Source organism: Neomonachus schauinslandi, chromosome 16 (assembly GCF_002201575.2).
Source record: "Neomonachus schauinslandi chromosome 16, ASM220157v2, whole genome shotgun sequence".
Taxonomy (NCBI): Eukaryota; Metazoa; Chordata; class Mammalia; order Carnivora; family Phocidae; genus Neomonachus; species Neomonachus schauinslandi.
Genome location: NC_058418.1, coordinates 10,483,213 through 10,553,756, shown reverse-complemented (window position 1 = coordinate 10,553,756; position 70,544 = coordinate 10,483,213). Strand labels below are relative to the sequence as shown.

Below are 70,544 nucleotides of genomic sequence, written 5' to 3'. Positions count from 1 at the left end.
TTTGGATAGTCAGACTGAATTAATTCTGTACGGTTAGTCGAGCTTGGCCGCCCCCTCCCTGGTCGTTTTCTTGAATTTTTTTCTTCCAAACGTGACAAAAACTAAGACAAAAACAAAACAAAACCCAAAGAACTCAACCAAAGCAAACTATCCACCTCTTTTAAGAAACTACGTTATAGAGACTGAGAACCTTGAAATATGAGAAAGAGGAAAGGGAAGGAAGGAAAACAGATTATAGAAAGGAAGCGATGGATGCGGGGTTTGGGAGGGGCGGAATGCAGATACTATAAGGAAATTGTGCTGACCTGTACTGAGTACCAAATTTGACAAATATAGAGTCTCAACCTTACTTTTACTGGGTTGCCTTTTTTTTTTTTTTATGGGCATGCATGCATCTAGAACTCACAGTGCTCTGTACCCTAAACTATTCATCCCAAGATCCACAAGAATGGACGTGGATGCCAAGAATCCACAAGAAACAGATGCAACCATTGATCAGGCCTTAAAGCAGAAGCAACAAATGTTTCCCACATTTCCTTCACTTTAATTGATTATGAAACGTGAGTCATAAGGCAAATGGAAGAAACTCTATTGATAGAGATAAAACATTGTAATATGGGAAGGAATTAAGACCTTTATAAGATCTTGAATTTTTTGGGCGCCTGGGTGGCTCAGTTGTTGGGCGTCTGCCTTCGGCTCAGGTCATGATCTCAGGGTCCTGGGATCGAGTCCCACATCGGACTCCCTGCTCCTTGGGAGCCTGCTTCTCCCTCTGCCTCTCTCTCTCTCTCTCTCTGTCTCTAATGAATAAATAAATAAAATCTTTAAAAAAAAGATCTTGAATTTTTTTTCTTTTTTGAGCTTTTAGTATCCCACCACTTACTTCCCCCCTCCTCATATAAAAACTACAAGTTGTCTTATGGAGGATGTGATTGAAGGAGGACAGGGGATGAGGTAATGGCTTAATCCAGAAAATTAGCAGAAAGAGAGAAAAAAGAGAAGAGGAAGTTTAATTGCCTAGTTTTCTGTTGTTTTCCTTTATGCTGGTACATTAATTGTATCTGATGTTACATCACTTGAGCCTCTTGTAATCTAGAACAGCTACCCTTCCCCTGTTTTGTTTGCCTTTGGCCTGCTGAAATAACTAGCTGAGATGTCATGTAGGATTGCTCACATTCTGGATTTGTCTGATGGCTCCCCTGGCATTTATTGTCCTGAAATGTCAATATTTTCTGTAAACTATAAGTTAAAGCCTAGATTTTTGACAATAAGCACAAATGTGGTGCTGAATAAAGCTGAACAATGTCCAATACAATGTCCAACTGAAACTATCTCAAATGCTGGGCATGTACTCTCACTCAGGAGTGAAAGAAAAATGATGTAACAGCTGTCAACACAAAATGAAGAAACTTTTTATGATCTCTAAAGGTAAGGAAGAGAGTTTTATTTAAGCCCAAGTTAGGATAGCTGCTCAGGAAACACACTCTTTACAGGAAATGTTCTGGAGAATGAACAACTGATTTAAGAAATCATACAGGATACCAAATTGGAAACAAGAAACAACAGATGTTGTTGATGATGAGGAGAAAGGGGAACCCTCCTACACTGTTGGTGGGAGTGCGAACTGGTGCAGCCACTCTGGAAAACAGTATGGAGGTTCCTCAAAAAGTTAAAAATAGAATTACCCTAGGGGCACCTGGGTGGCTCAGTTGGTTAAGCGTCTGCCTTTGGCTCAGGTCATGATCCCAGGGTCCTGGTCTTGAGTCCCGCATCGGGCTCCCGGCTCAGCGGGGAGCCTGCTTCTCCCTCTGCATGCCGCTCCCCCCGCTTGTGCTCTCTCTCTCAAATAAATAAATAAAATCTTAAAAAAAAAAAATAGAACTACCCTGGACCTAGCAATTGCACTACTAGGTATTTGCCCAAAGAATACAAAAATACTGATTCAAAGGGACACATGCACCCAGATGTTTATAGCAGCATTATCAACTATAGCCAAATTATGGGAAGAGCCCAAATGTCCATCAACTGATAAATGGATAAAGACCTTGTGGTGCCTAGAAAACTAGGTAATTTACTCAGCCATAATAAAGAATGAAATCTTGCCATTTGCAAAATTCATGTTGCTACATTCGTGTTCATGTTTGCAACATTCATGTTGCTAGAGTGTATTATGCCAAATAAAATAAGTCAGTCAGAGAAAGACAAATACCATAAGATTTCACTCATATGTGGAATTTAAGAAACAAAACAGATGAACGCAGGTGGGAAAAGAGAGAGAGAGCAACCATAAAACAGGCGCTTAACAATAGAGAACAAATTGAGGGCTGATGGAGGGGAGGTGGGCAGGGGATGAGTTAAATGGGTGATGGGTATTAAGAAGGGCACTTGTGGTGAGCACTGGGTGTGGTATGTAAGTGATCAATCACTAAATCCTACACGTGAAACTAATATTACACTATGTTAATTAGCTGGAATTTAAATAAAAACTTGGAAGAAAAAAAATCATACCATGTGATTCTGAATTTAACAACCCCTCCCAAAAGGAAATGTTTTTTTAAAATACTTATCTAGTAAGTTTATATATTAAGGAGGATCAATCAGATAATAATTTGGTTTTTGGATAAAATGACAGGAAAATTTAAAAATGCAATAGACAAGAAATGTTTCAGTACACTTAAACTTCCAATGATAACAAAATAGGTAATTTAGAATAAACATCTGGCCGATGATGGGTAGACACATTTTTAAAACTATTGAGAGGTTCGGGGCGCCTGGGTGAGTCATTAAGCGTCTGCCTTCGGCTCGTGTCATGGTCCCAGTGTCCTGGGATCGAGCCCCATATCGGGCTCCCTGCTCAGTGGGGAGCCTCCTTCTCCCTCTCCCATTCCCCTTGCTTGTGCTCTCTCTCTCGCTGTGTCTCTCTGTCAGATAAAGAAATAAAATCTTAAAAAAAAAATTTAAAAATAATCTGTTGAGAGGATCAAAAGACAAGATGAATTAGTGGGCTAAAATTCAGAAAAAGTGGGGGAGTCATGCACTTGGGGCAACTTTTCTCTTGGGGTGATGGTCTAGTCAAAGAGCTGAAAAGCCTAGAAGCTCTGCACCATTTTTGACACCCATTTGAGGGTAGGGGAACAAAAGGTTCTGGCAACAACTACAAAATACACATCTTTTCAAACACACATAAAATATTTACAAAAAGGGACCATATGATGAGCCATAAAGGAATAACAACGAATTTCACAATACTGAAATAATACTGAATATGCTTTCTGAGTATAATGAAATTCAGCCAGAATTCATAACAAAAAGATAATTTAAAAACTGCCATGTGTGCATCTAATAAAGTGTTGTCTCCCAGCCCCTTCTTTACTCTGTTTTATGGGGCTGGAATGAAAAATCTGCATCCCATCTTTCCGCTATGCGCGTGGTATTTGGGGATCTTCCATTCCGGGGGGGGCGTGGCCATGACCATCATCTCCTCGGGAATTCTGGGAACACAGTCCAAGCTCTGTGGGCAGAGTCACTTCCGCTCCAGAGAAGTGTGGCGGTGGGGGAGTTTCCTCCGAGGGAGCTGAGTCGCGTGAGCAGCTGTGCCTTCTCTCTTGGCACAGGGTCAGCTGGAACACGTCCTTGGCCTTCTGGAAGAGGAATCTGTACAAGTACAGCATTGGTGACTAGGTTACTGGAAGGGCAAACAGAGGACTCTGAGGCACAATGCAGGTAACAATTGCAACAAGCAGCAACCACCCCAGGATCTGGGGTAACAAAGTGAAGCAAGTTTAATTAAAGTATAAAGTAGAAGCAGCAACAAATTTCGGCTTTTCCGTGACTTTAACTGCTCATTATGAAATGTGGGCTCTGAGTCAAATGAAAGGAGCTGCTTGATGTGGAGACATTATTTTAATATGAGCAGATAAACACTGTATAAAAATTTGAATTAACTTTTTGTTCAAGTTCATGCATCACATAACCTACCTCCATCCTGCTCTTGATATTGTAAATACAAGAAAATGTCTTAAAAATATGGAAACCAGTGATACCATGATTTTTCATTAAGGTGAGCAAGTGAGGGTTAGACTCAAACCAGAAAATCCAATGACAACAAAAATGCACTTCACTTTCCACCTTTTCTTCAGGACAAGAACTAAAAAATGTTTATACCTTTTTATCATGAAAAATTTCAGACATAGGGGCGCCTGGGTGGCTCAGTTGTTAAGCGTCTGCCTTCGGTTCAGGTCATGATCCCAGGGTCCTGGTATAGAGCCCTGCATTGGGTTCCCTGCTCCGCGGGAAGCCTGCTTCTCCCCCTCCCACTCCCCCTGCTTGTGTTCCCTCTCTCTCTGTGTCTCTGTCAAATAAATAAATAAATAAATAAAAAATTTAAAAAAAGTTTTCAAACATATACATAAGTACAGAAGAGTGAAATATTCCATAATGTTAACCCTCATCCCCCAGATTCAACAGTTATCAACATTTGCCACACTTCCTTGATCAATCAATTTTATCTTTCTTTTTGTCTTTAATACTTTAAAGCAAACCATGACAGTGCATTATTTTCCCCCTAATATTTCCATGTATACTTCAAAAATTACCTTTTCTGGTATAACCACAGTACAGCTATCACATTGAAGAAAGTTAATAATAATTCCTTAATATTATTTCATACCTAACACAACTTCAAATTTTCCAATCATTTCAAAAATATCTATTCATTGTATCTGATTGCTGTCTCTTCAGTCTATTTCACTCTAGAGGAGTACTCTCTTCATATATTTTTAATTCATGCCCTTGACCTGTTGAAGAAACCAGGTCAGTTGTTGGGAGGATGCCTCACATTCTGGATTTTTAAGTGTTTCCTTATGCTGTCATTTAACATTTTCTACAATTTCTCCTGATAAACTACAATTTAGATTTAAAAGGCAGATTAGATTAAGGTTCATCTATTGGGGCAGGAATTCTTCATAGGTAGGTTTATCTTGATCTTGTCAGTAGCACCAGCTTCTTCTCAGTAAAGACCATAGCATATCTTTGAATGCCACTGAATCGTATTTCAAGGACATTATTTCCCAACCATGCATACAAATGTCCACCAGAAGAGCAAGGTTAAAAGAGTTTGAAAGGAAGTGTGATGATTTTGAGTCCATTTTTTCTTTTACCTTTCAATTGCCAATTTCATCCTATTAAGCATCCATAGTCTTACAAAGTATGCTGCAATAAACATCCATGTCCACTTGTTCTTGAGTTCTGAGGGTTATTGTAGGAGGAATTCCAGGAATGGAAACCCCTGAATCTCAGGGTGTGCATATTGCACAGTAAGAGCAATATTGCTAGCACTGTCCTACAAAACAACTGGCCAACTGAGCCAACGGTATTTGGAAAAGTTTTTTTCCCAAAAATACATATCATGAATTTAATCATATCTCTTTCATGTTTAAAAGAGTTCAGCCATTGCACATATCTACTTCTCTGAGTTATCTCTGTGCCTCTAAAGCAGCACTTCCTAGACAAGGTCATGAACGCTGACAGAGTCTCTCACAAATAATTTGTAAATCACAACTGTCCAATACCAAATATGATGGTTATTTAAAAATAAAAACAGAGGCAAATCACTATTCCTCATGCAATATCATCACCACTCTCATTTGCATTGCACCTTGCTTTCTAAAGCAGGATACTAAATGATGGATTTAGAGCTCCTAGGTCAGCAAATAAACTTAACCTGCAGTCTTTGGGAGCACATGCCATTGACAGGTTCACACAACATCCATTCATAATCCCTTTTTCCCTGCATGTCTCTTCTACAAAACAGAAAAAACAGAATACTCACTTTTTTGGTATCCCTTGAGTCTACAGGTCTATGGGACACAGTTTGAGCAATGAGACCAAAGTGTAAGTTAGCTGTCTGTTCCAGACAGAAGGGAAACAACTTGGCTGACATCAAGGATATGAGGAGAATAAGGGAGACTGAAAAAGTAGTAGGATCAATAAATTGTAGAAATTGATGAGGTCAAAGTCGGGGTACAACATAGAATAGAAAAATCTGGGAAGATACGTTGGTCAGAGGGTGATGCTTTGAATAGAGATTCTGGAGGGATTGCAGCTATTGGTGATTTAAGGTCTAGAGTATGACCGTGGAAGTGAGTTCCCCAGGTAGGATGGAAGACAAGATCACAGGTGGCATGAATGTCAAAAAACCAAGGTTGTGAATGTGGATACTGAAATGAGCAAGAATTATGAGAGGTATAGTACTAGACAAGTGACAATGAGCCAGCAGGCAAAATCTTTTAGAAATGTTGTTGAGACTTTTTATCACAGAGCATGTTGAATGAGCCCCTGCTTGTACTTTCTCTCTCTGTATCAAATAAGTAAAATCTTTTTTTAAAAAAGTTGGAGTACTGACACTGCTTGACTTCAAGACTTACTATGCTACAGTGTAGCTACAGTGATGAAGACAGTGGAGGTATTGATGAAAGAATAGACAAATAGGGGCACCTGGGTGGTGCAGTCGGTTGAAAATCTGACTCTTGGTTTCCGCTCAGGTTGTGATCTCAGGGTCATAAGATCAAGCCCCGTGTCAGGCTCCACGCTCTGAGTGCAGAGTCTGCTTGAGATTATCTCTCCCTCTGGCCCTCTTGCTTGTTCTCTCTCTCTCTCAAATAAATAGATAAATCTTTAAAAAAAGAATAGACAAATAGATCAATACACCAGGATAGAGAGCCCAGAAATAGACTCATATAAAAACAGTCAACTGACCTTTGACAAAGGAGCAAAGGCAAAACAATGATGCAGAAATAGTCTTTTCAACAAATGTTTCTGGAACAATTGGATGTCCTAATGCAAAAAAAAAAAAAAAAAAAAAAGGAGAATCTAGACACAGACCTTGCATCCTTCACATAAATTAATTGAAAATGGATCAAAGACTTGGGGCGCCTGGGTGGCTCAGTCATTAAGCGTCTGCCTTTGGCTCAGGTCATGATCCCAGGGTCCTGGGATCGAGTCCCATATCGGGCTCCCTGCTCCGCCGGAAGCCTGCTTCTCCCTCTCCTACTCCCCCTGCTTGTGTTCCTGCTCTCACTATGTCTCTCTCTGTCAAATAAATAAATAAAATCTTAAAAAAAAATGGATCAAAGACTTAATTATAAAATCCAAATGTAAAACTCCTAGAAGATAATACAGGGGAAAATCTAGATGATCTTGAAGATGGCTGTGCCTTTGTAGATACAACACCAAGGGCATGATCCATGAAAGAAGGAGTTGACAAACTGGACTTCATTAAAACTTCTGCTCTGCAAAAGACAACCTCAAGACAAATGGGAAGATAAGCCACAGACTGGGAGAAAATATTTGCAAAAGACCCATCTGATAAAGGACTTTTATCCAAAATATGCAAAGAACTCTCAACACTCAACAGGAAGACAAACAATCCAATTTAAAAGTGGGTCAAAGACTTTGACTCCTCACCAAAGATAAACACATAAGCATATGAAAAGATACTCTACATCGTATGTCACCAGGGAAATATAAAGCAAAAGATTACTTTCTCTTTTCCTAATCAAAATCCCATTAATAATTTTTAAAAAAGTGGTATATCCATACAATGGAAGTACCAGTAACATTAAAAAGAAATAAACTAGAAGTAATTACTAGATTTATGCAACAATTAGGATGAATTTCACAAGTATTATGCTAAGTGTAAGAATTGAGACAAAAAAGTGTACATTTTATGATTCTACTGGTATGGCATACTGCAAAAGAAAAAAACTATAGGAAAAGAAATAAGATCCATGGTTGCCAAAGGCTGGGAGCAGGTTGAGTGGATTAACGATGTAGTGGCACCAAGGATCTGTTTTTGTTAGGCAAAGGTTTTGTTTCTAAATAGGACAATTAACTAGTTAAAGATCAATTTCTAAATGGTAAAAATGAAACAGAGAAAGCACTTCATGGAATAACTGGCAGAAGAACTCAGATCCTATGATATGGATATATTGTGTTCAGACCTCTAAAAGACAGTAGAAAAAATTCGCCAAGTGTGTGCACTCCCAGTACAATTTGAATCATTTGTAGATCTCTCTGGACTTGAATTTACCTTATCAGCCCACTATGCTTACTCCAATTGTACAATATATAGACTACTGACTGCTGTCAGGCAGTCCATCTAATAACTTATATTTAAGTTGTCCTTGCATTCTTTTATTCATATGCAAATATACTATACTGCTTCTTATGAACTTGAAAAAAGAACAGCAGTGTGTTCAGTGAACCCTAATGGGATCCACTGATTTTCCTAGTCTCTCTCTCATTCAGACACAGGGATCTTACAGAATACTGGAAAGGCCAGCATTGTAGATTCCACTCTAGTATCAGCGTGGAGACCACGGGTTGTGCAGTCAGGGTGTTGAGCTACAAGTTGACTAGTCACATCTTTTGTATTCATATCCATATTTCTATTAGAGTTTCATTACTTTATGAGTCTCCAAGATTATTAAGCCACTTTCTAGTATATATTTTGTTCATATTTTCAGCCTGGTTTACTGTACGTCCTCTATACCTGTATGTATGGTGTCTTTTTAACATAGGGAAATCTAAAATTTTCATACAGACTTGCTCATTGTTACATTTACTTTGGTTGGAGCCCTGTGCACCCATAACCAGAAGCAATCTTTTCTGTGTATCAGCACTGTTCTCCAGCGTTTTAGAAGTAACTTCATTTCATTTAACTCTCACAAGCCCACTAGTTTAGTGCTATAATTACACCCCGGAAACTTAGAGAGAACAACTCGCCCAACCTTACAGCGCTAGGAAAAGGCAATGCTGATTGGCGAGTCCGGGAGAGGACTGGGGGAGCTCAGCACCCAGGAGACCACCAAACAGCGATGCACAACCCTAGCCCGCCGCCAAGCTGGGACCCGCGATCCGCCCCAAACGCTAGGAAGCTCTGCCTAGCCACAGGGAAACGCAAATGCCTCTACCCCTTCCTCCATCCGACATCATTTTTCGCCCTTAAGACATTGGGCTGGGACACCACTGGTCCCTGGCCTAGGCTGAGGAGGCCTAGAAACGCTGCTAGGACTCGTCTCCCCACCACACGGGGAATAATGGCCGCAACCTCCCCTGGAGCGGAAGTTCCTGCGACTCCCTTCCCAGAACCCCGAGCCACACACGAGGGACACACCCCACACTCCCTTAGAGGAAATGTCATCCACTGCACGGAACTTCTGGACTACACTTCCCAGAATCCCACAGAAGTTTAGAGCTACAGCCCCGCCTGCCTGGAGTGCAAGTGCTTCCGACTACACCTCCCAGAATCCTCTGCGGGATCGTGATTCCGCCCTCCCGCCTCTATTTCTTTTGATTAATTAAATTCTACCGGAGTCACTTCTCCAGCGTTATTAGCGTTTGACTTTTTTCTTTTTATAATTTTTTTTTTCTCAAGAACTAGTACATGGGGGAAAAAGCGAAGCTTTTCATGTGAAAAGAAACTAACACTTTTGCAGAAAAGGGATGTGTATGACAAAAAACAAGATTTTAAAGGGAGTTGGTCTGTGCTGTATAAGGAATATGGTATCTGACTTGGTTTGACTTGATTGCCTCTTTACATGTGCCTGTATTCATCTACCTCTGACTGTGCTATCTGGCATGAACTGTTTATTTCAAGAGGCCAAGAATCCACAAGGAATTCCAAGCACAGATCAGGCTATGAAACAGAAACAGCAATGTTATATATGACAAGTGAAAGGAACTGCACTGGCAAGGAGTTGGAGAAAATATTGTAATGGGGAAAAGGCTCTTTCCTTTAAATTTTTTTAGTTCAAACACAGGCTTCCCCTTGACTACTCCTGTGTTGCTCTTTGATATTACATATTTGCTATGAGTATTTTTCTTTTATTCAGGAGGGGGGAGGTAGGTTGAGGTGGGAGATGGAGTTCAGGGAACTGTGACAGGTGAAACTATAGGAAGTATGTACTTACCACTTTCCTTCTGGGCAGAAAACAGTTTTTAAATGAAACAATTATACAAAAGTATTGAGGATAGTAAAATGAAACACTTAACTTCTACACTTAAAAAAATTTTCCCACACTGGCTTCACTTATCATTTTTTAAATTTTGTTTCTGAAGTATTTTAAAGCTATTCTTTGACATTGTTATTTCCTTCCAAATACTACATATATCACTTAAAAATAACAGTATTTTCTTATGTACACACAAAATCATTACCTTATGAAACAAAATGAACAATTCTTAGTATTATCTAATCTGTATGCCAGTTTGAGTTCCTGTTTATAGAAAAAAAAAATGTTTTTTACAGCTAATTCATTCCAATCAATATCCAAACAGATTAATTGTATTTGATCATCTCACCTGAAACTCATTTATTCTAAAACTGTATCTACCCTCCCCAACACATATCATCATCATTTTTCATGTTCTTGGACTGTTGTAGAAAACAAGATGTCCACTTAGGTATCCAAGTTTGCATTTGTCTAATGGCCTCCTCACACTTTCTCCCCCAATCTTCTAAATTTCCTGTAAAGTAGAATTTTTATTTGAAGGCTAGGTTGGATACAGGGTCATTAGGGGAGGTAAGAATACTTCATAGAAGGGACTGGAAATATTTGAACAAGAAACCATATTCCCTTAAATTAAACCAATGCAAAAATCCAAGTTTCCCTTTGGAAAGAAAAACAAAAAGAAATAACAGCAAATATGTAAAAACAGACAGGGCTTAAAGCAAGGAAACCATTACCATTATATATATATATATATATATATATATATATATAGTTAAAGGATCATCACAATAAGTCTAGTTAACATCCATTACCACACATAGTTATAATTTTTTTCTGGTGATTAGAACTTTTAAGATCTACTCTCTTAGCAACTTTTTTTTTTTTTAAAGATTTTATCTATTTATTTGACACAGAGAGACATAGCGAGAGAGGGAACACAAGCAGGGGGAGTGGGAGAGGGAGAAGCAGGCTCCTGGCTGAGCAGGGAGCCGGATGCGGGACTCAATCCCAGGACCCTGGGATCATGACCTGAGCCGAAGGCAGACGGTTAACGACTGAGCCACCCAGGCGCCCCAGCAACTTTCAAATATATGATCCTTATTATTAACTATGGTCACCATGCTGTACATTACAACTGCAGAACTTAATATATAACTTGAAGTTTTACTTTTTGACTACTCACCCTTTTCAACCATTCCTCATCCCCTGTCTCTGGAAACAAATCTTTTGTTTCTATGAGTTTGGTTTTTTTGTTTTAGGTTCCACATATAAGTGAGAGCATATGGTATTTTTCTCCTCTGGATAATTTCAAATAACTTGTCTTCAAGTTCACAGATTCTCTGCTCTGCTTCATCAAGTTCATTTTGCCACTCTCTATTGTGGTTTTTTTCCATTTCATTCATTGTTATTCTTCAACTCTAGAATGTGTTCAACTCTTTTTTTAAAAAAAAAAAAATTCTATTTCTCTGCTGAAATCCCAGTTCATGCATTGGTTTCCTGATTTAATTGAGTTGTCTGTTTTCTCTGGTAGCTTGTTGAGCTTTCTTTAAAAAATTGTTTTGAATTGTCAGGCAATTCTGAGACCATCTTTCTATGGGATTGGTTACTGGAAAATTATTGTTTCTTTGGTGGTATCCTATTTCCTTGATTTTTTGTGTTCTTTGGAGTCTTGCATTGCTGGTTTTGCATTTAATGAAGACACCTCCTCCAGTCTTTACTGGCTGGCTTCAGGAGAGAAATACCCTCACCAGTCAGTTTGGCCAAGGATTTTTAGGCTTTCTTAGACCTGTTCTATGGATGTGCCCATTCCATACCTTTTCTTCCCTCTTGGGGAAAGTTCTTAAGATGTATGCCTTCTCTTGATCCCTCAAAGCCAGGTCGAATGCTGAGAGCTTCCCATTTGTTTTCCCTAGGGCAGTGCTCTGAAGTTCTCAAATTTGTGAGTTTTCTCCCAATCTCACAGGGTTGGGATGGCTTTCTGCAGCTGCTCACTGGCCATCTGCAAAGGCTCACACTCACCATCCAGGGGAGCACGTACTGGCAGCCAGCCATGTTCGGGGCAGAGTGAGGTGTGCAGAGCATTGTGTGTGGGGGGGAATGTCTGTGAGCCAGTTGGAAAGGGGGTCCACAGATGGGGTGTTCCCAGCAGCTTATAGGCAGGCTTCCAGATGTGGTCTGCAAAGGGGTTAGTGGGATGAACAGCAGAGTGGTTGGTAGCATCCCTTTGATGAGTTCTTAACACTGCTTTCTGTGCTCCCAGTCTCTCTCAATAGTCCAAATAACCTAAATGTTGTGGGTGAGGAGAGAAAGAAGTGGGCTTTTTGGGCAGCATCCCACACAGCTGGGCGAGACAGGTACTCACTCACACACTCCCACTTTCCCCCATGGAAGAAATCAAGAGAGTTTCTCTTGCCACTAGGCTGTGCCACCTTGGGGAAGGAGTGTTGTGGGGTAAAGTGAAACTGTTATTACCCTCTTCAATGGGTCTATTTTTGCTTCAAAGGTGTGCTGGAACTTTGTTAGACTCCTGGACTTCCAGAAAAGACTTGTTCATGGGTGGTGTCAAAATCAATGTTCTATGGGGTGAGGAGATGATTGTAGAAAACTCCTATTCTACCATGTTGCTGATGTCACTCTCTTCGAGAATTTTATTTACAAAGCTAAATGTAAAAAATGGCAGGATCTCCTTCTTTTTAAGGCTGAATAATATTCCATTGTGTGTATATACCATATTTTCTTTATCCACGTGTCTGTCGATGGACATTTGGGTTGTTTCTTAACACGGCTCTTGGGAATAGTGCTGCAACGAACATGAGAATGCAGATATCTCAGCCTTTCAGTTCTTTGGGGTACATTTCCATAAATGGGATTATATTGTAGTTACATTTTTAATTTGGGGAGGAATCTCCACTGCTGTTTTCAATATAGGCTGTACCATTTTAATTCCCACAAACAGTGTAGAAGAGTTCCAATTCTCCACATCCTCAACACTTGTTATCTCTTGGGTTGTTGTTGTTGTTTTTAATAATAGCCATCCTACTGGTGTGAATTGATATCCTATTGTGGTTTTGATTTGCATTTCAGTGATCAGGGATGTTGAGCATCTTCTCATAAACCTGTTGGACATTTGTACATCTTCTTTGGGAAGTGTCTATTCAAGACCTGTGCCCATTTTAAAATCAGATTGTTGTGTTGGTTTTTGCCTTTGGATTTTATGAGTTTTTATATTTTATACATTAACCCCTTATCAGATAAATGCTTTCCATAGATTTTCTCCCATTCCACAGATTGCCTTCTCATTCTTTTGATTGTTTCCTTTGCTGTGTGGAAGCTTTTAGTTTGTTGTCATCGCACTTGTCTACTTTCACTTTTGTCAATTGTGCTTTTGTTGTCATATCCAAGAAATCACTGCCAAGGCAAATGTAAAGAAGGTTTCCCCTATGTTTTCTTCTAGGAGTTTTATGGTTTCAGGTTTTATATTTAAGTCTTTAATCTATTTGAATTTATTTTTGTGAGTGTTGTAAGATAGAGGTCCAATTTCATTCTTTAGCATGTTGAGGACTTTATGCTAAGTGAAATAAGCCAGTCACAGGACAGAAATGGCATGATTCTACTTAAATGAGGTACCTAATTAGTCAAATTCATAGGAGCAGAGAATAGAATGGTGATTACCAGGAGCCAGGGGGAGGGGGAAATGGGGAGTTGTTCAATTGGTGTAAAGTTTCAGTTATGCAAGGTAAATTAGTTCTAGAGGTCTGCTGTACAGCATAGTGCCTAAAATCAACAATACAATATTATATAGTCAAAAGTTTGCTGAGAGGGTAGATCTCATGTTAGCACCAAAAAAAAAAAAAAATCATAATAAAAAAAAGAGGCAGAAGAAAACTTTTGGAGGTGATAGATATGTCTATTACCTTGATTGTTGTGATGGTTTTACAGGTGTATGCACATGTCTAAACTCATTAAATTGTATACATTAGGGCGCCTGGGTGGCTCAGTCGTTAAGTGTCTGCCTTCAGCTCAGGTCATGATCCCAGGGTCCTGGGATCGAGTCCCACATCGGGCTCCCTGCACGGCGGGAAGCCTGCTTCTCCCTCTCCCATTCCCCCTGCTTGTGTTCCCTCTCTCTCTCTCTCTCTCTGTCAAATAAATAAATAAAATCTTTAAAAAAAATTGTATACATTAAATATCTGCAGTTTTTGTGTATCAATTATACCTCAAGAAAGCTGAGAGCAAGAGCTAAATGTGACATGCAAGGGCTTCTCCTGGCCAAACAGGAATATTGTTTGTGGCACCTACGCCAAGGCCGAAGGTTGATCTCTGTCCCGAGGAAAAGTTGCACCAACTCTGGACCGCAGAAGTGTCTTTCTCTGGTAAATACCAAACCATGATTACTGTGGATTTCACCCCTGACTTACCCTTTTACCACATTCATATTATCTTATTGATACTATCTTATTGATAGTAGATAATCTTATTAAGATACAACTTTATTGGGGCGCCTGGGTGGCTCAGTCGTTAAGCATCTGCCTTCGGCTCAGGTCATGATTCCAGGTCCTGGGATCGAGCCCCGCATCGGGCTCCCTGCTCGGCAGGAAGCCTGCTTCTCCCTCTCCCACTCCCACTGCTTGTATTCCCTCTCTTGCTGTGTCTCTGTCAAATAAATAAATAAAATCTTAAAAAAAAAAAAGATACAACTTTATTGCCTAGAATGGCTCTGTCCAAATCAGGTGTAAGAAACCTGTTCACCAAGATGTCCCACACCAGGCTTCTTATCATGCCTTCCAGTTTGCCTATAGATGTTGAGGCCAGTCTTCCAAGCCCTTTATGTCTGCAACTATCAAGGCTGACAGAGTATATTTCTTGTATTTTCTCCTTCACCACTGTTGAATTACCTGAATCTCACTGTACTCTTTGACCTTAAGACTCCCATTGAAACAGCAATTACAGTTGCCACCTGATCAGTCTGGGTCCAATAAGGAGACAGAAACCACACAGTGATTAAAATGGAAATTTAATATACAAATTATTAAACTTTAAAAAAAGTAATTGTACAACATTTTAAAACCCTATGTGGTACAATACTGAGAGTATCCAAGGAAAGACAAACTTGGACAAACATCAGACTTTATGAAGAAAATACAGCCGTAGCCTACTGGATGGCAGAGAAATTTTCTGTTTTGCCTGAGTCAGAGGTGGTCCCTGGTTGCTGGTCAAGTGGGAAGCAACATTCTAGGGTGTGGGTGGTTTGTAGGCAAGTTGTAATGGGTGTTGGGATGCATGGGCATGCAGAATGAGGAAGGGTGCAGATGTCATCCATTTGGGGAACAGATGAGCCACAGTCAGTGGCCAGGTACATGGATGTGCAAAGGGAATGGGTGTGCCTGTGGGTAGAAAACCTAGAATGTGCAGGGTCCACATCCAGAGGTCCATGGGAATGTGATCAACAGGCTAGAGCTGCAGGATCATCAAGGGACTGTGCATTCTGGATGTTTGGCTAGTGCAGAGTAGGACCAGATGTCCTCACTTCCACACTGCTGACCAATCATGCAGCTGCTACAGACATCAGGAGATCCCTCCCTCCTGCAATCTCCCTCAAACACCCTCTGCTGAGAAAGCTTAACATTGTGTTTACTGCAAAGGAGAAATGCTCAAAGAAATGTCTTTCATTATTACAGAGTATGTACCAAAGGGTGAATTTGGAACTTAAAGGCAATAATTTGCCCCTAGACTGAACTGCAATCATTGCCACTTCCAAAGTCCCAGCTACTGGTCTGTAAAAGTTGGGCTACATAGGAAGACATACAAGATGAGGGTCAGTAAGCCAAGGATTGTAAAACATGGAATAATCAGCACAGAAACACAAAGGAAGGCCACGTAGTAAGAGGACAGCTGGCTTTCCCACAGTCCATTTACAGTAATTGCCCATGCAAGGAGCTATATTACAGCAGCCACCTGGTGATAGGTCAAGCCCATTGCCTTCCATCTCTGGCAGCAACTTTCTAAAGCAAAACCTCACAATCTTCCACCAGGACTTGCTTTCTCCAAACAACCTACCCTCTCCACCATGAGCTCTACTCACAACCCATTAGGGAAAAACATCATATTAAGGATTGGTGAATGTCTAGTGACAAAATTGTTATCACAAGCATCTGAATATAGAGAAAGGAAAATAATTTTGGGAAAGCATTCCTACATTATGCATATCCCCACTTGGATTAAACAGTCCAAACAACCCTTGAAACAACACTGAAAAGTGAAGTGTAGAGTGGTGGAGGGGACCACTCCCAGTACTACTCTGTGCTGTAAAACTTGGGTATCAAGTCAGGGGTCATCCGTAATGATCTTTTACAACGTGATTTTTTTCTCCAAACTGTATGTGGAAATTTTTACATCATTTTTAATGGTGATATTTTGTTTCATTTTTTGTAAGTACCATAATTTATTCAATCTTTTACGTATCTTCAGGTTGTCTACAACTTTTATTATTGTAAATATTCTTGGAATATATTCCCCTCTGAAACCATCTTTCCCCACTTGTGCAATTATACTGTAAAGATAAATTCTGAGGAGTGGAATTATTAATTCAAAGATAATGCACTTTATACGCTTTGATACATATAGACAAATTCCTCTCCAGAAATGTTGCACCTGTATTTTTTCCCACCAACCACTGGTTTTTCCATTCCCTTACTGACACTGGGTTTTATTAATGTTTCACTGTTGCTCACCTGGATCAGTAAGAAAGCAACATTTTAGGGATGGTTTTATTTGATTTTGAATGGCTGTTCCATATATAAACCATAACTCGTAGGAAATGATAATGTAAGAAAAGCTAGGAAGAAAAGATGATCCAAATGAAGAAACCTATAGGTCAACTAAGATACCAACAAAAGACATTATTTGTGAAGATGAAAAAAGATATTGCGGATATATCTCCTCCTCCCAAAACCATCTATAATCCCAAATTAAATCACAATTATGGGAGGAACTTGACAAAATGAGCACCTTCTCAAACCCCATTTTTATAGGGGTGCCTGGGTGGTTCAGTTGGGTGGGCGACTGCCTTCGGCTCAGGCCATGATCCTGGAGTCCCAGGATCGAGTCCCGCACTGGGCTCCCTGCTTAGTGTGGAGTCTCCTTCTCCATCTGACCCTTTCCCCTCTCATGTGTTCTCTCTCTCTCTCTCATGCTCTCTCTCTCAAATAAATAAAATCTTTTTAAAAATAAAAAAAAATAAAACCCCATTTTTATTAAACAAGATTGTTGAGAAGTGGTGGTGCCAGCTTCTGACAATGAACACTCTTGATCTTCTGTAAGTTGTTAGCCACTTCATTAAATATTAGTTTTACTTAATTCACTTTATTAAGACTACCTGCAGGACATCTAGTCTAGTTAATTTCTTATTGACAAACTTTTCCCATTATTACACCTTACAGAGTTTATCTATTGCATGGGATTTATGTCTACAGATTGCACTTTTGCTACAGTTCTACCACCTGTGCATTATCTGGAACATTTCTTTTTTATGCACAGGCCAATGAATGAAGATTCTCACTGAAGAAGTCCTAGCCACACCATTTTAGATAGCTGCACTGCCACATATAGCCTTAACGACTTAAAAGTTTTGAACTCAATTATAAAGTTGCTTTCTTCTGTGAACTCCAATGACCGTGAAATATGTTGCTGTTAAATCCCTCTGTCATAGTTGGCATAGCCTGGGCAATACTAGCAACAAATAAACTGCCAAAATATCAGTAGTATAACACAATAAATGTTTATTTCTTACTCAAGAAAAACAAAGTCCAGCACAGGTCAGATAGCCACCTTTTATCAATCCAGCCTCCAAGGTCACCATGACAGGAAAGACGGCCGGAGGACATCACAAGATGTTTCTAAGGGCCAGGCCTGGAAGTAGCTTATATTACTTTTGCTCATACTCTGTTGCTCGGCACTCTATCACATGGACCAGCTCTTAACTGCAAGGGTTTCTGGGAAATGGGAGTCTCTATGGGATCCGAGAAATAGAACCACCGAGATAAACACACAGCCATGCCCGTAAAATATCACTTTTATAGAGCTTCTCCCTGTGTAGAAAATCTAATGGATTTGAAAACCTGAGAATGGACTAACATTCTTACCACACTAATAACATGGGTTTCATTTCTGAGCACTCTTTTGAATATCTTTCTAGTGGGTACTCTCTTTAAAAAATCTACAGATTTTGGCTGGCCTGAAGTCCTCACTTGTACCCATCTCAATTGTAATTTCCTTCCTGGGCATATCCATTCACGGAAATTTGATCTCCAATGATTGTCATTGCCACAAACCGTCCATCTGTCAATCATCACTACTTTGCCACTGCAGCATATGACAGTTGATGGGAGTTTTGCAGAAGTTCCTGAGATCCACAGTAGGTCCCTGGAATGCTCTTAAGAACCCTTGCTTCAGAGCTGCAGGATGACATGATGGGTGGCAGCGTCCTTGTCCTTTGCTGCCCCAGCCCTCCCAATGACTGAGTAAGCCTCTATCACCTGGAATACATAGACTTGCTTGCTTTCCTGATTGGCCCCTTTCAGAATTACATTGAGTACGTTTCTGCCCTCTTGTGTAGTCTTTGATGAGTAAGAAGGTCTGAGCTATAACTAAAGCCATGGCCAGGCTCACTACATGTATATTGCACCTCGTCTGCATGTGTTCTCTGGTGAGCGAGAAGATATGAGTTACGACTGAAGCCCTTCCCACATTCTTTACACTTATAGGGCTTCTCTCCTGTGTGGACTCTGAGGTGCACATGAAGATCTGAATTCCGACTGAAGCCCTTACCACACTCATCACATTTATATGGTTTCTCTCTGGTGTGGTCTCTTTGATGTAAGTGAAAATATGAACTATAACTGAAGCCTTTACCGCACACTTCACATTTGTAAGGCTTTTCTCCCGTGTGAACCCTCTGATGAGTGTGAAGAACTGAACTGTATGCAAAAGCCTTTCCACACACGTTGCATTTATAGGGCTTCTCCCCTGTGTGGACTCTCTGGTGAATGTGGAGGTGTGTGCTTTGGCTGAAGCCCTTTCCACACTCACCGCACCTGTAAGGCTTCTCCCCTGTGTGCAGCCTCCGGTGGACTTGAAGAACAGAGCTTGAACTGAAGCATTTGCCACACTCACTGCATTTGTAGGGCTTCTCTCCAGTGTGGACTCTCTGGTGGACAAGAAGATTGGAGCTCTGATCAAAGCCCTTTCCACACTCCTCACATTTATAGGGCTTTTTCCCTGTGTGGACTCCCTGATGAATACAAAGAAGTGACCTAAATCCGAACCCTTTCCCACACACATCACATCTATAGGGCATCTCCCCTGTGTGGACCCGGTGATGGTTGTGAAGAGAGGAGTTGCGCCTGAAGACCTTGCCACATTCGAGACATTTATAGGGTTTGTCTCCCAAGGGGGCCTTTTGATATCTGGGAAGGTCTGGGCTCTGCTTGCAGCCCTCTGCCCACTCTTGATATTCATAAGCTTTGTCATCTGAATGAGCTTTATAGTGAACAATAAGATCTGAGCTCTGACTAAAGTCCTTTCCACACTGGTCACATCTACAAGACTTTTCTATGTGAGCACTGTGATGAACAGGAGGGTCTGCACCATCTATGAAGCCCACACCATAGTTATTACATTTGACAGGTTGTGGTACCACAGGGACCACGTTATGTTCTTTGGCTCTTGATTTCATAGCCAAGTGCTTCCCACAGTCAGTGTATCTACAAGGTTCCTCTTCTTTACATTCTTGGGAATCACCATGACCACATGATGTCTGACTGATGCTGTCATCACACTGAGCACATCCGTACAGTTTCTCTTCCACATGAATTCTCTCATATTGTCCTTGAGAATTCTGGGGCTCAGTCATCATGTTGGCTCCCTTCCAAGATTCTGGGGTAAAGACCCGTGTCAGGCCTTTCCCTTCTGTGCCATCTTGATTTCCTAAATTAATGGCATTTATTACATAGTTTTCATTTTCAGAAATCTGAAGAGACACTCCTGCCCACTCTTCACAGAGAGAAACATCTCCTTCTAAATACTGGGGATACTTTCCTTGAAGATTCATGACATACTCCTGACTCACAGTTAATTCACTGATCCTTTGTTTCCAAATCTGCCAGCAGTAGAGCACTTCTTGAGAGCGATAACTCAACCCTTTTCCCTGAAGATGTGAAATGTTGTTTTTAATCCTGTCTCCTATGAGGAGAAAGAGAATTTGGCTAAGAGAACAAGTAAGTCATCCCTCCAGAGGTTTTGAGAAATGAAGCAGGATGGGGTGGAAAGCTGTCACTGGTTCCTATTGATATGGAAACGGTCAGAATCACAGTACTTCTAATCTATGAGCTGCCAATTAAAAATCAGCTGCTGCAGAGAAATCAAAAGAAATCCTGGCAACAATTTATGAAGAAAGATTCACCTCCCTCCTATAAGAGCAGCTGCTAAAACCCTTTAATCATTTTGCTACAAAAGGAATGGAGAAGGGGTGCTTGGCTGGCTCAGTCGGTTAAGCGTCCAACTCTTGACTTTGGCTCAGGTCACGATCTCAGGGGCGTTAGAGCGACCTCACATGGGGCTCCATGCCGAGTATGCAACCTGGTTGGGATTCTCCCTCTTGTTCTCCCTCTGCCCCTCCTCCCACTCGCACACTCTCTCTCAAAGCAAAAAAAAAAAAAGTATGGAGAGGACTCCCGTAAGATTTATGGTGTGTACAACACAATAATGTGAGTGCTGGACATGGTGACAGACACAAAGGATCACAAAGACCTTCCAAGATACCATATAAAGTTGCAGAAACAAGCAACAAATCTTGTCTCTTGCTAATGTCCCTTCCTTCACATTACTGTCACATGAGGTAGGATTATCATGTATGTTTCTCTACAGCCTGCCCAACTGTATGTGGTCAACCTAAAACAGCAATGGGGACTGATATAGGGATAATATTGTGAAATATGGTCCTGGGGTTGGTGGGGGAGGTACATGTACACCTTTGAGGCAGGCTTAAAGAGACATCCTTTTCTCTGAGGTTCTCTGGATTCCACGAAGAGATCAAGTCCACCAAGACCCTATAATCCATCCAGTGATTTTTTTCTTTTTTCTTTTTAATAAGTAATCTCTACTCCCAATGTGGGGCTTGAGCTCACGACCTTGAGATCAAGAGTCGCATGCTCTAAGATCCTGTAATCCATTTCCCTAACATTCCTATTTAATTAATTGCAGAATTTCAAATAGCCATGACTATGAGAATGAGCAATGTGGAACTGTCGATGGCCTGGCCCCACAGAAGCAAGATTGTACCAAAGAGTCATAAAACATAAGGAGATGAGGTAGAAGAGGATGGTCACACCCTTGGCACCCTAAAATGGGCTTCAGAATGCCATGAACACTATAATCAAGACCATCTGGACACGGCTTCTGGTTCAAGGTAGTTTCTGAGTCATTTTATTGAGAGTGACGTTAGTGTGTGAGGTGGTGTCAGAGAAAGGGGGACTTGGAGCTACCCACAAGAGGCCTAAAGGAGCAGTTTTCCAGTTGTTTCAACTGTATCCATAGTAAGAAAAGCATTTGCACTGTGACCCAGTATGCACAAATAGACACCGACTGTTAAATAGAAGTTTTACAAGCTGATACTTACCTTACTAGGTGCAATGTACTCCGATAAATTCTTTTTTGTGTTCTGGTCCATTAATCTATCTTGCTTTTTAAAAACTGCTGATTATGATAGAGTAACTTGATTTCAGAATGGAAATTCTGAAACTGACTCACTGACAGTGTTGAATCCTGCAGACTAGCTATATGTCTATAATCTATAGACATAGTGGTACTTAGTTTCACATGGTTATTAAAGGGTCTTGGGGTGCCTGGGTGGCTCAGTTGGCTAAGTGTCTGACTCTTGATTTCGGTTCAGGTCATGACCTCAGGGTTGTGAGATCGAGCTCCGCACTGGGCTCCCTGCTGAGCCATGGAGACTGCTTAAGGTTCTCTCCCTCTCTCTCTGCTCCCCTGCCCCCTCCGCTCACATGTGCATGCATGCACGCTTTCTCTCTCCCTAAAAAAAAAAAAAAAAAAAACAGAACACAGGGTGTACAGCCAGATAAGGAGAGTTCACATCATATTTCTTATAAGCTGTGTGACCATGGGCAAGTTACTTAACTACTCTGTGCCTCAGTTGTTTCCTTTGTAAAAGAAGGAATAGCAACTATCTCATAGACTAAACCAAGGTAATGCATATCTGTATGTGAGCCTCTGAGAAATTAAAACTAGATATTTATCAGTAAGAAAGCAAATAAGCTGACATTTATACCACACTCACTGTACACCAGATCCTGGTTTAGTTCCTTTAACAACAGTTTGCCCAAAACACTGGTTTTTCTCCAGAAGCAACCAAGGGACCAGGGCCCGTGGTAGTGTGTGAACTTTATCAACCTCGCTTTGGGAAACATGAGAGCAGGTGAAGGCCTAAAATGAGAGGAGGCCAGGTGGTCTCACTAACTGTATTGGAGGCCCATGGGCCAGTGGGTGTAAGATGTGAGGGGTTTTCTCACCAACACTTCACAGGAGGCCATTCACTCACGTCAATCTGTTAAAACTCACTAACTTCAGGGGTCTCCTTGGCATGTGTGTCTCTCAGGTATTCTCACCAGTGGCCAAAGTTTCTCTTTGTGCTCCAACTGGAATATTCTATCTGGCTTGAAACTGATTATTTGAGGAAACAGGACAGAGGCTTGTTGCCCTCACCCACTGAGACAAGGTTCCTGAAGTTCTCCAGCATCACATCCTGGTACAGGTTTATCTGGGCCTTGTCCAGTAGAGCTAGCTCTTCCTCCGTGAAGACCACCGCCACGTCCTTGAAGGTCACAGCTTCCTGAAACATCAAGCACACGCCTCATGGATCATCCACGGATGACCACTGGCAGAAGAGCACAGCTGGAAGCTTTGCTGGTCATTAGGTTGCTGTCTTTCTGCTCCAAACCCTCCACTTTAAACCACACTTTGTAATGCTGGAACCATGGCTCTGCAAATCGCACTTTGAATCTGAGAACTGGCTCTGTGTGAGGCTCTGCCACTAGGGGGCACAGGAAGGATTCTGCAAGGTTGGGGGAGAAAGAAGGGACTTAACTTGTTCCTGGCCTGTCTGCCTCCTCTTCTGGTATCACCTCTGCCATGCTATGTTCCGCTGGTAGCAGCAGTCCCATTCCCTAGCGATATCTGAAGTCCGGGTCCCTGACCCCTAGGCTTCTTCACTGAGCTCAGAGACCCCAGCCGGCCAGCACCCCCCCCTCTTCACAGTTCTGCATTTCAGCTCCACAAGGCCCCTCTTCTAAGTTTCCAAGTTCCCATAATTTAATCTCACCCTTTGGTTCCCTCAACCAGGTTGTTAGTTACTTCCCATAGTTGGTACTTCCATGATACTGTAGAGTTCTCTCTTTACCCCTCAGTTCCTGGCTCACAACTCCAAACCTAGTCAACAATTCTATTAAATTCTTCCTGTTCAAACAGCCAGCGTCCTTTTTGTGTCCTGAACAGACCCTTACTAGTACAAAAGAAATGAGAAACAGAGAAGAAATTCAAAGTTTTGGGTAGGCCAAGTTTCTCTTCTTTTGTCCGCATTGCCTGTGTCCCCATTAACTGTCCAGAGTCACACAATGTTGCAGTAAACATCCATGAACATCTGTCTTTGAGTGCTTATAAGACCATTTCCATAAAATAAATTCCTAGGCCAGAGACTACTGAATTACTTGGGTATGCAATTTTACATTTTGACTGATATTGTCCAAATTAGCCTCCAAAAAGGTTGTGCTGATACACTGGCCTAGTGGTGTCTGGGTGTTCATTCCTTTTCATACATCAAGACTTGATATTTTCTCTGTCATGGCATATTAATCTATTTCTATTGGACTAAGCAGACAAGGCAACTAAAAGCATTGGCTGCTAGATTTATTATTTTTTTTAAAGATTTTATTTATTTATTTGAGAGAGAGAATGAGACAGAGAGCATGAGAGAGGGGAGGGTCAGAGGGAGAAGCAGACTCCTTGCTGAGCAGGGAGCCCGATGTGGGACTCGATCCCAGGACTCCAGGATCATGACCTGAGCCGAAGGCAGTCGCTTAACCAACTGAGCCACCCAGGCGCCTACTTTCTTCTTTTTTATATATTTAAATATAAATTTCCCTCTCAGTGTTACTTTATTTTATTATTATTATAATTTTTTAAAGATTTTATTTATTCATTTATTTGAGAGAGAGCACATGAGATGGGGGAGGGTCAGAGGGAGAAGCAGACTCCCCGCCGAGCAGGGAGCCCGATGAGGGACTCGATCCTGGGACTCCAGGATCGTGACCTGAGCCGAAGGCAGTCGCTTAACCAACTGAGCCACCCAGGTGCCTACTTTCTTTTTTTTTATATATTTAAATATAAATTTCCCTCTCAGTGTTACTTTATTATTATTATTATTATTTTTTAAAGATTTTATTTATTCATTTATTTGAGAGAGAGAGCACATGAGATGGGGGAGTGCGAGAGGGAGAAGCAGACTCCCCGCCGAGCAGGGAGCCCGATGCGGGACTCGATCCCGGGACTCCAGGATCATGACCTGAGCCGAAGGCAGCCGCTTAACTGACTGAGCCACCCAGGCGCCCCTGGCTGCTAGATTTAAAAAAAAAAAAAAGTAAAAAGGAAATTATTGGAACATGTGAGAGCATTTGGGTATCAATTAAGTATTTTTTAAAAAAAAACAGTAGAGTCAGTAGTGGAATTACTGGCTCATATGGTAGTTCTATTTTTAATTTTTTGAGGAACCTCCATACTGTTTTCCATAGTGGCTGCACCAATTTTCACTCTCACCACCAGTGCACAGGGTTCTTTTTTTCTCCACATCCTGGCCAACACTTGTTATTTCTTGTGTTTTTTTATTTTAGCCATTCTGACAGGTATAAGATGGTATCTCCTTGTGGGTTTTTTTTAAAGATTTTATTTACTTGGGGGAGAGAGAGAGAGAATGAGAGAGAGAGCACAAGTGAGGGAAAGGACAGAAGGGCAGAGGGAAAGGAGAAGAAGCAGACTCCCTGCTGAGCAGGGAGCCTGATCCAGGGCTCCATTCCACCACCCTAGGATCATGACCTGAGTCAAAGGCAGTTGCTTAACCAACTGGAGCCACCCATGCACTCCATCGTTGTGGTTTTGATTTGCATTTTCCTGATGACGAGTGAGCATCTTTTCATGTGTTTGTTGGCCATCTCTATGTCTTCTTTGGAAAAATGTCTATTGGTGTACTCTGCTCATTTTTAAATGGGATTATTTGGGATTTTTTGGTGTTGAGTTGTGTAAGTTCTTTATATATTTTGGATATTAACCCCTTATCAGTGATAGCATTTGCAAATATCTTCTCCCATCTAGTAAACTGTCTTTGTTTTGTTGCTGGTTTCCTTCTCTGTGCAAAAGCTTTTTATTTTGGTGTAGTCCCAAAAGTTTAATGTTGCTTTTGTTTTCCTTCCCAGAAGAGACATATCCAGAAAAATGTTTCTACCACTAATGTCAAAGAAATAACTGCCTATGTTTTCTTCTAGGAATTTAATGGGTTTCAGGTCTCACATTTAGTTCCTTAATCCATTTTGAGTTTATTTTTATGCATGGTATTTACCCAAAGGAAATGAAAACACTAATTCAGAAAGTTATATGCACCCCTATGTTCACTGCAACATTGTTTACAATAGCCAAGATATGGAAGCAACACAAGTGCCAATCGATATAGACGAATGGATAAAGAAGATGTGGTATACATATACAATGGAATATTACTCAGTCATAAAAAGGAATGAAATCCTGCCATCTGCAACCACATGGAGGGACCGAGAGGGTATAATGTTAACTGAAATAAGTCACTCAGAGAAAGACAAATACCATATTGTTTTCACTCACATGTGGAATTTAAGAATAAAACCAAATGATTAAAGGGAAAAAAAAGAGACAAATGAGATTCTTAAATACAGAGAACAAACTGGTGGTTGCCAGAGGGGAGGTGGGTAGGGATGTGAGGAAAACAGACAGAGGGGATTAAGAGTACACTTATCATGATGAGCACCGAGAAAAGTATGGAATTGTTGAATCATTACATTGAACACCTGAAACTAATATAACACTGTATGTTAATTTTACTTGAATAAAAATATAAATTTCTTGAGTGATGACAGTAATGTGGAAATGTAGGAAAACACCCTTATTCTTAGCAGATACATACTGAAGTATTTAGGGATGAATAATGATGACTGTAATTTATTCTCAACTGGGTCAGCAAAATGAAATATAGATATTATGTGTGTGTGTGTTTATTATGTATATGTGTGTGATTGTTAACAACTTGTGAATCTAGGTGAAGACTAAACATTATACTGCTCTTTCCATTTTTCCATAAATTAAAAATTTTCAAAATAAAAAACTGAGGGGAGGGTGCCTGGGTGGCTCCGTTGGTTAAGTGACTGCCTTCGGCTCAGGTCATGATCCCAGGATCCCAGGATCGAGTCCCATATCAGGCTCCTTGCTCAGTGGGGAGTCTTCTTCTCGCTCTGCCTGCTGCTCCTCCTGCTTGTGTTCTGTCTCTCTGACAAATAAATAAATAGAATCTTTAAAGAAAAATTGAGGGGAAAAATAATCTAGTATTAATAGCCAGCCCCTGACCAAAAAGTAAATTTTTAAATAAAATGCTATCACTGCACTTATCACCCTGCCCAGTTACATAGTCATACATATGTCCTCTCAATAGCCTCTGTACCTCGAAAATGCTGCCAACCAAAGTTGTGAGTAGTTACAACATATTTCACAAAGAATTTATTACTAGCTGTTATTCAATCACCCAAACCTGACAATTATTGAAAACAAAAACTAGCCGGGGCATTATGAACTGCATGTTTGTGTCCCCCTCAAAGTTCGTATGTTGAAATCTTAACCCTCAAGGTGATAGTATTAAAAGGTGGGGCCTTTAGGAGGTAATTAGGTCATAAGAGTGGAGCCTCAGGAATGGGATTAGGGCCCTCATAAAAGATTTCCCAGAGAGCTCACCCCTTCTGCCATGTGAGGACACAGCAAGAAGATGACCACCTATAAATCAGAAAGCGGGCTCTCACCAAACACCAAATCTGCCAGATCCTTGATCTTGGACTTCCTAATCTCCGGAGCTATGAAAATAAGTTTCAGTTGTTCCTAAACCACCCAGTATATCTTAGCGGCACTGCTTTCCTCGGTGGGAGGTAACAAAATGGAGTTGGAGCGAGTGAGCCAGGAAGTACAGATACCCGACAGCCGATGTGGGGCAGACGCTAGGGAGAAGGGGTTCGGAATGCAGGCTCACCCAGCCTAAGCCCCTTCTCCCTTCTTGGCCTCAACTGTCTGGGAAAACAAAACACCCATTTCCCACCACCCTTTGCAGCTGGGCGGATCCCTTGCTGGGATCCTATGCAGAAACTGCCATATGATGTAGGTATGAGGACAGTCCAAAAATATTAATAAACCAAATTTATAAACTAATATAGATACAATCAAAGATTTTAAAATCTTTTTCTCGGCACATAGCACCATCTATGAAGTCCTCTTGTAAAATCTGGAACCTAAATTTATTCAAGCACTCAGTGCTCTCACATATAGGAAACACTGTAGCTAGAGGAACCCACTGAATGACACCAAAAAGAGGCATTTTTGAGATAACCAGGGAAAACTGATTATTGCCAGGGTATTAGATGATACCAAAGAATTACTGATAATCTCAGCCATTTTTTTTTTTAATTTTCCATAGAAATACATACTAAAATATATAGAGGTGTATGGTAAATTAGATTGCCAATTAGCAAAATTCCCTCGTGCTCCCCAATTCCACTCAAGGACTTGCGTGTATTTCTTTGCCCCTGGACTTTGGATTTGGCCACATGACTTGTTCCAGTTCTAAGCCTGGGCCTTAACCTGCATGTTTCCATTTGTTTCCTTGCTCTGCCAGCACCCAACACGTCCATGCTAACCAATACAAAACTGCTACCAAATAAATATCTCTGGCACTGACTTTGGGACCAAGAGGCAACACTTGGGGAAACTGTTATCAGAGGCTGGAAAAATGGTAGCCTGGGTGATAAAGTGTGAAACATTTGGTGAAACAATTGCTGGCAGTAAGGCAGAAGATGGAAAATGTACCTAATGGGACTCAGTGTGGACTCAGGCAAGATGGTTTCCAGGCAGAGGAAATGAGTGGGAGCTCATTTATTTTAGCTTGCACACAAGCTACTCTAAGAAAGTAATGAGCTCAGAACCAAACCGATATAAAATGAAGTAACATTCTATCCGGGGTCTTCTTTTAAAATGCTTTGGGACATCTGACTCTTGGTTTCAGCTCAGGTCGTGATCTGGGGATCATGAGGTCAAGCCCCGTGTCGAACTCCAGGCTCAGCGTGGAATCTGCTTAAGCCTCTCTCTGTCTCTTTCCCTCTCTCTCTCAAATAAATAAATCTTAAAATAAAATAAAATAAAATTCTTTGGGAAAGAAAAAAGGAAAGTGAAAAAGAGATAGATTAAGCAGATGTGGCAAAATGTTGACCCTGAACTATGGGTACTACACACAGAGATTCATAGTACTATTTTCTCTTTTTGTGTATTTGCATAATTAAAACATTTTTCATGATTTAAAAAAATCCTTGTTCTACCCTCTGATGGCCTTTTTGATGCATCAACTTGGGCTAGACTACAGTCCCATTATGGAAGCAAACATTAATCTAGGTGTTGCTGTGAAGATATTTTATAGGTGTGATTAAGTCCATAATCAGATGACTTGGAGGAAGACTATTTTAAATAATGTGGGTGGGCCTGATCCAATCAGTTGAAGGGCCTCAAGACCAGAACTGAGGCTTCCCTAAGAGAAGAAATTATACCCGTATACAGCAGCATCAGTCTGTGTCTAAGAGTTCCAGCCTGCCCTGGGACTTCCGATTTGCCCAGCCCCCACTGTCTCATAAAATAAACCTCTTACAAATCTCAATATATAACTCATACTGTTTCTGCTTCATTGGTTGAATCCTGATGGATACATCCACACTCAAATCTTGCCGCTTACATGTACTGGACCCAGCGCTACTCCAAGTGTGGTCATGTATATACCGACCATGCCCTCAGATGCTGTGGCAATACTACATTTCTATAAGAGTTTCTGAATGCAGGGCGCTTGGGTGGCTCAGTCGGTTAAGCGACCAACTCTTGATTTCGGCTCAGGTCATGATCTCAGGGTTGTGGGATCCAGCCCCACGTCAGGCTCCATGCTCAGCGGGGAGTCTGCTTCTCTCTCTCCCTCTCCTTTTGCCCCTCCCCCCACCCACACCCACTCTCTCTCTAAAATAAATAATCTTTTTGAAAAAGAGTTTCTGAACTCTTACTCTTGATTGCTATATTGATCTCTCAGTGACAAGCAGCTCGTGGACTGGCGCTTGTGCGCAAACCTCATGTGGAGTAGCACCGAACTAGACATCTGGACATCTCGGAGCCTGTTTCTTCATTTCTGCAAAGGGAGTGACACCACCAATCTCACACAGCTGTTACGAGCAAGGCAGAGTGCCTAACACGGAGCCATCCCTCAAAAATGGGTGACCTCCCTTCAGAGAACAGAGGTGTATAGCTCCTCTGAAAGGACATGGCCTTTAAGAGAGAGAAAGGAAACCTTAACTTACCTGGAATTTAGTCATACTGTCTTCCTTGTGGAAGGAGCAGGATCCTGAGAAAGTAGAACTGCAAAGAAAGAATCCATGAGAGCATGGGTTTGACAAACCGTGAGCGAATCCTGGTTTATCCTGATCTGTACAATTTTCTCACACATTCTTCTCTCCCGAGATATCTCTTCTTATTCCCAACAGACTCCATCCCACCTCCTCAAGCCTTGTCCCCTGCCCCCACTCCACCCGGATTCCCATATAACTCCTGTATCACTCCCCAAGCTTTTGGGTCCAAACTGCCACACTTTTTCTTCTTCTCAGACTTGTGAATGTATTGGCATTGCCTATACCCTAGTTACTCTGGAAAAGAGGCTCCAGAATTTCTTTTTTTTTTTTAATTTTAATTTAATTTTATTTTTTTAAAGATTTTATTTTTATTTATTTGACAGAGAGAGACATAGCGAGAGCAGAAACACAAGCAGGGGGAGTGGGAGAGGGAGAAGCAGGCTTCCCACCGAGCAGGGAGCCTGATGCGGGGCTCGATCCCAGGACCCTGGGATCATGACCTGAGCCGAAGGCAGACGCTTAACGACTGAGCCACCCAGGCGCCCCTAATTTTTATTTTAATTCCAGTTAGTTAATATACTGTGTTATATTGGTTTCATGTACACAATATAGTGATTCAACACTTCCATACATCACCCTGTGCTCATCAGGACAAGTGCACCCCTTAATCCGACTTGGACAGGGATCTCAGGATGACAGGGGGCCCTCTCTCTGAGTCCACTTTCGCATGTGAGACTTGCTCTGAAGAACTTTCAGTTAGCTCAGATCTTAACTCTTGGCTTCCAAAATGATCTCTCCCCAGCCCTTGTTCTATCCTCTGGGGCCCCATGAGTCTTGCAAATATTTGATGATATACCTATGACATGAAAGGCACATGCTCTCTGCTCTGGAAAAGCTCACAGGCTCCTGAACTAGAAACTCTCTAGGACCGCAGGTGGACCAAAGCCATGGGAACTTAGGACTCCACATCCACTCAACTCTCTTCTCCATCCCGCCTGTTATCAGGGAATCCCCTTGCCCTCCAGCTTCCGGTTGAGTTCAGCCAAGAGAGAAAGTCAGCAGGAGATCCAGGGAAGGGACAGAAGTGAAGTCGGAGTATTTATTCCCCTAGCTCTTTCCCTGGGGGTTGCTTTGGACTGGCTCTGTTTCATGTCCCTGACCGAAGGTCACAGCGCCTGTTGGTGGCCCTTGTCTCAAATCTTTCCCCTGGTCTGCAAACTGCTTCCTCCCTTAGCCCTTCCATCCTAGGCAGAGTAAGTTACCCTGCTATGACTAGATCTGAGAAACTGCAATATCCTTTCTTGATGACCACACCCTGCCTGCAGTTTTGGAAATTGTCCCTTTATTTTAAGCTCTTCTCAAGTTATTTTGACTCTGGTGTTTATTTCCTGTCTGATAAACTCTGCCTCTGACCTTCCAGAAGAAACTTAGTGTATAAAATTTCTGCTTTAGGCACTGTGGAAACCTCAAAGATTAAAAGATAAAAACCAAAAACCAGGTCTCTGTTCTCTCCGACAATGCTCTCTTAAAACTACCTGTGGTGAAGGACCACTTTCATATTCTTTTCACCACTATTTTCAATCTATCACTGACTGATATTTTGGTAAAATACAGTTTAGAAGAAATTTCTAGAGAAAGGAAATAGAGAGGCATACAAATTACAGGCCCATTAAAAATTATTAATCAATCATCACACGATTACTGAAACTGCTATACCAATTTTTAAATGTTTCCACTCAATTTCTTGAAATTATCTGGTCATAGAGCAAGTAGCTCTCCAACTGGCACCCATTTGCTGGCCACCCCGTGAATGGCATGTTCTAGCAGCTTACAGGGTGACAGAATTGGGTTAATAAATATGAAATGACTCCTGGCAAACCCTCACTCTTTCCCCTCCCCTTCCCTGCCTTTAGTAGAAAGCCTTAATCACCCTTATTCTGGGCTCCAACAAAGATTTGCTAAACCTCTTAGCACAGGGCCAATCACATAGTTTCATAATCGTTAAAACCTACCAAGGAACATTTCTCCCTAACCTTGTCAGAAAAAAAACACAATGAATCCCGAAGACACAACCAAGCCTTCATCCTTTATCTGCTGTACCCGGTAAAGATCCTGCCGTTTATCAAGCCTCAGTGTTTGAGATTAACAAACACATAAATAGAATCAGCTCTGATACACTAGATGCTCTTGCAAAGACACAAGCACACCAGGCTCTCTGCTTCCAGAAATCTGTTCTCTCCTGAGAGCCAACAATGGGTCAGCTTGATTTACACACACACACGTGCACACATGCACCCACACACATGTGCGAGGCAGTTTGGTTTCCCAGATTTCTGGTTTCAAGCCCTCCCTGCCTTTTTAAAGTTGGGACCCTGACAGGAACCAGACGGCACATTCAAATTTGAGGCGGGCAGTTAATAAACAGACTACTTAGAGGGGTGTAGGTTGGGCGTAAGGAAGCCATGGGGGAGAAGGCACTATGCTGGGGAGTGACAGGCAGTTGCCATTACTATATCTGAGCCTGAAGGGGTAATAGGAGGGCGATTCCTGGGCCTGGAACAGAGTGTGCAAAAGGTCCCTGATGGGAACTATAACTTTTTGTTGAGAAGTGCAGCCAGCCTACAGAGAGAGAATTGGGGGGACCAGATACTCCAACTCACTCTTTTCTCTCCCTCTCTCTCCAAACTCTCCTGTTGTGACTTCCCACTGGCCGAGGACAACCAGGCCAGAGGGCAGTGGCGGGCTCTCAGGGCAGATGGCAGGGTGGAAAGGTGAAGTGGATCTGGAGGTGGGGAACTGAGAGAATGTGGCACATGATGCTCCAAGACCCTTGTTTTTCCCCCACCTGCCCAAGCGCACAGAGCTCTCTCCCACAATGCTCCTCTCGCTCACTTGATCCGATCATCACTCTGATCTGAGTCACTGCAGCAGGACAGAGACCAGGTGCCCGCAGCAGGACAGAGACCAGGTGCCCACAGCAACCTCTTGAGGGGAAGAGGACCCAAGGGGAAAGCAGCAGTTGAATCTGGAACTGCAACTGCCCACAAACACAATCGGAAATATAAGCCCCAAGTTCTCCCCAAAATCCTGCTTCCAGATTCCTAGCTCTTTTTCTCAGAATTTCTAGAGGATTCAGGACTGACGAGAGAGACTAACCTGAACTCTTCTGGATGTACCTAGCAATCATGTGTAATTATCTGGGGAAAAGGATAAAGACCATTTCCTCCATGTGTGTGAGAGTAAATGTCATGTGATGATGACAAGGTGTGTATCTGTGATCTGTGAGTATCTGAGCCAAAGGACTCTATGAGATCTAACTTCAGCCCTAAGGGCCGTGGCAGGACTGCAGGCAGGGATGTCTCTAGTCCATGCCAATTTGCCTTTGGACTGATTAGAAAAATGCATCCCTTCCTCGAGATGCTTTTCTCCCACCTGTTGGAGAATTATTATAATATACTGCTTCTGTTAGAACAAAGGACCAAAGCACTTTTACAGCTACTTACTGAAAAACTGTGTGTGTATTCTATGTGAATGGCACAGTTTCAGTGTGGTCTCCTTGTGCAGAACCCAGCTTACACAAATGTGCACAGCAGTCATACCCTCAGAAAGCCTGTCCAAAAACCTAAAACTAGGGGTGCCTGGGTGGCTCAGTCAGTTGAGCATCCAACTCTTGGTTTCAGCTCAGGTTATGATCTCATGGGTCGTGGGATCGAGCCCCATGTCAGGCTCCTCACTGACTGGGGAGTCTGCTTGAAGATTCTCTCCTTCTGCCCCTTCCCCCCCACATAAATAAATCTTAAAAAAAAAAATCTAAGGGGCATCTGGGTGGCGCAGTCAGTTAAACATCCAACTCTTGGTTTCAGCTCAGGTCATGATCTCAGGGTCCTGGGATCAAGCCCCACGTGGGGCTCCACACTTAGCAGGGAGTCCACTTGGGACTCTCTCTCTCCCTCTGCCCCTCCCCACCCCCACATGCTCTCTCAAATAAATAAATCTTTAAAAAAACAAACAAACAAAACCTAAGACTAGTGAGATGTGGCTGGGTGAACATGACAAAGCCTATCACTGGCTAGTCCAAGTGACTACGAAGTACAGGACTATAGCAGGGCTTTTCTAATGACCTTCCCAAATTCCCTGCCCATGGGGATCATTCTTCTTCTGTCAGACCACAGGATCTTGTACCGACATCCACTATAACTTTTCACATTGTACGGCAATTTTTCTGGTTGCTTTTTGCTTTCGCTCCTGTAACGTGTGCTCTTGATGAATGGAAATTATACTATTCATGTACATGTGGAAAGTTTAGCATGCAATAGGTGCCAAATGAATGAAGTCTGGGCCTTTGCCAGACTTAATTCTCTGACTGAAAACGTCAGATCATGAGATCAAAAGTGCAAGGAAAACTGCCCATGCATGGCCCACACATTCAGTGCTGACTCTGAGATAAGGCAGCAGAGCCTAGCTGTTAAAAAAGGGCGGGGTGGGGGGGAGGGATGCCTGGGTGGCTCAGTCGGTTGGTAGCGTCTGCCTTCAGCTCAGGTCATGATCACAGGGTCCTGGGATCAAGCCCTGCATTGGGCTCCCCGCTCAGCAGGGAGTCTGCTTCTCCCCTCTGCCCCTCTCCCCCTCTTGTGTGCTTTCGCTCTCTCTCTCTCTCTCTCATTCTTTTTCACTCTCTATCTCAAATAAATAAATAAAATCTTTTAAAAAGTAGACTGAAACCAAACCTGCCTGGGCCTGAGGCCTGGCTTCATCATCTGTGTGCCCTTGGGCAAACTATCTCCTGGTCCCTCAGTTCCTTCCTGTATACAAGACAGGATGTTGAGAGAACCTATTTCTCAGTGTCGTGTGGGAACTCGGTAAGTCATTACATGGGAAGTGCTCGGAGCAGGGCCTAGCGTACAACGACCGGTCAATACGCATGGGCTCTTGTGTACTGGGCTGCCTGCTAAGTGTTCCAGATGTCAAAGTAAAATTCAGTCCCTGATCTCAAGGTGGGCAAACTAGGGGGCAGGGAGGCGGGCAAATAAATTGACTGGAACGTGAGAAGGACTGCAACAGACATTCCACAAAACCGAACAAAGACCCAGGTAATAGGAATGCAGCACACCCCGGGAGGGGCCCAGGCTCTCAGGGAAGGCTTTCGAGAGATAGTTGAGCGGTAGCTGAGGCCTGAAGAAACAGCAGGCACTTGCCAAACTGACAAAGAAGGAAAAGGCTAATGAGCAATGGTGGCCGTGCGGGTGAAAAAACACACGTGTGGAGTGCTGGGGTCCCATCAAAGGCCAGGACACAGACTTGCAGGGCAGGGTGGCTGAGATAACGCTGGGAACATTACCAGGGGCCAAATCCTAGAGAATCTCGAAGAGTCTGAACACTGTGTTGCTACTACTATCATCCTTCCAGCCTGGGTTTGGGAGTTACTTGCTCAGGAAGCCCTGCTTGATAACCCCCACCACATTAGGTACTGTCTGCATCTGTTCAAGCTGTTCTAACAGACTACCACAGACTGGGTGGCTTATAAACAACAGAAATTTATTTCTCACAGTTCTGGACACTGGAAGCCCAAGATGAGGGCGCCAGCACCATGAGGTGAGGGCCATCTTCTGTTTTTTTTTTTTAAAGATTTTATTTATTTATTTGACAGAGAGACAGCGAGAGAGAGAACACAAGCAGGGGGAGTGGGAGAGGGAGAAGCAGGCTTCCCGCTGAGCAGGGAGCCCGATGTGGGGCTCGATCCCAGGACCCTGGGATCATGACCTGAGCTGAAGGCAGACGCTTAACGACTGAGCCACCCAGGCGCCCCGAGGGCCGTCTTCTGGATCACAGACTTCTTGTTGTATCCTCATGTGGCGAAATGGGCAGGGGAGCTCTCTAGAGCCTCTTCTATAAGGGCATTGATCTCATTCATGAGGGCTCTGCCCTCATGCCATGCTCACCTTCCAAAGCCCTACCTCTTAATTCCATCCCGTTGGGCCTTAGGGTTTCAGCATATGAATTTCAGCGGATACAAACATTCAGACCACGGCAGATACCCACTGTGACTGGCATTTCTATCATAGCACTATACTGTGGTTGCTTAATTATCTTCCACCTCTGGCTACAAGCTCAGAGAGAACAAGGATGGCATTTCCTCGTTCAACACATATTTATTAAGTCCCTTCTGCCTGCCAGGCAGTGATCTGGACACTGAAGATATAGCAATGGTAAGGGCCATGGAGAAAAAAAAATGGGGCAGGGGGGATAGGGAGTGAAATGGGGTGTTCAGGAGAAGACTCACTGGAGTGATCTGTAGGCAAAGACCTAACGAAGAAAGGGAGTGAACAATACAAGCACCTGTACAAAGAGCATTCTAGACAGAGGGAACAGCAAGCATCAGCACCCAGAGGTGGCAATATGCATGGTACGTGGCTGAAGTGGAGTGAGCGAGGGAATAAGCAATCAGAGATGAAATAAAAGTAAATGCGAGCCAGATGGTATGCGGTCTTCTAGGCCATTTTAAGGACTTTAGCTATTACTCTCATTAGATGGGAACAATGGGAGGATTCTGAACAGAGGAGTGACACGATCTCATTTAGGCATCAACAGGATTCCTCTGACTGCTGTTAAGAATGGACTAACGGTGGCAAGAGAGGGGGTGCAGGAAGACCAGGTAAGAGGTTATCACGATAATCCCAGCAAGGGATGATGGTGTCTTGGGTCAGGGGAGCAGAGGTGGAGGTAGTGAGAAACTGCTGGGGTCTGCATTTATAGTGAAGATACAGTCAATGGGATCTGCTGATCACTTGCATCTGGGGTGGAAAGCGTGGAGTGGCGGCTTTGGCCTCACTGTCTGGAAGGATGGAGTTGCCATTTACAGAAATGGGGAAGGTTTTGTAGGGGCCAGTTCTGTGGAGGATCAGGAGCTCAGTTTTGGAAATATTAGGTTTGAGGCGTTGAGAAACACACCTATATTTGCAGAGATAGAAGATAAAATTATCCCATTTGCAAGAGACAAAAGACATAAAACACCTATGAATCAATTTCATTACGAAAGGAAGAAAACCTCAGAGTTTTATTGAAACACCTGAAGCTCTGACCACACCCCTGAGCTCAGTGATTCCCAGGTCCCAGGGGTCTAGTCTGAAGGGGAATTTGCAACATCTGGCCCCCACATATGATATGCAACTAAGAGTAAATTCAACCTTTCTATGCTTCCTCAGGACACTTCCTAGCTCGTTAACTGGAAAACTGTTTCAAAAATACTTTATCATAAAAATTTCAAAGCCATGCAGAGGTAGACAGAATGGTCCAATGAACCCCCAGGTGCCAATTATCAACACATGGTCACTCTTGTTTAAACTATACCTCGGGCGCCTGGGTGGCTCAGTTGGTTAAGCGACTGCCTTCAGCTCAGGTCGTGATCCTGGAGTTCCGGGATCGAGTCCCGCATCGGGCTCCCTGCTCAGCAGGGAGTCTGCTTCTCCCTCTGACCCTCCCCCCTCTCGTGCTCTCTCTCAAATGAATAAATAAAATTCAAAAAAAAAAACAACAAAAAACTATACCTCTACCCCTCCCCACATCCTTGCATATTATTTGGAAGTATATCCCTGACACCATATTCATCATATGGCTTAATCCAGAAATACTTCATTATGTCACTCTAAAAGGTATGAAATAGTTTTAAAAGTGCTAATATTACACCTAAAACAACATAAATTCTCTAATTTTATCAAATGTAGAGTCAGTGCTCGAATTTCTAATTTGTTGACTGCAATCGAACAATCTGACATTTGCTCTGCGTGTTATAAGCCTCAAAGTTTGCATTCCCTGCCTCCCAGCATGCAAGGTGAGGATGGGATTAATAATTTGGGGCAGTTCTCTCTAAACTGTATTCAGATTTCTAACTAGAGAGAGGAGAAAAGTCAAGATGTAAGCAGAAAGAGTTAGGGGTCCCCCAAGAAAGATGAGACATAGCTTCTTGACATAAGAAAAGTTATTTTAGTCATTCTAGGTCCCAGTCATCTTGAGATCTAAGCCTGACAGGCACTATTTGTCCAAAACACTTTCTTCCTCAAAGAACTTCCTGGGATACGTTGAAATTGCAGAATAGAACTCAGTAGTTAATAATTTTAAGGGAACAAAAGAATGTAAGAATAAACAGCCACTATTAGGCCAGGAGATAGCCTGATCGTATCAGGGACAATCAATCAATGGTAAAACTCGCAGTGCTGATTCAAACGTGAAGAGTGACCGCAAGCACATTCTTGAGTTCTCTTTTCAGGATCTAAACCCCTTTGAGCACCCAGATACCAGACCAACCGGAGCCACAGAATTGATGAAGCTGACCCTTGCCAGCCCTCATGACTTCCATCAGACCTGGGCTCTGTCACCTTAAGATGACTTTTGCCCCCCAATTCCAGGCTGAATTCCCCACTGCACAGACCCCTTCATGAATATGTATGCACCGTTACCTTAAAATGTCCCCAGTTTTGTTATTCCAGGAGACACTGCTTTGGAAAATATCCCCCCGTGCTCCCCTCTATTTGTTGCAAGTAAAAATCTTCCTTTTCCTATTTTTGGGCTTGGTTGTATCTTTTGGCTCAATACCCACCAAAAGTGAACCCAGTTTTGGGGAACAAAGATGCCCCGCCACCCCACCCCCCCCCAGAGTCAGGGCTGCCAAATCCCAAACACAGGGTTCAGAATCCAAGACTCCAAGAATCTAGGGCTGCTGAGCCCGAATTGCCCGCCCTGCCAAGGCCAGGAATGTACAGCCCAAGCAGTCCCCCATACTCGGTGATGAACTGCTTGAGCCAATCCCTCTCCGCAGTCAGGGACGCTTGGCCGAAACACTTATTCCCCCAAACCCGAGCCAACCCGCCCCGGGCCAGAGATGCACATTCCAAGACTGACACCAACCCCAACGCGGGGATGCACAGCCCCTATCCCGAAACCTGCAGCGGCGCTACCGGAATCAGTCCCCCCGAAACCGAGCTCAAGCTCTCCCACCTCTTCCCAGGGAATGCTGGGCGAGCCCCTCAACAGCCCGCCCCGCCGAGGAGGCTCTTCCATTGGCCACCAGTCCCCGCTTCCAACTCCTCCCACCCGTCGACAGGGCCGGGTCACAGCTACACACACCCTCCACCCCCATCGCCCCCGACGCCGCCGAAGCGGGTGCGGTCCGGGCCGGACTCACCTCAGCGCCGCAGACAATGTCGCCCCAAGCGAGCGCCTGTGCCCAAAGCGCATGCTCAAGGAAGCCTGTGGACTACAACCCCCAGAAGGCCCTGCGCCGCAGCGCAGCCGCGTCGGGCGGCTCCCTGGGGATCCGTGGCCCCACTGGGGCCACCCGCACTCTTGCCATTTATTTAAAACAATAAAATTAATAATAATAATGGTGATAAAGTAACAGTGAAATGTTAACAGTAATTAAGACAAATCACTCTCCACCCGTGATATAAAGGAGGGGCAAGATCCAATATTCCACCACCTGGAAATGAGCACTTGTTCCCAATTTAGTGAAAACCCTTACAGGTTCTTATTCTGCGGACACACCCCATAAAAAACTCATTTAAATACCCATTTCACGGTTTGTTTCTATTGAAGGGGACTCTGGAAAATCTTCCACACTTGAGAGTTCAGAGTCCTCTCATGTTTCCGCTTCTCTGGTAAAGCAGAGAGGATTATTAACACCCAGTGCCTTCTGTTTTGAATTAGGGAATAACACGAGTCGGGAGTGGGGAGTGGGGGGTGGGGGGTAGGGAGGGAGTCTCTTATAAGAGACCTATTTCCACAAATCACGGAGACATGGAAAGGTTTCAGATTCCCTTTGAGAAGTCTCCCCTGGTGGCATTTACTTTTTGCATTTTAAGATTACTGTTAAAGGAAGTATGTTTTGTGCCCTCACTGGGTAAGAAAACTGTATAAGGATTTCACCAGAAACCCACAGTTCTGGCCTGGAAGAAAAGCACACAAAAACGGGTGAGAACATATTCTCTTTTTGCCAGCTCTAGTCCTGGACTAGACAGGTAATTGCGGACCCCCACCTCCAAGCAGTGGGCAGGATATCCAGCTACATAGCTTGGCGTTGCAACTCATGGCACATACAGGGACAGCGAAATTCTCTTGGCCTCGCTCTGTCTTTTGATATCTTGACATTAGTTTCATCGTGATTTTAAAAAAATCTAGTAAGATCTGCCACAGAGGCGGGAGTGACCCTTAATTTTGGGAGATCCTAAAACTACTGGATGAAGAGGTTTCCTTTCACATGCCTCAGTAATATCTGTGATAAATATGTCAACTCTCCACAACCTAGTTCATTTATTCCCTTTTAGCTTCTCCTTTTTGACCTCATTTTCTACTACTTTCTCGCTTGTGCGTTCTGGCCCAAACACCTTAACAGTTGTATCCCCAGTGCTTAGACACATAGTATCTACTGATTAACCAAATGTCAGTCAGAAGTAAAAATTCAAGGGGTTGAATATGATCTGCATGTGCTCCTGATGGCCAAATTACACAATACAATGTTACACTGTGACCCTGGGGTCCAAGGCAATGACAGGCTTAGGTGTTTCCAGTGCTCCGAGGGACACATCTGGATGCAGGAGATCTCCCAAGTGAGAATAAACCAAATTTAATTTCTGACCTACCATCATACCACCTCATCCTAGTGGGCTAGTAGACTATCTCACTTAGTTGGCGTACTTCATTCTCCATCTCCTGATGGAATAACACTAGGTTGGGTTTTATACCTGAGATATTTATATTCAGGCTGAGGACTGTTCTGAGGAACAGTTACAATTTGTCTGGACCCATAAAATCTACTTGTAACTAGGTATCTTGGGTGGCTCAGTCGGTTAAGCGTCTGCTTTCGGCTCTGGTCATGATCTCAGGGTCCTGGGATCGAGCCCCACGTTGGGCTTCCTGCTCAGCAGGGAGCCTGCTTCTCCCTCTCCTCCCCACTCATGCTCTCTCGCTATCTCTGTCTCTCTCTCTCTCAAATAAATAAAATCTCTTAAAAAAAATTTTTTTAAAGGAAACGTATCTAAAGTCTCTGACTCTACCTTCTAAAATGATCACGTCACCCTGTTGGTAGGATACAACATTACTGTCACAATCAACTCTATATTCTATACCAGACTTACTGCCCCTACCAACCCACTTCAGCTAGAGCCAACTTGTTCACCATCATTCTTTAGAGACTACCAGTTTCTGACTCTGCCCTGCAGATGGTGTTTTTACAACTCCCCAGAGGCCCTGAAACTTGTATTAACCTTCCTACCATGTAACATTCAGAGACTGCAAGAGAATGACAACAGAGGGTGACATCTTACTTCATTGTTCCTGCTGATTTTGCAGAGAAAGCACTGCACTTCTACGTCTGGCTCCAACCAATCCATAGTGGTTACAGCACTCCCCTGACGCTGTTGTATCCCTTGTCGCCACTGACATGGCACCAGCCGATCGGCACCTGGGTAAACTTTAGGCAACCCAGTGGGATCTCGAGGACAGCCTCTAGCAGGTAGAATGGTCAGTACACATCTACAAAGGTCGACTGAACCGAATCATTCTCCCAAGCTGTTAGTAGGTATGGTGGTTTGTTGAAGATCCATCCACAAGTTCTCTGGTACTCCTTGCAAGAGGTGGAACCTAATGCCCCTCCCCAGAAACTTAGTGACTCCTAAGGAAGAGAAGAAAGCAGAAGGGATGGTCATTTCAGAGACTGGGTCACAGAAGGCCCTGCGGCTTCCTGCTTGCGCTCTCCTCTCTGGCCACTTGCTCTGAGGGAAGGCAGCTGCCATGTCATGAAGGCCCTCGGGTAGTCCTGTAGAGGAACCCACGTGGTGAGGAACTCAGACCTTTTCCAACATCCACCGAGGAACTGAGGCCTCCTGTTCAAAGCTCTATGATGCTCAAAGCCATCTTGGAAGCAGATCCTTTAAGCCCTGGTCAAACATTCAGATGACTAGCTGCAGCCAACACGTGACAGCTACTTCCAGGACACTGGGGAGATACTGCCCAGACCAATTTAAGAACCTGTGGTCCTCCCTGTTTTTATCTTATTTTTCCTTCCCTTCCCCTATGTTCATCTCTTTTGTTTCTTAAATTCCCCATATTAGTGAAATCATACAGTATTTGTCTCTCTCGGACTTATTTCTCTTGGCGTAGTACCCTCTAGTTCCATCCACGTCATTGCAAATGGCAAGATTTCATAAAAACAGAGAGGGAGGGAAACCCTAAGAGATTCTTAACTATAGGAAACAAACAGGGTTGCTGGAGGGGAGGTGGGGGGGGGATGGGGTAACTGGGTGATGGGCATTAAGAAGCACACTGGGTTTTATATGCCACTGATGAATCATTAAATTCTACCCCTGAAACTAAAAAAAAAAAAAATTAAAAATTAAAATTTTGGAGCTTTTAAAAAATGCATAAAATAAAACTACAGAAAAAAAAATTTGCGGTCCTCCTTTGGAAATCCATTTAGAGAGCTTAACATATCAACCACAAACCTTGAGGGTCTGAGGGGCAGGGACGGTGTCTACATGTGTTCTTTGGCTATAAAGCCCACCCATGACTAAAATGATGCAGTTGCTATTCCACAAAACACTTGAGACTTTTTCCAAGCCCCTTCAGAAAGCTAACCTTTTCAGCTATGGACACTTTGCTTCTGACCCCCAGACATGGCCCCAGGAAAGGAAGTCAGACTAGAGGAGACATATCCTGGTGCGCTGCCTTCTAGGAAGCCAGGTTTGGGGGCTCACTGGTCCCAGAGGGCCAGAATGCAGAGTGGAGCACCCCGGCTCCTCCCAATTACCCAGACCACCCTCATTTCCGACCAAGCCCAACAAAAATTATGCAGCATCTAATTCACAAATTTCTCAGTTCATTTGTATACCTTATATTTGGTACTAGGTGCTAAGTAAACAGTAGAAAAAGCAACAACAACAACAAAATTATAGAGGTTGTGACATGGATCTTTGACCATAAGGCACTGTTCCACCAGACTAATTTTTTTTAAAAAATAGCTTTACTATTGTTACAAAATTGATATATATACTCTGTGTTAAAAAGTAAAATACGTACAAGTACACAAATGTATTACACACCCCGCATCCCACTTACTAGAGATAAGCAGTTACGATACTAACCTTTCACACATTTTTGTGTCTTTCTCTCTATATAAACGTACGCACGCAAAAAACGTATTAACAAAACGGGGCCATACTAAAATGGCTCTCCAACTTTTCTGGTTCACAAAATGGTTTGTGGGCAACCTTCAATGTCTATGTGGGTGTACCTGAATATTTTTAGTGGTTTTCACTCATTTACATGTGCCTTAATTTATTACACTTGGAGTATTAACATTTTTTTTTTTTTTTGCTATGGTAAGAAAATGCTAACTCAGCCATACGCATACATCTTTTTCCATATGTGCAACTATCTCCCAAGTATCAATTACTACACACTTACTGCCACTTCAAAGGTTATACAAATTTGAACTTGATACACTGACAAATTCTTTCCTAAAAGGCTACTTTTCTTCACCCCCCACCAATAAATTCACAGGTGCAGGTTTCCACAGATCCCCACTGATGGTGGCTTTGGTGACTCTTATTTTTCCACGGCTATTCTGACAAGTTAAAATGGTATTTCTGATTCTTTAAAATGCTCTAATAGTTGTCTTGTCTGTTCAAAAACACTACGAAATGAAACGGGGCAGAAGCATTATATTCATGATAGCAATAAAACAAATTAACCTATAAATTCAATGCAATGCCAATTGGCTTTTGTGTTTAAAACCTGGTAAAATGAGTGGTGCCTGGGTGGCTCAGTCGGTTGAGCGTCCGTCTCTTGATCTCGGGGTCGTGAGTTCAAGCCCCACAGTGGGCTCTGTGCTGGGCATGGAGCCTACTTCAAAACAAAACAGAACAAACCTGATAAAATGAAATGGCTCTGCAGTTCAGCACAACCTCTCTAGGAGAGCAGTTTATCTCTAGGAGATAAAACACATTCACCACCACGTGGCATAAAAAACGTGATGGAGACGCATCACACACACCCGCCAAGAGGGGGGCCCTCCCTCTAACTGTTCCTGCTCTTCTAAAAGCGCCTGGCCTCAACCCACAGTAACATCATCTTTCGATTTCTGTAAAATTGATCTTCTAAAAGGTACACACAATACTGGTTTTAGTAAGGTGACCATTCTTTCCTACATTTGTCCCACCTGTAGGTATTTTCCACCCACCCCCACCCCCACCCAGGAATCCACGTCCACAACCTGCTCCTATCATTTATAAAAGCTCCCTCCTGGGCCGACTCTGATGAGAGTGACGATCTTTGCTGAGGCCCCATCCTACTTCCTGAAGGCCAGTCCGCCGCGCGACAGACTCTCGGAGACAAGGAGGCCTGCGACTCAAGTGCTCTTCCCGTCTCTCGAACTTCTGGGTCTTTCCTTCCTCTGCAGCAAGGGCCGCGTGACCAGGTCAGCCTCCCCCCGCAGCCGACCCTACACACCGCGCTCCCAAAGGCTTCCTCCCGCACTGGCGCTCGGGTGGAGTAGACAGTTCGCGGCGCCACCTGAACGCTCCCCTACTTGCCAGGTTTCTCACTCCCGTGCACTCGCTGATGGTTCCGCAGGCCCGAGCTGTAGCTGAAGCCCCTGCCGCACTCCGCACATGTGTAGGGCTTCTCGCCCGTGTGCACCCTCTGGTGGACGTGAAGACAGGAGCTCCGGCCAAAGCCCTTCCCACACTCCTCACATTTGTAGGGCTTCTCGCCCGTGTGCACCCTCTGATGACCCTGAAGGTGTGAGCTCTGACTGTAGCCCTTGCCGCACACGTTGCATCTGTACGGCTTCTCCCCAGTGTGCACCCTCTTGTGACTGAGGAGCCCCGAGCCGTATCTGAAGCCCTTGCCGCATTCAAAGCACGTGTAGGGTTTCTCGCCCGTGTGCAGCCTCTGGTGGGTGCGGAGATTGGAGCCGTAACTGAAGCCCTTGCCGCACTGCTCACACGTGTAGGGCTTCTTGCCCGTGTGGATCCGCTGGTGCTTGTAGAGGCTCGAGGTGCACCGGAAGCCCTTGCCGCACTCTTCGCATTTGTATGGCTTCTCGCCCGTGTGGACCCTCTGGTGGATGAGGAGCCCCGAGCCGTAACTGAAGCCTTTGCCACACTCGGCGCATTTGTAGGGCTTCTCGCCCGTGTGGGTCCTCTGGTGGATGAGGAGGTCGGAGCTGTAAATGAAGCCCTTCCCGCACGCGTCGCACACGAAGGGCCGCTCGCCCGTGTGGACCCGCTGGTGACTGTGCAGGTCTGAGTTGCGCCGGAAGCCCTTGCCGCACTCGGCGCACTTGTAGGGCTTCTCGCCCGTGTGCACCCGCTGGTGGACGTGCAGGTCCGAGCTGCGGCCGAAGGCCTTCCCGCACTCGCACTTGTACGGCTTCTCACCCGTGTGCAGCCTCTGGTGCCGGAGGAGCCCCGAGCTGTAGCTGAAACTCTTGCCGCACACGTCGCACTCGAAGAGCCGCTGCCCCGTGTGGACGCGCTGGTGCGCCTGCAGGTACGAGTTGTAGCTGAAGCCCTTGTCGCACCTGTCGCACCGGTAGGGCTTCTGGCCCGCGTGCGCCTTCTGGTGCCTGCCAAGCTGCGAGCCGCACGTGAAGGCCTGGCCGCCCCGCGCACGGCCGTAGGGCTGCCCCCCGGGGTGCGCGTGCTGGTGCTTGCGCAGCGCCGACGTGGCGTAGAAGCCCTTGCCGCACTCGCCGCACGCGTACGGCTTCTCGCCCGTGTGCAGCCGCCGGTGCACCTGCAGCACCGAGCTGTAGCTGAAGCCCTTGCCGCACTCGCCGCACTTGTAGGGCTTCTCGCCCGTGTGCACCCTCTGATGCACCAGCAGGTTTGAGCTGCGGCCGAAGGCCTTCCCACACTCCTCGCACGCGTAGGGCTTCTTGCCCGTGTGCACGCCCTGGTGAATGAGGAGGATCGACTGGTACCGGAAGCCCTTCCCGCACACGTCGCAGCTGTAGGGCATGTCCCCCGCAGGGGCCCGGGGCCGGCTGGGCCGCCGCGGGTTCAGCCTCGGGCGCCGGCCGCACTCCTGACTTTCAGAGGCTTTCTCGCCCGAGGGAGTCCTTTGAGGTCTCTCGAGGTGGGCGGTCGGCCTCAAGGCCGGACCGAACTCGTTTTTATGGGGTTTCTCTCTCGAGGGCCCTCTTGGATGAGTGGGAAGGTGTGACTCTTCCCTGAAGCCGTGTCCGCAGTCATTTCTTCTCCGGTCATACTCCTGGGGGCTAGGGCGATGAAGTATCAGCTTTTTAACGCCGTCCTTTCCACACTGATCGCAATTACAGGGTCTCTCTCTTTCGGGTAATCTGCGGTCATCGTGACAACGTGCTATCCAGCTGAAGCCGTGACTGTCCCCCTCATGCTTATATATTGTATCAGGCCTGTCAAGTTTTTTACACCTTTCGCGAATGTTCCACGGCTCATTCACAAAGGCTTTCATCCAAGAATCTTGAGCGGATACCCGTCTTACAGCTTTCCAGGGTGGAAACTCTTGATTTTCTGAGCCGATGGGTCTCTGTAGACTGCCCACCAGATGGTCAATGTGTGAACCCCGAGCAGGTGCTCCTTCCCACCCTTGGCAGGGAGAAGCGTCTTCGGAGAACTGGAAACTTTTCCCTTGAAGATTTACTCTATGATCCTGACTCCCAGTTAATTCACCAGTCACCTGTTCCCAGATTTTCCAGTAGGAGAGCTCTCTGGAGGAAAGGCACTTCAATTCTCTTTCTTGAATATACTCCATTTCCTTTTCATTCTTGTCTCCTATGAGGTGAGAGACAATTCAGAGATGAGAACAAATACAAAATTGGCTCAGGGATCTCAAGCCAGGTCATGCTTTCGGACTCGGGCCAGTAATAAGCCTAGAGCAAAATTCACCTGTGTGTATCGTAACTACCAGGGCACTTCTTTTATGTCTAAAAAAAGGAAGAGGTTCCCGTTAACAAGCTTTGAAGCTAAATGTGAATATGATCCTACTAGTAACAAACTACGTCTCATCATCTACTTGCCAAGCAAGAAATTCCCAACAGATTTCTGCAGAGAAAATTCACTTCTTCACTTACTGCTGTTGTTGTTAACAATAATATGCAACATTATTGAAATGCTCCCTATATGCTGACGATATACATTATTGAAATGCTTCCTATATGCTGACGATATACACCCGCTAACTCCTTTTACCTCCAGAATAACATTGAGGTGGGGACCCTTACCATTTTCGCTTTATGGATGAGGGACCCACGGCACAAAGAGGGTGAGTAACCTGGTGCAGTCACCCCGCCATGCTGTGTGGAAGGGGAGGGTGGGGAGTCAAACACAGAAGTCTGGTTTTAGGGCCGCACTTAGCACTGTCTCCCAGAGTGACTCTAATTCTGGGCATGTGTGAGCTGAACCCGGGGGAGGAAGGAAGCACCGAATCCTCCAAAGTGCACCAGCTGTGTCCTGGTCTTCTGGGAGAATGTCGGTTAGGAATCCACATGACACAAGGCACAGAGGCATAGAAATATTCAACATATCCCTGTCACGGGACTGTGAGTCATCAAATTGTCACGTTTACTGTGTACGTCCAGGTAAGTTAAAAAAAAAAAAAATCTATCCATGCTTTTTGATATTCTTTATTGGTGATTTTTACCTTCAAGGGCCGAAGTAACACAAAACTGTTTATAACTGAGGATGCCTAGGATATAGGAGTTAAATGGGCTCAATGGGTATAAATAGGACATAGGAGTTAACTGGCTTATCTTACACTGCCTGGCTGTTTCTATCAGAGGGAGGCAAGTCCAGGGACCCCCTCTGTCACTCTGGGTATGTGGAGGATGAAGGAAAGCATGAAGGAATCATGAGAAGGTGGGAACTGAGTAGCAGAAATGAGGTCACAGAACAATCACCTACAACGGTATGTGGTGTCCCCAGGGAAGATCGAGGGTTGGAAGGGGCCTTACGTGACAAGCTTACCCCCTCCCTGCCTGCTCAGGACTCCAGGCTCCACGGTTCTCGCCTGGGTGTGCATCTCCTGGATTTTCTCTGTTACCCAAGTCTTTCTGCCTTTTTTCCAAAGGGCACGGTATCTTATCAGGTTTGAAAGGCTGTTGCCCTGAAAATACAAGGCTTAGGCGCATTTTTGAGGTGCAAAAAGTAATCAGAAAATGTAGCCCTAACTCCATGACTTTCAAGCCTTTGAAGGACAGGCAGAGAAAAGATTCGAGATTGGCCAAATGAAACTACTTTATAACAGTTCTATTAAAAAAATGGGATTTAACCTGTATACAAAGACCAGAAATACCCTCTCCCCAGGGAACAAGAACACTCCACTCAAGGTAAGTGTCGATCACCCAGACATTCCCTTACCCACAAAGAGCAGGTTCCTAAAGTTCTCCAGCATCACGTCTCGGTACAACTTCCTCTGGGCGCGGTCCAGCAGCCTCAGCTCCTCCTCGGTGAAGACCACCGCCACGTCCCTGAAGGTCAATGGCTCCTAAAACGTGAAACACCATTAACACAAACACCCGCCAGATGAAAGGTAAAATTGGAGTCACTAGGAAGAGTAGGCAAGCAAGCAGGAAGTTGCTCCACCTGGCAGGTCAAACCAAGTTTTGTTAATGTCTGATGCCAATAATGTCGATTCTAACCAACGGATCTTCCATGGTTAACAAAGAGCAAAGCAAGGAACGCTAACTACTCTTGGCTCAGTGTAAGTAAGCGCTTCTGAAGGCAATTCCATAGAATTACAATGCTTCAGTCATATGGTCTGTTCATTTTACAATTTGACTCTAACTTGCAGAATACCTAAGCTTTTCCTCCACAGCGACTGTACCAACAGCGCATAATGTTAGAGTGCGCATGTCTGCACGCACCCCAAAACCACCTTCTCGGCCAGAATGACTGTTCTTCACCAACCAGCCCCTCGCCCCTCCATCAGCAGTTGGGCAAATCCTGCTCTTTGCTGCCCTAGCCCCCCACCCCCTCCACACACAAGCCTTTTATGGGCCTCCATGTCCTCGCTGAACAGAAGCAACCAGTGGGTGTTTATGCAACCGTATCCACAACCAGATGAGGCCCTTCAAATCGTGCTGTGTCATCCTCAGTTATGAGCCAAGGCCCAAGGTTTTTTGTGAAGGAGAACTGGAGTGTGAATGCTTTACTAATGCAATACTGTGAGCACTGCAGAAATCAAAGTGATTATAAACCCCTGTCCTCAGGGAGCCTGGCTGGCTCAGTCAGAAGAGCATGCTACTCTTGATCTCAGGGTCATGAGTTCAAGCCCCATGTTGGCTGTAGAGATTACCAAATAATAATAATAATAATAATAAACTTGAAAAAAAAAAAAACCCTGTCCTCAAGGATTCTATAAATCAAGACACAGGTTAGCAACGGTCTTCTAAATCACAGTTTGTGATCTTTTCTGTTCCATGGCCTCCTCTGGCAGTCTGGTGATACTTACGGACTCTTACTCAGAATAATGTTGTAAATGCATAAAATAGAACACAAAGGATTGTTTTAAAGGCTAATTACACGGGAATACAATGTTCAAAAATAATAAAACACAAAGGATGTGCTTCTTTGTACACATTCAATATCAAGAATGAATTAACTACTGTAATTTCAAATTAGTAATGAGTGTAAGTAAAATTCTGCAACATCTACACCAGCTAAGACTTAGTGGGGTTGAAAAAACAAAGCAAAATCAGCAAAGGGAAAAGCCCTGTGGGGTGAAGTCTGGAGGAAGCCAGGTGCAAACAGGTATGCTGCTCTAACAAATCGTAGCCATGAATACAACTACACACTGAGCCCCTTGGGTCTGGCAAATCTCTGAACGTGGGGGTGGTCTCAGGGACCCCTGAACCAGGAGGTGAAGTAACCTGGCCATGGTCTCACAGCCAGTTAGAGACAGAGGTCTAGTTCAGGCTGAATGCACAGAGTCTAGTTCCAGAGCCACTAAACCTTAACAACTATAAAGGCCAAGATGTGAGTCACCAGAGGACCAGAAATGAGTCTATAAAGCAGATGATATTAATACCTTATATTTACAGAAAAACTACTGTAAGGCAGGCTCTAGCATTAGTATTTTTTAAAGATTTATTTACTTGTCAGAGCATGAACAGGGGGAGCAGCGGCAGAGGGAGAAGCAGACTCCCCCTCCGAGCAGGGAGCCCGATGCAGGGCTCCATCCTAGGACCCTGGCATCATGACCTGAGCCGAAGGCAGATGCTTAACCGACTGGGCCACCCAGGCGTCCCTCTAGCCTAAGTATTTTTATATGATTGATCTCACTTAATCCTCACAGAACTCATGGAAAATGAGAACTTTCTGGAGTGTCAGGAATGTTCTCTCATCGGCTCTATTATCAGTAACTACTCACAAGGTAGTGACAAGTGCTATCTCCGCTTCACTGATGAGAAACCTGGGGTCTCAGAAAGGGAATATTATTTGTCGAAGATCATACATCTAACAAGAGGTGAGTCAGGACTGAACTCCGGCAGCCTGGCTAACCATGCGGAAACCACTCTACTATCCTGCTGCCCAGTGAGATCAGAGGGGCCAGGCCAGAGGAACCCACCTCCCCATTTTGGAAAAGGAGTGCCACCAAGAGAGCACACTTCCAAGCACAATCCTAGATCAATCCCAAGACTAGAGGCAGTGTAATGGTCAGGAGAAAGCTTGGGCCAGAGGCGCTCTGACAATTAATTAAACCGATGTAGACCTGCCACTATCTCCCGAATCTTTAAATCCAGCCCTGCTGGGGGCGCCTGGGTGGCTCAGTCGGTTAAGCGACTGCCTTCGGCTCAGGTCATGATCCTGGAGTCCCGGGATCGAGTCCCGCATCGGGCTCCCTGCTCAGCGGGGAGTCTGCTTCTCCCTCTGACCCTCCTCCCTCTCGTGCTCTCTGTCTCTCATTCTCTCTCACAAATAAATAAATAAAATCTTAAAAATAAATAAATAACTAAATAAATCCAGCCCTGCTGTCTACACTGAGCCCTGGTGACTCCAACCACCACCTGGGTGTCTAAAGGTATCGTGAAGCAGAAACAGCCCAATCAGAAGTGAGTCCTTCCTCCCAAATAGTTCTGACCTCCCCAACGTGGGTAAACACAAGTACCATCGACCTTCAAGGCAGCCTTGATTCTTTCCTTTTTCTTATTTCCTACATCTAATTCATTAAAAAAAAAAAAAAAATTCCGCCAATTATTATTCCAAAGTAGACTTTAAATCTCTCCGTTTCTCCCCGTCATAACTTCCACCTCTCTAATCTGACTCGTCATCAGCCTTTGCTTGGATGACTGCAGGAACCTTCTCTCAATTCACCCGGCCTACGCCCCTCAAGACACTTGAAAGCAGTGATGTTGTTTTTAACCTTTCTGCTACCTCTCTCCCTTCTAGAATGCCAGCCCCATGAAAGCAGGGGCGTTTTATCTGTTTTGCTCTCTGATATATCACCAGGGCTTAGAATAATGTTTGGCCCATTTTAGGTGTCCAACAAATATTTGCTGGATGAATAGGGAAAGGAGGAATAATAACTTCTGAACTTCAAAAGTACATATTCAAGGGGCACCTGGGTGGCTCAGTCGTTAAGTGTCTGCCTTCGGCTCAGGTCATGATCCCGGGGTCCTGGGATCGAGCCCCGCATCGGGCTCCCTGCTCAGCGGGAAGCCTGCTTCTCCCTCTCCCACTCCCCCTGCTTGTGTTCCCTCTCTCGCTGTGTCTCTCTCTGTGAAATAAATAAAATCTTTAAAAAAAAAAAAAAGTACATATTCAATATAAATAGTAAAACAATACAGAGACATACAAGTAACTCAGTGGACCAGAGTACAGAATGCAGGAACAGTCCCATTAGAGGAAAGCTAAGTCAATATATAGGTATATATATATGTATATATACCTATAGGTGTATATATATATACCTATTAAATACATATACATGTACATGTATAAATATATACAAAATACATAAATGATAAAAGTAGTACTTTAGTTGACCTGCAAATGAATGATAAATATAATAAATGGCACTGTCATGATTGGCTATCCATCTTGAAGAAAATGAAATTGTCAACCTTACACCTCTTACAAAAACAAGTTATAGCCATATTAGAGATTAAAACGTTTTTAAAATCTAAATAAAAACCCATTTACGTGCCTTTTTGTGATTAAGCTTAGAACGGGTAAGGCTAGATATGGAACCAGATTTTCAAAAGGGAACTAACAAATCATTTAACTAGGCGAAAATGTTACACTTCTTTATGGTCAACTCACCATTCACAAAGTCAAGATTGAAAGTTAACTGTTAACACTTTTGATGGGTGAGTTAACAACCCAACTCTTGAAAGAGCTCCTTTCATTAATTAAAGCAAATGGGCGAAAGCCTTTCATAAGCAATTCTCAGATGAGAAAACACAACTGCAGCAAACATATGGAAGATGGTCATCATGCACCCACTGTGTGACGAACTGCGAAATACATGAGAGGTCTTAGCCACGCACCCAGCTCCATCAGATTAGCAAAAATGTTTAGTACTGAGAAAGCCTTGGGGGAAAATCTTGCCAAAAAAAATTTAATCAGAATTCTCAGAAGTGTAGGGGCGCCTGGGTGGCTCAGTCGGTTAAGCATCTGCCTTCGGCTCAGGTCATGATCTCGGTCCTGGGATCGAGCCCCGCATCGGGCTCTCTGCTCAGCAGAGAGCCTGTTTCTCCCTCTCCTTCTGCCTGCTGCTCTGCCTACTTGTGCTCTCTCTCTCTCTGTGTCAAATAAAGAAATAAAAATCTTAAAAAAAAAAAAAAAAAGGAATTCTCAGAAGTGTGTAAAAAAAAAAAAATCACTGCTATGATTACGGGAAAATACAACCTCAAGAGATGCGCTAACCAGAAGAAGGAACAGCACTGAAGTAGAAGCCAGTGAATGAAGCACAGAGCAGCCTCCTGGAATATGATGGAAAATTCCAAAGAGAATAAAAGGTAAAGGATAGGGAAGATAGATCCAGAAGTTACACCTTTAATAACAGGAGTTCCAGGAGGTCCAAATGAATAAAATAATAGTAACAGTAGACATCCAGGCAGGAAAAGAATTAATGTCAGAAGATCGCAGAGCAAGGGCAGAAAGGGATGACCCTTGCAAATGACACTCAGCCAAGCTGCTGTCAATATAAACACAACAGACCTTTCCGGGGGAAAAAAAATGCTAAAGTAACTAGTAAGTCAGAATAAACTCTGTTCACCAGAAGATGAATGGAGAAGCCATGAGAAAAAGACCAGCCCAAGACTGAATACCAGTTCTCAAGGTATGAATGAAGAATTTTCAGCTTAGGCAATTTGCCATTTGGGCATAAAGGGAACAGACATTCTTCAGCATGGGAATGCTCAGTGCGTACAGCCTCCACAAGTCTTCTCTGGGAAAAGCAAATTGTGGAGTCACATTAAGGCAACCAACAGATAAATCAAAATGAAGGCAGGAATGAAGAAACCGGTAAAAAGGACACGTGGTGGACAATGACCTCTAGACACAGAACTGAGACAAGTCCACTGTGGGAATCGGTGGTGACAAATCAGAAGGTAATGATAGTAAAAACAGCATCATATAGGGAGACAGTGGGAAGTAAAGAAGTGTTCATTTCTTCAGCCCTCAGAGTAGGAAGTTCATCAATAACATTTAAAATTAAAGCATAATATAAAAATGACTCAAAGTTTCCAAATTTTTCTATGTCTTTCCATAAAAAAAGAAAGCTTTATAAAATAATCTCATACGTGCTGAAAAAATATGTACTTAAAATTTTACAATTGCTTTGATTTCTTTTTCTTTCGACTTAAAGGAAAAGTTAACACGTATGCATGTATCTACCGTGTGTGTGTGTATTTGTGTGTGTGTGTGTGAGAGAGAGAGAGAGAGAGAGAGAGAAAGTACGAGCATGTGCACATCTTTCTACGTCCTAATAGTTTCATCCACTTTATCTCATTGGACAGCAGCACAAAATCTAGACAAGAGAACAAGTGAAACCATAATAATCCATCAATCCAATGGATGGACATGGACTCCACTCCATGACATTTTTTTTCTTTCTTTGCTGTTATGAACAACACTGCAATGATCATTCTGCAGACACTTGCTCTGATTTAGAATGAACTTGTAGAGTGGGGAATACTGGAGGAGACGCATGCGGAACTTCCAGAAAGTTGCAAATGTGTGCAAGTACCTGTTTCTCCATTGGGTTCACAGTGAATGCTGATCTTTCAAATCTTTGGTCATCTGCTAAAAAAAAAAGAATCCTACCTTGTTTGAATCTGTACTGCTTTGACTAATAGAGGTTGATCGTCTTTTCATATAATTAGTGGCCATTTGTGTTTCTTCTTTTCTTCCTTTCTGAACAAGAATGCTTGGGCATTTGAAACTCTCTTTCAAAAATAAAGATACTATAATTTATAATTTTGTCATAGATGAAATGTCTCTTCCCCGATTATGCTCTCTTTTAACCTTGTTCATGGGGTACTTTTTGGTAGGGTGTATAATCTGGAGACTATAACATCTGTAAATGAATCACAGAAAGGTCCACAGAGGAGAAAAACTCAGAGAAGAAGAATTCATTATCTGGAGAGTCACCTCTCTGCATAACTTAGGCGCAGGCCCTGAGATGAAATGATTATTTATTGGCAGGAGCATGTAGAGAAGAATGGCAAATTACAGCCATACTGACCCAGGTTCAAATCCAGGATTCCCTGCTCATTTCTTCCTTTCTAACCCCAGATCCTATCATCTCTCTCACATGGCTACTTTGTGGATAAATGCAATGAGCAATGTCATTACTCGCCCAATACATTGTTTTCTCTGTTCCCTTTTACCAAGGGAAGGGGATATTTTTACACTCTGATGCCTGGCGTGTTATTTCTGGAGAGAAAAGAGATTTCAACCCACCTGAAACTCGGTCTTGTCCTCCCCATCCTGAGAAAGGGCTGAAGCTTGACAGCGGACAGCTGCAGGAGAAGGAAGCCATGAGACGAGGGGGCTCCCGCCTGGGCTCACGGACCATCTACTGAGACCCCAGCAAGGTCTGCTGCTTCACACACTGGATTCTTCTCCTCCACCTCACTTGTCCTCTCTCCACACTCGGCTCCGATCCTCCCCCGCCACACACCCTTCCTGAACTCTCACCTCTCTCCCGAGGCCTTGAGGTCCAAGTCTCCATGATCGCCTCTCCTAAGTTTTCCCAGAGTGGAAGCAATTTTATTTCTCCTCTGATCTTCCTAATCCGGAGAAGCAGAAGATCCGGGCCTTCTTCATTCTTGAGGCTCTCCAAGTTCTGACAAGGAGCATCACATGGCTTCCTGGGCTCAGAAGGAAGGACCTGCCTCCACCTTCACGCTCCACAGCCTGGTTGGTTCCCATGTTCCAGGGACCTGTGGGCTCAAGAGGGGAACTCGAATTTATCCAGTCCTTTCTTCTGGCCCCCACAGCTCTGGGTCTCCAGTATGGTGCACACCCTCTGAATACCATTCGTTTGGTGGACGTTTACTGAGTCGCCATATGCATAGTCCCTGCTCTGGAGAGACTCATGGTCCACAGGGTCAAGGACACTGCAGATGGCTGAAGACAGTCCGAGAAGTTTCACGGGAGGGCCTATCAGCAGAAGTGTTCCAGTGAGACACAGGGCCCTACAGAAGGGTGCAGACGCCACAGACCAAGACCTGTGTTTTGTGAAGGAGAATCTGGAGTGTGAACGCTTTACTCATGCAATACTGTGAGCATTGCAGAAATAAAAACGATGAAAAATACCTGTCTTCGGGGCGCCTGGCTGGCTCAGTGGGAAGAGTGTGCTACTCTCGACCTCAGGGTCGTGACTTTGAGCCCCACGTTGGGTGTAGAGATTACCAAAAAATAATAATAAAAATAAAAATAATAAACTTAAAAAAAAATCCCTGTCCTCAAGGATTCTATAAATCAAGATTCAGGTTAGCAAAGGTCTTCTAAACCAGAGTTTGTGATCTTTTCTGTTCTATGGCCTGATTTGGCAATCTGTTGATACTTACGGACTCTTACTTAGAATAATGTTGTAAATGCATAAAATAAAACACACAGGATGACTTTAAAGCCTAATTATACTAGAATACAACATTCAAAAATAATAAAACGCCAGGGATGTGCTTCTTTTTATACATTAAATATCAAGAATTAATTAACTACTGTATTTTCAAAATAGTAATGAGCATAAGTAATATTTTGAAACACCTGCACCAATTATAATATAAAAATATCTATGATTTACATGGATAACAGATTCATGGGTTCTGAACTATTGTGGTTTGTCGCCTGCATTCATAATTACAGGAAATGCTAATTTTCAGTTCAACTTGTACATATTTCTTCCCCACTCAAGCTCATGAACCCCCTGCATTATGCCCATGGACTGGAGTTCAAGAGCTCCTCTTCTAAGTGAGACCTTCTCCTGCTGCCACCAGATTGAATTAGTCACTCTGGGACCCAGAACCACTTTAAGTTGCTGGCTTGCCACCTTTAACACAGGGCCCTGTTAAGATCTCTACATCATCAGGGCGCCAAGGGGGCTCAGTTGGTTAAGCAGCTGACTCTTGATTTTGGCTCAGGTCATGATCTCAGGGTCCTGGGATCAAGCCCTGTGTTGCACTAAGTGGGGAGTCTGCTTCAGGAGTCTCTCCCTCTGCCCCTCCCCTCTCTTGTGCTCCCTCTCTCTCTCTCTCCCCCCCTCTGAAATAAACAAATCTTTAAAAAAGAGAGAGAGAGATCTCCAAATCATCAATGGAATGGGGCCTTCTTCCTTTATTCATGTTCTCCATTTTGCACAGGCCCGGCACATTGGACACGTTTAACAAATTCCATCAATGGGATGTGAAGCCCAGAGATGACCGGAACTCTCGGAACCAGTCAGTAGGTAGCACAAACACACGGACTGTGAGTTCCCTCCTTTCCCCTCTTTGCCTGATCTGCTTTCTCCTGAGACCCAAGCCACAGGGCAGTTTCAGACAAGCAGATACGCACCCTTGGGGGGCCCACTCCAAGATACTCCCACAGTGGACGGCTTCAGGAGCTCAGGTCTCCACTTTGCCCCATAACCGTCGGTCCCAGACCACTTGCCCAGCCCGCTCCGGCAAGTGCCTCCCTGTCTCCCACGATTTGTGCACTGCCCTGCATGAGGGACTGCCCTCTGAAGCAAGTGTGCAAGACTGGGCCACCTACTAACCTCCTACGGGGAGGACAAAAATCTGTAACAGGGTCCTCCAGACCAATGCCATTGAAATTCAACTCCTCAAGACCTTCCAGGATTGTGCTCCAGAAACCTAGCCTGCTCAAAAATCACCACGAGAGATTGTTGAAACAGACTGCTGGAGCCCACCTCCAAAGATTCTGATTTAGAAGCTCCGCAGTGGAGCGCAAGATTCTGTTTCTAACAAATTCCCAGGTGATGCTGATACGGCTTCTCCAGGCGCACGGTTTACAGGTACTAACACCCTCGAGCTTCCTCTGACTGGCTGGCTTTCGGGGCTTCCAGGGGTTTCTAGTTTATACAGAATTTCCTGTGGTTCCTCCTCATATCCCCGACCTCCAAAAATCAGAACTGCCTCAAGCTTTAGTGCATGAAGTTCTTCTCTATCTCTACTCATTCACTTCCTCAGTGAACACATCCAGCCTCGGGACATCAGAAAGCGTCCATATGCCGATGACTCAAGGCCAACTTGACATGTCCACTTGGCTGTCTAAAAGATGTCTCAAACTTACCTCGCCCAAAACCAAACACCAGATTTGTCTTTTCAAATAAGCCGGCCACATATTTTGAAATGATCTTTGATTTTTTTCTTCTCTTTTTCATACACCACATCCAACCATCAGCAAAAACCTTCAAATGATCGCCAGCATCTGACCAATTCTCTATTACAGTCCAAACCACCGTCATCTCTTGCCTTAACTACTGTGACTGACTCCTAACTGGTCTCTCTGCTTCTATTCCTGTCCCCCTACAATCTACTTCCTACACGGCAGCCGAGATGATCTTTTTTTTTTTTTTGAAGATTTATTTATTTATTTGAGAGAGAAAGAGAGCACGCGTGCAACGGAGCGCAGGTGCACAGGAGGAGGGGCAGAGGGAGAGAGAGAATCTCAAGCAGGCTCCCCGCTGAGGGCAGAACCTGATGCAGGGCCCATATGACCCTGAGATCATGACCTGAGCTAAAATCAAGAGTTGGACGCTTAATTGACTGCACCACCCAGGCGCCCCAGCCAGAATGGTCTTTTAAATATACAAGTAAAGGTATGTCACTCCTCTGGCCAAGAACTTCACCTCGCTCAAAACCTTCACTAAAGTCCTTTCAATGTCCCAAAGACCCTACACTATCTGACCTCCCAATACCCAATTTCCCATTTATCCTTCCTCTTTCTCATTCTGCTCAGCCTCTCTGGCCTCCTTTCTGTTCTTCACATAGACCAGTCAGTCATGCCCCCACCTTGGGGCCTTCACTGCCGTTCCCTTTCCCCAGTGTCACGGGCCTCTCACTTCCTTTGGGCCCCTACTCACCACCTTTCCAGTGAAATCACCACCTTTCCAGTGAAATCACCACCTTTTTACTGAAATCATCCCTGATTATCCTACTTATGATTGCAAGTCCCTCTGCCAGCCCTCCCAAAGCAGCTTCCCTGCTTCATTTTTCCACTTATCACCTAACCTACCATCTGTGTGTCTTGTTTACTACCGTTCTGTACCCACGAGAATAGGAGCTCTATGAGGGCTGGGATTTTAGTCTGCTCTGGGCACAATGTAGGTACCCAATACATACTTAAACAGAAACTGGGACTGAAGTGAACTCAGCCTGCTGATCCTGGGATCCTGGGTTCTTTGATACCAGCTCCAGAGCAGAAGGGTTTTGTTTTGCCATGTGTTAGCTTCGTCAGTTACAGGCTAAGGACCACGCTGGGCCTGTTGGGACATAGTGGTGATCAGGGCAGGCAAGGACTGCGCTCGAGGAGCTGACATCCTAGCTGGGAAGACAGCACACATTCACTGATATTCTACTATGTGTCAGGAGCTTAGGTTTAAAGAAAGATATACTCTTTTACCATATGGAGCTCACAATGTGGAGGGAAAGAAGATGACTAATATCACTGGTGACACAGGCCAGTGGGATAAAGGGGTAATGGGAGTAAGAGACACTGGCGAGGTAGAAATAACAGGACTAGATGAATGAGTACATGTGCGGATGAAAAGGAGAAATCAAACAGGAGTCTGGAGTTGAAGTTTAAGGAAAACAGGTAAATTATGGTGTTTCAATCCAGACAGCCAGACGAGAGGCAGGGTTGGGAAGCTGCAGGTCTTGACTCTCAATACTGGAGTGGTCAAACGGCCTGGGGGTACGTTCTGGCTCAGCCACTTTGTAGCTGTGTGAACACTAGAAGAGAGACAAATCTCTGAAGAAGTCTGTTCTTTCTGCTGTGAAGACAGTACTTCTTACTCACAGAGTTGGAAGAATTCAGTCTTTCTCTCTCACAAACGTACACATGGATACCTATTGAATAAAGCTCATGCCTAGTACGGGGCACACTGAAAATCCTCAGCCAACTGACGGTCTCCAAGGCCTGCATGAAAATAAATCAGCCGTGCAAAGGTTTGGGATGGGAAGAGAACAGAGGCAGGGGCAGGTGCAAAGGCCCTGACTTCCGGTTATAACACCTCAGCATAACTGGTATATAACAAGCACTTAGTTAATGCATACCATTACAGTTACTATAATTATTTCTTCCCTGTACCTAGCACAGCCCTGAAGCAGTGTAAGCCTGAGTGATTTACTGACTAAATGAAAATAATAGAAGCCAGGGAGAGAATACACTAAATCAAGACACCAGGAAGTTCCCCCAACTTTAGGAAAAAAAAAAAAAAACATTTCTGGGGGGAAGGCAGCCATGGCTGAGGGGCCTGAATGGGCATTTGTCAAGACCACGGTATGAAGAGTAAGGTCAGGAGAGGGGCCCTTGTTTGGGAAGAGAGCTGGCATTGCCATAAAATAACAAGAAACCGAAATTCTACTCACCTGGAGCTGAAGAGACCAGGGGTTATTCCTTTCTCTTCCATGCAATTCTCTCTGAGAAAGGAACAGTCCCAAGAAGGCAAGGCCATGAAATAAAAATGAGCCAGGAGGTAACATGATTTTATCACCCTTCCCAACACACAACAGGGAGAAATCTCTGAGTGCAAGCTGAATGTAATCTAGCCTTCCTGTAATCTACTCCTACCACCAGGAAGGGGACCTCCCTCCCTCCCTCCCTCCCTCCAGGGCTCGAACAGAGAACCCACGCCATTCCTGCCGTGGGCCTTGTCTACAAGCCTGCACTCACTGTAGCTCCCAGGAGACAGTCAGATGGGCCCACAGACACATGAAAAGATGCTCAACATCACTCATCAGGAAAATAAAAATCAAAACCACAATGAGCTATCACCTTGCATCTGTCAGAATGGCTAGAAGCAAAAAGACAAAGTAACAAGTGTCGGTGAAGATGTGGAGAAAAAGGAATCCTGGTGATACAGACTGGTGCAGCCACCGTGGAAAGAAAGCAGTATGGAGGTTCCTCAAAGAATTAAAAATAGAACTACCATATGATCCACTAATTCTATTAGTGGTTTTTACCTAAGAAACAAAAACACTAATTTGAGCAGATATATGCACCCCTGTGTTTACTGCAGCATTATTTACAACAGCCAAATTACGGCAGCAACCCAAGTGTCCAGCCACAGATGGCTAAAGATGTGGTATTTGTATATATAATGATACACACATCATTGTATATACAATGATGACATACATGTATGTCAGCCATACAAAAGGGTGAAATCTTGCCATTCCCAACAACATGGCTGGACCTCGAGGGTATAATGCTAAGAGAAATGAATCACCTAGAGAAAGACAAATACCATATTATTTCCCTTAAATATGGAATTTAAGAAAAAACACAAAAGAACAAAGAAAAAAAAGAGACAAAAAGCCAGACAAACACAGAGAACAAGCTGGTGGTTGCCATGGAGAGGTCGGCGGAATGAGAGGACACCTATCTTGATGAGCACTGAACAATGTACAGAACTGTTGAATCATTATACGCCTGAAACTAACATAGCTGTGTAGGTTTAAAACTATTTTTAAACGCCTAAATATATACCTAAAGATATACCATGTTCATGCAATTAAAGACTCCAGGTTGTTATCTGTTCTCTCCGATGCAATCTCAAGCAAAATCTCAACAAAATCTCAGTCTTTTTGCAAAATTTGACATGCTGATACTAAAATATATATTGAAATTAAAAAAAAAACAAACCTAGAATAGTCAAAACAATCCTACTCAAAGAAGGAAAACTCTGGACAAAATTTGGACTCATTCTTTCTGACTTCAAGATTTATTCTAAAGCTACAGTAATCAAGAAATAGTGGTATTTTTAAAAAGATTTTATTTATTTGTCAGACAGAGAGAGCGCACAAGCAGGGGGAGCGACAGAGGGAAAAGCAGGCTCCCCACTGAGCAAGGAGCCGGATGCAGGGGCTCGATCCCAGGACCCTGAGATCATGACCTGAGTTGAAGGCAGACGCTTAACTGGGCCACCCAGGCATTCCAAGAAATAGTGATATTGACAACAGTGGAGAAATAGATCAATGCGAAGAGTCTTTTCAGCCTATGGAGTTGGAACAATTGGAAAAAGTCTTATGTACCCCTCCTTTAAGTCATACACAAAGATTCATGCAATATGGGTTAAAAATCTACTATTAAAAAAAAAAAATCTGAATTAAGAGCTGTGACTCTCCTAGGCTGTGTGACACAGTGGAATTCAACCCGTGTGCCTCGGACGCTGTAAAAAAACAGACCTAGCACCACCACATCAGCAAAATAACCGCTTAAAACTTCTACGGCGCTTAATAACTCTCAAGGGAACACATACAGAACATGAAAATTCAACTTCTGCAGCTCCTTATGGAAATGACTTCACAGAAAAGTCTGAAATTCATACAGAAGTGGGTGTGCGGCTACCATGAAAGAAGTCCAGATATCGTCAATCGGAGACTGCCTGCATTGGAGTCTCCCAAACCGAGCGATGCCGGTCTCAAAGCCACAACTGCTGACCTGGAACTGCTCCTTCCAAGTCTGGGGGAGGGGGTGCCCAGCGCTGCTGCCCGAGCCCCGCCCCCCATCCCAACCCGGGATGCCCAGGTCATCCGCCTCCTCAAACCTCTCCTTCGCCAAGCGGAGCTGACGAAATCCCCTGGCTCTGACCTCCGCCACACGTCCCCTTCCCCCAGATCCTAAACACCCGGCCCCTGTCCCTGCGGCCGGAACGAAGACTTCCAAGAAGCCCCACGTCCCATAACCTACTCACCATCGCAGAAGAAATTATGGCAGCGCTGCGGTGGCCGGAAGCGGAAGTGGGCGACTCGGGAGGGCCCGGACTACACTTCCCAGAATCCTCTGCGGCGCGCGGTCTCTTATTTAGAAGTCCAGCCGGTGACGTAAAAAAGCGTACACCTGGAGCCCCGCCCAAGGCCAGGTGCAAGGCGGAGTGCCCAGCAGGTGTACCCTGGTCTGTGGGAGGACACACGAGGTTCTGGCTCTCAGCTTTGGAGCACCCCACTACACCTTTTTTCTCTTTCCTTAAAAAAAAAGTTATTAGTCGCTGCTAACATGTTCACGTTGTAGAAAATCTGACACTACTCTCCAACAAACAAATCCATAATCCCATCACCAGGGGATATAAAGCATTGATGTTTTGGTGTAAATTTTATATGTATGCAATATACATTTTAATTATATATATTTTAATTCCAAAAGCACTGCATGATCAACGTTAAGAAAAAAAATTGCAGGGCGCCTGGGTGGCTCAGTTGGTTAAGCGACTGCCTTCGGCTCAGGTCATGATCCTGGAGTCCCGGATCGAGTCCCGCATCGGGCTCCCTGCTTGGCAGGGAGTCTGCTTCTCCCTCTGACCCTCCTCCCTCTCATGCTCTCTGTCTCTCATTCTCTCTGTCTCAAATAAATAAATAAAATCTTTAAAAAAAAAAAAAAGAAAAAAGAAAAAAAATTGCAATCTACTTTATGAGAGAGTGCCTTTGATATACAAACAAACCAATCCAGAGCCCACACCCCCAACCATGTCGTTTATCAAACTCACACACCAAGGCAATAATCCTTTGCCCTAAATCAATCCAGGACCAGGTACTGGACACCGAGGAACCACGCCTATAGCCCGTAGCCCACCAAAATTATTTAAATTATCCAATCCTAAACTTATTCATTATATTTACCCCGATTCACCCATTCCTTCCCATGAAGACCCAATAAAGGCTCTGGACCATGTTCTCTCCTCCTCTTCTGTCTCCTGATCAATCCTGGTCCTTCTCCGTAAGGCCCTGAGTGGTGTGCCATACCTTCTGTTTCTAGGGATCTGTGAGTATAAACTTCTTTCTTTATGACGATCATTTCTGTATCTGTGTGTCTTACCATGCCTGAATAAAACAGTGGTCCATCTGGCCAAGGTGGTTTTACCTGTTAACAGTTCAATCTGTTGCTTTAATAATCCATTTTTTTCTTTTCTTTTCTTTTTAAAGATTTTACTTATGTATTTGACAGAGAGAGACACAGCGAGAAAGGGAACACAAGCAGAGGGAGTGGGAGAAGGGGAAAAAGGCTTCCTTCTGAGCAGGACCCTGGGATCATGACCTGAGCCAAAGGCAGACAGACACTTAACGACTGAGCCACCCAGGGGCCCCAATCCATTTTTTTCTATTAACCCTGCTACTTGTGTGTTATAGGAGAGATGAAACTTCCACTTAATGGTATGTTTTTTGCCTAGTCTGGCATATTTTGACCTTTGAGATGTAACGCCCAATTACTATCTATTTAATGAAGGTATCTATACACAGTACTCAGTTTCTCTAATCCCCTAATGGTGGCAGCCTGGTTTATATGGTGGCAGGAAAAAGCTTGGGTTAAGCCAGATGCAGTGTCCATATAAACCAGTCATATTTAGAACCCTCACTCGTGGGGGAAGGAGGGATATAATCAATTTGCCAATCCCTCACCAGTTGGGAACTCCAGTGAATGGTCCCATATATACTTTTGGCAGTTGCCTTGGGTGTTGTTTAGAACATACAGGACAGGCTCTTGATGCATTAACCAAGGGCAATCTAGCATCCCTGGCAATATGCCATTCCACCTGGGCATTGCAATGGCCACTCTTTCTATCTGCTCAATATGCTGTATCTATTGAAGGCTCAGTAGCTAAAGCTTGTACCTGAGCGAGGGCATCAGCTTCCTGATTGTAAGGGTGTATCAGCACCTTGTGAGCCAGGACATGGAAAACAGTGAGGGCTGTCTTAGGCTCTTGTGGATGGACCCGAAGTCTTTCCATGTATCTTGACCCAGCAAGAGATTATTATTCATAACCATCCACCCCTCAGCTTCCCATTGTCCAAGTCATAGGGTTAATCCCTGTAGAGCAGCCCAGTTGTCAGTGTAGGAGGGTTAACGGCCAGGGCTCCTGAGTAATCAATCACCAGCCAGACTGCTCTGAGCTCAGGCCACTGGCTGCTATGGTTTGTTTCTGTTTCCATCCAGATGGTGTTGGTGTTGGGCTGAAGAGGACTGCAGTCTGTGTGGGTGGGTTCCCTTAACTAGGCCCATCTGTATACCAAGCATCAGTAGGAATCTCCCCTGCCCCTTCCTTACAGGCTGTGGGTCTGCCATAGAAATAGTGGTGGGGCATCTAGAGGATAAATATCCTCCATAGGGCCTAGGAGCACCCCATTTCTAGAGACAGTGGTCTTGTGGACAGAGCACTCCTCTGATGCAAATAGACACACCACTTAGTCAAGTGGGGGTTTGAGCCATGGTGAAGGTGGGTTGAGGGAACATATATTTAACCCACCTCTTGCTAGGGAAGTTCTCATCGCAATGGGTTGCTCCTCGGTGAGAGGCTCCACCTGGAGGAGTGCTGTGTGCTCTGCTGGGAGCTGTTGCTCTAGGGGCCTGTATCAGCTTTCTGCCCATTTCCAGAGCTTAGACCAAAATCTCGGGGGTATTGTCTCCATCTCTTGTTTCTGCCATAGTGCCCAATCCATACCTTCTGGAGCCATGGACACATTTAACTCAAATGGGAGCCCTACTTGTCAGATGCCCAGAGCTTTAGTCTGCTTCACTAGTATTTCCGCCTTCTCAAAGGTAGCTTACTGCTCTGATCCCCAGGCCTACACGTGGGGATGCAGTGCCTCCATCTCTTTATCAGGTGATATAAGACATGGAGGCACTGCACCAGGTGGGGACTAAAAGTCCTCCATAAACCCCAATATCCTTACAAAGGTGTGCACCTCTTTCATACTGTTAGGGGTTGGGTAGGCTTGCATCTTATCAATCACAGCTTCAGGGTCAACACTGGTCTGACCCAATAAGACAACTCCCAGAAACTTTACAGTGGTGCCTGGGCCTTGAATTTTCTGTGGGTTCATTGCCTTACCTCTCCCTCGCAGATGATCCAGCAGAGCCTGCAAGGTGTCCTGCAACAAAGGCAAATCTTCATATGTTAACATTACAACATCAATGGTAAATGTTGTGTTATGTATATTTTACCACAATGTTTTAAAAATGGAAACATAAAATCCCCTGTAATACCATGACATAAAGACTACTGATGTGTGTAAATACACACACACACACACACATACATACTGTATGTTCTTGCCATCTCATTGATGTGGGGAAAGAGAACAGGGACAGGTCTTGGGCTACCATCCCATGACATACAGTGGGGCTAAGCAGGTAACCTTGGGGGAACACTTGAAAAGTCCATTGTTGCCCCTTCCAGGTGAAGGCACTGATCTTGTGACTCAGTGGCCAGAGATACACTGAAAAAGGCATTTGCTAAGTCCAGCAGAGCATGATACATTCCTAGGACTGTGGCTAAGGTGTCTAAGATGGCGTCAGTGTTGGGCACAAACACATGGATGGGGATGGGGAACACTACCTTATTTAGTGTCCAGTAGTCCATCGTTATCTGCCATGAGCTATCTGGCTTTTTTACTGGCCATCCTGGGCTGTTGAAAGTACTACGGGCAGGGTGTCAACTACCTACCCAGTGTAGTTCTTGGATGGTTTCCCAATGCACCCAAGCAGTTTATATTGTTTGATATTTACCATTCTACGTGGGAATGGCAGGCTTATTGGCTCCCAACTGGCACTTCCCTTCAGCGTGGGTTTGATTACTCTAACCTGGAGGTATCAGAGATTTGCAGTTTCACCCTGTAGGCTATCAATGTCCAACATGTTCTCTGGTATTGGAAAGATAAAAACCTCATAATCTCCGGGTGGGTGGGGAATGCCCAAGAGGACCTTTCTGACTATAACTGTCTGTTCTGCATAACTATCAATGGCACTGAAGGGGGCAGGAAACCTCTGAGGGTTATCATATATTAAAGTACACTTAGCCTCAGTACCCACCAGAGCTGTCAGCATTTTATGTATGTCTGGAGGGCCAATGAATAGTGAGCTCAACAAGGGACCTCTGATCACCTCCAATGGCCCTTCCCTAGAGGCAGTCTTGGCCTGCATCTTATGCCCAGGATGAGGGGGGCACCCATCCTAAATAGGTCTGTATCCCTGAGGCTTCTGCTGGAGCAGGTGGGGCATCAGCGATGATAGGAGCAGATGAGACAGGTCTAAAGTGTTGCTCAGGTTTTAAGGCTTTCTATGGGCCAACCCAATCTGTTTAGGCAGGGTCCCTGCAGCAATGAGATCATACCATATTTGCTTCCAGGTTATTCTGACTGGACCCTGTATAGGGAGTTGGGATAGCCTTTTGGATTTCTGGGCTTCCTCTCTATCCCTAGCCTTCCCAGTTGCCCGTGTCCATTCCCAGGACCTGTCAGTTTCCCGCAGTTCAGCAATGGATTGCCCAACATGGTAAATATCTTATCTCATAACTGGGCTCAGCATGAATACCAGTGTTGGGGGGCAAACTGGAGAATCTTGGCTTTTATCTCTGCAGTGAATGTGTTCTGATCAGGACCTTCAAAGACAGGAGCACAGATCACCTGTCTCGTTCCCAGATCTCTGAGAATTTGTTATACCTCCTCTATAGATTTCCAAGGTCCCACATGCCCAGGGAGATATTCCTTCATTGGGTCAAGCCTCCCAGCAGGATAAAATAATCCAACCTATAAGGAAGTGAGTACCCTGAATCCCCTGGATACCACACAGGTGCTGCCAGAGAGCAGGGGGTGTCGTGATCATACTCATTTTCTCTGCCTCCTGCTAGGTCAGAGAAACACCAGCACCCCTGGTATCCTATAACCAGACCAGCCATGCCAGGATATTTTCCCTGGCCTTTTGCTGAAACTTGGCAGCTATCAGTAAGCTCAGTGGGAGTGTATTCTCCCAACATAAGTGTTTCCTGAACTGAAGGCTATTCTGTGCCTTGGGATTGCTGTTGCTTTGCTTTTGTTTTCTGTTGTATTAGGGGTTGGATGGCATGGGGCATTCCATCCACTTCACTGTCAATCACCACAACGTCCTGTTCATGCTCATTATTCTCCCAGGGATTCCATGTCAGAGCACCCCAATCAGGCTTAGTCACAAGCACCCAGGCCTTAGTCCAAGGCAGCTTGCACCCTCTTAGCTTTGCAAAAGGGCATGTGAAGGTCTCTAACTTATTACACTGGGCTCCCATCATGTCTATCAGCCCAAAGCCACCAGACTCGTGGACATTCTCATGTGCTTTTCTAATTTTAGCTTCTCTTCTAACTTTCTGACATGAGCTTCAGCCTCCAGTTGGGCATCAGTGGCCAGTTGAACTGCCCACTAACAGAGGCCCGCCCACCGTGACCACCATATGCTTCCTTTCCTAGCCACAGAGCACAATGCACAATTACTCCAGCAGGCACACCAGTTTAGTCGGTGGAAATTTTAATAAGCAAGGGAAACTTATAAATGAGGCTTGTTTTGGGTGGCTGAAAGACAAGTGGATCCCCACACTCGCCCTCCAAATCTTCAAATTTTGTAAAAAAGACCCAACTGTGCTCAGTCACGTATACGGTGCAGGTGTTTTCAACACCACATCATCATTTCAAGATGTCATCCCAATGACAATACACATGAAAGGCATCGCGGGGGGACTTTCCATTTAAGAGACCCCGGTGGGGGAAAGAAACCGGGAGCAGCCATGAAACGTGCATGCGGGTCCCACGAGGCCAGCAGCTCAGACGCCCTGGGCTGGGGGTAGGGGAGAGTAGAAACCATGACCGGAAGGGTCGAACCACGTGCACCACAGGGGAAGGGCCGGGGTGATGAAGCTCTGGTTAGGGAAGCCTGTTCACCTGGCCCACTTCCAGGACACCTAGATTGGCGGCGAGCCTCCCACCCACTGCCGCACATGCGCGGCGGTAAAAAAACGAGGTCACCCTCCACACACACACCCGGGTGGCGCTGTTTTCTGCTTCTGCAAGAATTGTGCTACTTGAGGCTCCCACCCAGGTTGCGCCCAACACATGCGCATGCACCCAGAGTTATGCCATAACCCTGCCCCCTCCAATGCTCCAATCTGCAGCTTTTTTTTTTTAAGATTTTTTATTTATTTATTTGAGAGAGAGAGAGAATGAGAGAGAGCACATGAGAGGGGGGAGGGTCAGAGGGAGAAGCAGACTCCCTGCCAAGCAGGGAGCCCGATGCGGGACTCGATCCAGGGACTCCAGGATCATGACCTGAGCCGAAGGCAGTCGCTTAACCAACTGAGCCACCCAGGCGCCCCAATCTGCAGCTTTAACTGGTCCTTTAAACGGCCTTGGGCCTCTGACACCTGTCCCTAATCCCGCCTCCCACGGAAACATCCAGGCCTGAACTTAGAGCACACTCCCATTGAGTAGCAGAATCTGCAGCAACAAATCGCTACCTTCACCGACCTGGGGTCTTCAGCTCAAGCACACGCAGCCTCACAGTGGATTTGGAGACTCCTCCTTGTCTAAACACCCAAGTAGCACCCCTCCACCCCTACCAGGTTCCTGAACCCAGCAAGCCCAAATCATCACGCCTAATAGACACATAAGTATACCAGGATTAGACTCAGGAGGACGCCTTGACTATCTTCAATCTTGTTCTAACCTACAGCCACACCTCATAGGTCACCCCTGCCTCCCCCACCCCACCTCATCACCACCAGACTCCACCTGTGTACAGGATTCCATCCCCAACATACAAAAGCTACACCCAATAGCTGGTGCCTCCACCAGTCTGGGTCTGCAGACCACTTACTAGAAAAAGCCATCACAGATTCATGCCAGGAACATATTTTTGTGCCCACAAACCACCACTCCCTCCACCCCCTCCTTCCACCCATCTGAACATTCTGTGGACTCTCCCACTACACAAGGTACATTGCATTGAGGCCATTTCCCCTGGACAACCTCAGTTAGCCCCTGGACCCACCCACCTGTCAAGAATGGTGCTTCTCCATACCATTCCCTCCCAAATTCCTTCACATGTGGGCACGTGCACAGCTCCATCCCACTGAGAACTTACATCTCTAATCTGGGTTTCCATCAATGTCAGTTTCACATTTGTCCCCATATCCCAGGCTTGGCCCACAGAGTCTGATGTAATGTCCCTGCCTGCATCTCTGAAGAGAACGGGGGGGCCTGTCTAACTGTTTTTCTCTCTGACAGTCTCAGTTTGCAGTCCTTACTGAATTCTGGAATCTTAAACCCAACATCCCAAAAACAAATAATCCAGCTAAAAAATGGGCAGAAGACACGAATAGACATTTTTCCAAAGAAGACATACAGCTGACTAACAGACACAAAAGATGCTCAACATCACTCATCATCAGGGAAATACAAATCAAACTGCAATGAGATACCACTTGTCAGAATGGCTAAAACCAACAACATAGGAAACAACAGATGTTGGCAAGGATGTAGAGAAAGGGAATCCTCTTACACTGTTGGTGGGAATGCAAACTGGTGCAGCCACTCTGGAAAACAGTATGGAGGTTCCCCCAAAAAGTTAAAAATAGAACTACCATATACTAATTTACCCAAAGGATAAAAAATGCTGATTACAAGAGACACATGCATCCTAATATTTATAGCAGCATTATCAACAATAGCCAAATTATGGAAGAAGTCCAAGTGTCCATTGATTGATGGATGGATAAAGAAGATGTGTATATATATACACACACACACAATGGAATATTGCTCAGTCATAAAAAAGAATGAAATCTTGCCATTTGCAATGATGTGGATAGAACTAGAAGTGTATTATGCTAAGAAAAATAAATCAGAGAAAGACCAATACCATATGATTTCACTCATGTGTGGAATTTGAGAAATGAAACAGGATCATGGGGGGGGCGGTGGGAAGCGAGAGGCAAACCATAAAACAGACTCTTAACTATAGAGGACACACTGAGGGTTGCTGGAGGGAAGGTGGGCAGCGGGATGGGTTAAATGGGTGATGGATATTAAGGTGGGCACTTGTGATGAGCACTGAGTGTTACATGTAAGTGAAGAATCATTAAATTCTCCTGAAACTAATATTATACTATATGTTAACTAGAATTTAAAAAAAAAAAAACAACTTGAAACAAAAAAAAAAAAGAAAAGAAAATGAAAACACAACATACCAAACTTATGGGATGTAGCTAAAGCTGTACTTATAGGGAAATTTACAGCTGTAAATACCTATAT

At 44.3% G+C, this 70,544-nt stretch overlaps 1 protein-coding gene and 1 long non-coding RNA gene across 2 annotated transcripts; both read right to left on the bottom strand.

Annotated features, from left to right (window-relative positions):
- Positions 1 to 18,594: 18,594 nt before the first annotated feature.
- ZNF229 (zinc finger protein 229) lies at positions 18,595 to 55,013 on the bottom strand. The gene is made up of 7 exons (XM_044911369.1): positions 54,970 to 55,013; positions 54,733 to 54,791; positions 48,175 to 48,310; positions 44,370 to 46,608; positions 29,747 to 29,804; positions 22,791 to 22,917; positions 18,595 to 20,252 (listed from the first exon to the last, which is right to left on the bottom strand). The coding sequence occupies exons 1-7, from the start codon at positions 55,001 to 55,003 to the stop codon at positions 18,595 to 18,597; spliced, it is 4,311 nt and encodes a 1,436-aa protein (XP_044767304.1). The 5' UTR covers positions 55,004 to 55,013.
- A 191-nt stretch (positions 55,014 to 55,204) lies between these two features.
- Positions 55,205 to 62,230, bottom strand: LOC110572901. Its single transcript, XR_002479885.1, has 3 exons — positions 62,195 to 62,230; positions 59,868 to 59,918; positions 55,205 to 55,214 (listed from the first exon to the last, which is right to left on the bottom strand). It is a non-coding gene; the product is annotated as an uncharacterized LOC110572901 (long non-coding RNA).
- Between the last annotated feature and the right edge of the window lie 8,314 nt (positions 62,231 to 70,544).

Coding starts and splice junctions, on each gene's coding strand:
- ZNF229 (XM_044911369.1), bottom strand. CDS start 55,003: ATGGAGACTTGGACCTCAAGGCCTCGGGAGAGAG. Junction 54,792..54,969: donor CTCAAGGCCTCGGGAGAGAG/GTGAGAGTTCAG, acceptor CTTCTCCTGCAG/CTGTCCGCTGTCAAGCTTCA. Junction 22,918..29,746: donor ACAGTATGACTAAATTCCAG/GTAAGTTAAGGT, acceptor TTGATGTTTCAG/GAAGCTGTGACCTTCAAGGA.